Here is a 54,275-nt window from a genome sequence, read left to right on the forward strand (position 1 = left end):
TTATTCATTTATTACCATTTCATCCCCCACTCCCGCCATTTAAAAAATTTTATTGAAGTATAGCTTATTTGCAATGTGGTGTTAAATCCTGAAGGCTTTAAAAATTAATAGTCATAAATGTCTAGACATAAACTATGATATATTTTTAACTTTAAAGAAAAAAAATAAGACTAGGCTATCCATCCTACACTATAATCACAGTATTCACTCATCCAACATCCTCTTATTGAGCCTTCTTTTACTGTTTTCAAGGCATTTTCTTTGGAGCTAGAAAATCCAAAGTAGAAAAAAAATAAAAAAGAAAATCCCTGCCCTCTTTATTCTGGTGACTAGCCAGTGAAAAGCACGGAAGGAGAAAGACTAACATAAAGGAAAAAATCATAATAAAAGGAGACCTAAGTAAGTCCAGTACTCTTGCCTGGAAAATCCCATGGACGGAGGAGCCTGGTGGGCTGCAGTCCATGGAGTCCCTAAGAGTCAGACACAACTAAGCGACTTCACTTTCACTTTTCATTTTCTTGCATTGGAGAAGGAAATGGCAACCCACTCCAGTGTTCCTGCCTGGAGAATCCCAGGGACGGGGGAACCTGGTGGGCTGCCGTCTATGGGGCTGCGTAGAGTCGGACACGACTGAAGCGACTTAGCAGCAGCAGCAGCAGAAGACAGACCCAGAAAGAAGGCTGAGGGCTGAAAAATTGATGCTTTTGAACTGTGGTGCTGGAGAAGACACCACATGATGCATCATTGATTCAAGGGTCATGAGTCTCAGCAAACTGCAGGAGATAGGGACAGGGAAGCCTGGCATGCTGCAGAGAGTCAGATGGGACTTAGCAACTGGACAATAACGATGAACAAGGTCAGTTTTTCATTCTAATCCCAAAGAAAGAAAAGTCCAGCTTTCATTCCAGTCCCAAAGAAGGGCAAGGCCAAAGAATATTCAAACTACTGCACAACTGCAGTCATTTTACATGCAAGATAATGCTCAAAATCCTTCAAGCTAGGCCTTAACAGTACATGAACCAAGAACTTCCAGAGGCACAAGCTGAATTTAGAAAAGGCAGGGGAACCAGAGATCAAACTAGCAACATCCGTTGGATCATAGGAAAAGCAAGGGAATTCCAGAAAACCATCAACTTCTTTTTCATAGACTACGCTAAAGCCTTTGACTGTGTGGATCACAAGCTGTGGAAAATTCTTAAAGAGATGGGAATACCAGACCACCCCACCTGCCTCCTGAGAAACCTGTATTCAGGTCAAGAAGCAACAGTTAGAACCAGACATGGAACAACAGACTGGTTGTAAATTGGGAGAGGAGTATGTCAAGACTGTATATTGTCACCGTGCCTATTTAATTTCTGTGCAGAGTGGTGGTGTTAGTCACTCAGTCATGTCTGACTCTTAGTGATCCCATGGACTGTAACTCGCTAGGCTTCTCTGTCCAGAAGGATTCTCCAGGCAAGAATATTGGAGTGGGTTGCCATTCCCTTTTCTGGGAGATCTTCCCAATCCAGGAATCGAACCTGGGTCTCCCACATTGAAGGCAAATTCTTTACCATCTGTACGTGTACGCAGAGTACATCATTCGAAATGCCAGGCTGAATGAAGCTCAATCTGGAATCCAGATTGCCAGGAGAGATATCAACAACCTCAGATATGCAGATGACACCACCCTAACGTCAGGAAGCAAAGAGGAATTCAAGGTGATGAAGGTGATAAAATTAAAAAGCTGGCTTAAAACTCAACATTCAAAAAACTAAGATCATGGCATCCAGTCCCACCACTTCATGGCAAATAGATGGGGGTAAAAAATGGAAAGAGTAACAGAGTTTGTGTTTTTGGGCTCCAAAATCACACAGATGGTGACTGCAGTCACGAAATTAAAAGACGCCTGCTCCTTGGAAGAAAAGCTATGACCAACCTAGACAACGTATTAAAAAGCAGAGACATCACATTGCCGTCAAAGGTCTGTCTAGTCAGAGCTATGGTTTTTCCAGTGGTCATGTACGGCTGTGAGAGTTGGACTATAAAGGCTGAGCGCTGACGAATTGATGCTTTTGAACTGTGGTGTTGGAGAAGACTCTTGAGGGTCCCTTGGACTGCAAGAAGGAGATCAACCCTGAAGATTCATTGGAAGGACTGACAGTAAATCTGAAGCTCCAGTACTTTAGCCACCTGACGCATGCAACTAACTCACTGGAAAAGACCCTGATGCTGGGAAAGATTGAAGACAAAAGGAGAAGAGGCCAGTAGAGGATGAGAGGGTTGGATAACATCACGGAGTCAATGGACATGAACTCGGGCAAACTCCAGGAGATAGTGAGGATCAGGGAGGCCTGGCATGCTGCTGTCCATGGGGTTGCAAAGAGTTGGCCAGAACTTAGTGACTGAACAACAACAAATAGGTGCTTTATAGTATTATATTAATTTCAGGTGTACAACACAGTGATTCAATATTTTTATAGATTATATTCCAGTTTCTTGGACTCCAAAATCACTGTGGGCGGTGACTGCAGCTATGAAATGAAAAGATGCTTGCTCCTTGGAAGAAAAGTTATGACAAACCTAAACAGCATGTTGAAAAGAGAGACATTACTTTGCCTACAAAGGTCCATGTAGTCAAAGCTATGGTTTTTCCAGTGGTCATGTACGGATATGGGAGCAGGACAATAAAAAAGGCTGAGTGCCGAAGAATTGATGCCTTCGAACTGTGGTGCTGGAGAAGACTCTTGAGAGTCCCTTGGACAGCAAGGAGATCCAACCAATGAATGCTAAAGGAAATCAGTCCTGAATATTCATTAGAAGGACGGATGCTAAAGCTGAAACTCCAATACTCTGGCCACCTGATGCAAAGAACTGACTCATTAGAAAAGACCCTGTTGCTGGGAAAGATTGAGGAGAGGAGGACCAGGAGATGACACAGGATGAGGTGGCTGGATGGCGTCACTGACTCAACGGACATGAGTCTGAACAGGCTCCAGGAGTTGGTGATGGACAGGGAAGCCTGTGGTTCTGCAATCCATGGGGTCGTAAAGAGTCAGACACGACTGAGTGACTGAACAACAAAAAGGAAAGTGGAAGTCGTTCAGTTGTGTCTGACTTTTTTGTGACCCATGGACTATACAGTCCATGGAATTCTCTAGGCCAGAATACTGGAGTGGGTAGCCTTTCCCTTCTCCATGGGATCTTCCCAACCAGGCATTGAACCCAGGTCTCCCGCATTGGAGGCAGATTCTTTATCAGCTGAGCCACGAAGGAAGCCCAAGAATACCGGAGAGGGTAGCCCAAGCCTTCTCCAGGGGATCTTCCCGACCCAGGAATAGAACTGGGGTCTCCTGCATTGCAGGTGGATTCTTCACCAGCTGAGCTATCGGGGAAGCCCAACAATAAAGATTATTACAAAACGGTGGCTATATTGCCCCTGCGCCATACAATTTATCCTTATTTATTTTATACGTATGAATTTGTACTCGCATCTATACCTATCTTGCCCCTCCCTCCTTCCCTCTCCCACTGGTAACCACTAGTTTTTCCTCTGTGTCTGTGAGTCTGCTTCCTTTTTGTTATATACACTAGTTTATTTTTTCAGATTCCACATATAAGTGATAACAGAGTATTTGTCCTCCTCCATTGGATTTACTTCACTAGCATTGTATACTCTAGTTCTATCTATGTTGTTGCAAATTGCAGAATTTCATTCTTTTTTATGTTTCATTGATATTCCATTGTGTGTGTATATACCTATATCTATATAGATACAAAAATATAAATCTTTATCCATCATCTGTTGATAGACACTTAAGTTGCTTCTATATATTAGCTACTGTAATTAATGCTGTTATGAACACTGGGGTGCATGCTATCTTTTTGAATTAATGTTTTCATTTTCTTTGGATATACACTGAGGAATGGAATTGCTCTATCATATAGTAGTTCTATTTTTAATGTTTTGAGGACCCTCTATCTTCCACAGTGGATGCACCAATTTACATTCTCATTAAAGGTGTCCAAGGGTTCCCTTTTCTCCACATTCTCCCCAACATTTGTTATTTGTAGTCTTTTTGATGATAACCATTCTGACAGCTGTGAAAATCACTGTGATTTTGATCTGCATTTCTCTGATGATTAGCAACATTGAGCTGATCTGTGTCATCTTCCTCGGAAAAAATATCTATTCAGGTCTTCTGCTCATTTTTAAATTAGGTTTGTTTTTTGATATGAGTTATATGAGCTGCTTATGTATATTTTGGATACTAACCTCTTATCAGTCACATTATTTGTAAATACTTTCTCCTATTCATTAGGTTGTCTTTTTGTTTTAATAGCTGATGGTTTCCTTTGCTGTGCAGAAGTCTGTAAGCTTAGTTAGGTCCCATTTATTTATTCTTGCTTTTGTTTCTTTTGCCTTAGGAGTCAGATCTTAAAAACATCACTATGCTTTATGCCACAGGGTGTTCTGCCTATGTTTTTTTCTAGGAGCTCTTTGGTTTCAGGTCTGAAGTGATAGTTTTGAACGGATCAGCCTTCAGTTCAGTTAGTCACTCAGTCGTTCTTTGCAACCCAATGGATCAGCTTAGGTTCTGATATGTTTTCTTTTTTTTTTTTTTTAAAGGGGAAATATAAAAGCACACAGATTGTTTTCATACTCTAGCAAAGTTAAGGGGCTCCCCTGGTGGCTCAGATGGTAAAGAATCCATCTGCAATGCAGGAGATCGGGGTTTGATCCCTGGGTTGGGAAGATCCCCTGGAGAAGGAAATGGCTACCCACTCCAGTATTCTTGATCCCATGAACAAAGGAAAACATCTATCCCCAGTAGGACAAACAACTCCACCACAACTCAGAGAAAATGTCTCTTCAGACTTCCGTCTCTCTATTTTGTGCCTGTGTGAAGTTTTTTACATTAGGCTATGGGCCAACACTGCCTCAGTCACCGGAGCCTACTTCTTTATCCTCGCTCGTCCACGGAGCTAACGAGACTGACATAAATAGGGTGCAAAGCAGCTACCAAAACTACTAAACAGCAATGTAACCCTGGTAAAATCACTTGGGAGGTGAAAGAGAGGTTGGCCTGGTTTCTGTCAGTCAATTTTAGGAAGCAATAATACCTCTTTGTGACCTTGAGCATAGTCTAGTCCATGCCTATATTGTTCAGTCACTCAGTCGTGTCCAGCTCTTTTGCAACCCCATGAACTGTAGTCTGCCAGGCTCCTTTGTCCATGGGATTTTCCAGGCAAGAATACTGGACTGGGCTGCCAGTTCCTACTCCAACCCAGGATCGAACTCACGTCTCCTGCACTGAAGGTGGGTTCTTTACCACTGAACCACCAGGGAAGCCCTGTACCTATATTACTGCCTCACTTTTTCTCTGCCTGGCATTCAGAGCTACTTCACCGACTAGACTGCATGCCTCTAGATCAGGGTTTTTCTTGTTTGTTTCTTTTAAAATAGTCAAAATACGGGAATTCCCTGGTGGTTCAGACTCTGTACTTCCACTTTAGAGGCCCTGGGTTCCATCTCTGGTTGGGGAACTAAACAAGCCACTCAGCCAAATAAAAAGAAAAAAAAACAGCGAAATAATACAACATGTAACTACTGTGTGTATTACTTTACCCATTAACTTCAAACAGTCATTAAAAGCTTATAGAAAGCATAAAATTTCTTCATAACAGTCCATCTTATGACTGCATTATAACTCATACAATCATTCCTCTGCTGCTGGACATTTAAGTTGGTTCAGTTTTTCTACTGTAAATAATTCTGGGTTCTACGAAGAGATGGTATATTGAATATCTATAAATTTCACTCTCTCTCAAAATTCCATGGAAACTGCAAAAAAGCAATTTTTAAAAGGCAACAGTTTTCAAGAATGGAGAGGACAGAAGGGACAACAGCGGCATATTTTTGACAGTTACAAATGAGAAATAACTGAACTAGACCAGGAACCCCCAACTCTTAAGCCAGTTCTAGATAAAGCTGAAAACTAACCCAATTGATACTGCAGAATACCCAGCTGAGACTGCAAAATACTCAATACTCAAAACACTCCAGATTTAACAGTATCAGAGCCTCTAGAGCTAGGTGAAATGGAGATAAACCAAGCTGATGGAAAGCTGTTTCAGAAGAAATGGCCAGACTTCTCTCTCACATGCTGCTGGATAACCAGCCCACGTTGGCACTATTCAGAGTGGTGATAATGGAAGAAGGTACATCTGAGGCTCTCTGGAGAAGTCTTGAAACTCAGGTAAAAGTTCAAACAGTTACTGAAAAGAGGATGTACATATGCATTCCAAAGGCAGAATGCTGACACCTCCTCCCTCTCATCCTTCATTTGGTTTCCAGAACACTGGTAACTAAGCCTTTACTTCTAGGATACTGAAAGGTTCCTCTGAGAAATGTAAACACCCTAGAAGAAAGTCCCAAAGATGTCGACATGGGCATCCCCTACAAAGGTATAGGGAGATCACTCTGCAGGGAAGCAGAGAGACCATACAGCCTCACCTTGGCACTCAGAGCTTCCAGCCAGCCCCCTATTTGTTAACATGAGGAGACAATTGTAACAGCAGCTCAGCCAACCAACCAAAGGAAGACAATATGGCGGAGACAGGCTATGCAAAAAGAAGAAAACTTAAAAAGAAAATAAAAAATAATCATTAAAATCTTCAGAGATATAAAAGAAGATTTTGCATCAGAAAAACAAGTATCAGAAGCCATGCTGGACTTCCCTAGTGGCCCAGTGGATACCAATCCACCTGCCAGTGCAGGGGACACAGGTTCAGTCCCTGGCCTGGCAAGATCTCACACGCCTTGGAGCAACTACAGTCCATGGGCCGCAACCACTGAGCCTGAGTGCCCTAGAGCCCGTGCTCCACGAGAGAAGCTGCTGCAATGAGAAACTGGAGCGCCACAAGGCAGAGCAGCCCCGGCTCACCACAACTAGAGACAGCCCGTGCAAAGCAACAAAGACCCAGCACAGCCAGAGGAAAAAAACATAGAAAAAAGAAGCTATACAAAGCAGAAACTTAGAACAAAAGAAAAAAGAGGTCCTAAAGATATGATTGAAGAAATAAAAAACTGAATACACAGGTTCAGCAAAAAAGATGAATATATATGTTTTATATACATATATGTATATAAAACAGATACATTTTTTTTCCTAATCAGAGGACCACTGTAGGAGCTCTAATATCCAATATGGAAAGTTTTTGAAAAATTAAAAACCAAGGGGAGGAAATCACCAAAGAAAAAATTCAAGACAATTTCCCAACACAGAAGGGCTTTCTAAAGGTCGAAATGGCTTTCATTAAGTGCCCCATACAATGAATGGCTGTAAGATACACTAAGGCACAAAATTAGGAAATTACAGAAAAATGAAAATAAAGATAATTCATTTTTTCTAAGAAAGAAAAGATCAGTCACACATATCACATAAATAGCGTAAAGAATCAGAAATTCTTCTCAATAGCTTCCAGAGGTTTTAAGTCAAAAAGTGATGCCTTTGAAATCATGAAGAAAATTTTAACTCCAACCAGTAGAATTTGATACCCATTTAAACTATTTCACCTATGCAGCAGTCTGAAAGAACAATGGGTTTAGGTAGAGGAAAAACAGAAGTAGATAGACCTCCAGGAAAAAACAAAACAAAACAACATTTAAACTAATAAGATTACTTGATATGATTGGCCTTGTGGAAAACAAGAGGCTATAATGGCAACCCACTCCAGTATTCTCGTCTGGAAAATCCCATGGACAGAGAAGCCTGGCAGGCTATAGTCCACAAGGTCGCAAAAGTTGGACACGATGTAGTAACTAATCCACCACCACCACTGCAGTCCAGTGGTTAGGATTCTGTGCTTCCACGGCAGGGGACACGGGTTCAATCCCAGGTGGCAGAACTAAGATCCTGCATGCCTTGAAACAGAAAAGAAAAAGAAGGAAAAGAAAAAAAAAAAAAAAACACTAACCAGAAGAACAATAAAATTAAAGGAAACAATGATATTCAATGACAATGCTGTGCTGCGAATAATGTCTGCCTAAGAATAATATAAACTGAATACTGATTTAACCAAATGGTTTTTAAACTATATTAGGAAAAATAGAGAAGAAATGGTGGTGCAAGAGATCTAAATCTTTATTTACCATTATCAAACATAGACAACGTCAAAAATAGCATTGAAGCATGTATATTACATGTGAAACAGATCGCCAGTCCAGGTTCGATGCATGAGACAGGGTGCTCAGGGCTGGTGCACTGGGATGACCCTGAGGGATGGGATGGGGAGGGAGGTGGGAGGGAGGTTCAGGATGGGGGACACACCGTGTACACCCATGGCTGATTCATGTCAATGTATGGCAAAACTCACTACTATACTGTAAAGTAATTAGCCTCCAATTAAAATAAATTAAAAAAAAATTGTTACCTGGCCATACTATAATACAAAATAAAAAGTTTAATTAAAAAAAAAAAAGAAATCGTTTTCCCAACTGCACAGTTACAATGTATTACATTAAGTAATAATAACATCAGAACACATTTTGGCCACTGGGTACTAGTTGGAAAATAAAAAAAGAATGGATGCATTAAAGCAGAGGCCCGCAACCTTTTTGATACCAGGGACTGGTTTCATGGAAGAAAATTTTTACACAGACCAGGGTTGGGGAGATTGCGGGGTTGTGTGGGGATGGTTCAGGCAGTAATGAGAGCAATAGGGAGCGGGCAAATGAAGCTTTGCTTGCTCACCAATCACCTCCTTCCGTAGGTCCAGGGAAGGGGAGACCCCTGCATTACAGAATAATATCCTGCACACTAATTTAGAAACAAAGAGGTTCATAAATGTCACAAGAATAAAATTTTAGTTGTTTTTAGAGTGGAAAGTGTCTCCCTTTGAAGGGGACCTGGAGAACGGGAAGAAGCAGAAGAACTCAGTTTAGAAACCTAAAAGGACTGGATTTCCTGGTGGTACAGAGGCTAAGAATCCGCCAATGGGAAGCCCTCGCACCGCAGTGAAGAGTAGCCCGTCTGGCAGCAACTAGAGAAAGCCCCAGTGCAGCAATGAAGACCCACCACAACCAAAAACAAATAAATGAAAATTTTAAATAATAAAAATAAATTTAAAAATAAAAAAACCTAAAAGAACTATTTGAAATATATGTGTTATTTTGATACAAATTTTTAAAACATGCTGCAAAATATATGTACTTTGTGTCTCTCATGTTCCCTTTCAAACAAAGGCTCCAGAACTCAGGTGACTATTGTTAATTACCAGGTGAGTACTTAAACTTAGAAGCCAAGTGAGAAATCATATTTTTATGTATCAGGCCCCTGGAGACACTGTAAATTACCCTGTCCCATTGCTAAGGGTCAGGAAGGGACTAAATACAGATGGACAAGATCTGTTCTAGGAGAGAAGCAGCAGGAACTGCTTCTGCAAGACAGGTAAGCACGAGTGTGAAGGTCACTAGAAATCTAAATAGCTACATTGGGAACTAGGCAGAACCAGAATATACCATATCCTGAAAATGAAATTCAGTGAATCAGCAGCATATACAGGAGTCGGTTGCCTGCAGACACATTCTAGTTTTCAGCAACAGAACAGGTTCTCAAAGACACTGGTTGGGGACCTTTAGAAATACCCACATTCAATCCAGATGTAGCATTCCTTAGGTAATAAAGAAGAAACCAATCTGTTCAATTTAACTTTCTGAAGTAGAAAGGATTAACAGAAGAGCCCCCTAAAACAGTATAGAAGTCCCAAATTTTGACTGTGCTGGAGAGAAAAATGGCTACTTATGAGGATATTTCAACAGCCTCAAAAATCCAGATTTCAAACTGACCTAAGAGAACAACAGAGCAGTCAAAAATAAACATTAATCCTCTTTTTCTACCAGAGGTAAAAATCAGAAAAGAAGCAAGATTAACGTTCACTTCACTGCTACTTGATGCCACATACATCAAGCCACTTAGCTCAGCTGGTAAAGAATCCACCTGCAATGCAGGAGACCCTTGTTTGATTCCTGGGTGGGCAAGATCCCCTGGGGGAAAAAATGGCAACGCATTCCTGTATTCTCAGCTGGAAAATCCTATGGACAAAAGAGCCTGACAGGGTCACAAAGAGTCAAACAGGCTGAGCGACTAAGCGCGATATTCTGAAAATAAAGGCAAAATCAATGTTCAAGCCATAAAGCATAAAATATACCTGCTGCTGCTGCTGCTAAGTCGCTTCAGTCGTGTCCGACTCTGTGCGACCCCATAGACGGCAGCCCACGAGCCCCCCGGCCCTGGGATTCTCCAGGCAAGAACACTGGAGTGGGGTGCCATTTTGCATGAAAGTGAAAAGTGAAAGCGAAGTCGCTCAGTCGTGTCCAACTCTCAGCGACCCCACGGACTGTGGCCCACCAGGCTCCTTCGTCCACAGGATTTTCCAGACAAGAGTGCTGGAGTGGAGTGCCACTGCCTTCCCCGAAAATATACCTAGATCTACACTATCCACCTGTACACCTCAACACTGCTTTTTAAGACTTTCCTTTCTCTTGAGAAATCTGTATGCAGGTCAGGAAGCAACAGTTAGAACTGGACATGGAACAACAGACTGGTTCCAAATAGGAAAAGGAGTACGTCAAGGCTGTATATTGTCACCCTGCTTATTTAACTTATATGCAGAGTACATCATGGGAAACGCTGGACTGGAAGAAACACAAGCTGGAATCAAGATTGCCAGGAGAAATATCAATCACCTCAGATATGCAGATGACACCACCCTTATAGCAGAAAGTGAAGAGGAGCTAAAAAGCCTCTTGATGAAAGGGAAAGAGGAGAGCGAAAAAGTTGGCTTAAAGCTCAACATTCAGAAAACGAAGATCATAGCATCCGGTTCCATCACTTCATGGGAAATAGATAGGGAAACAGTGGAAACAGTGTCAGACTTTAATTTTTTGGGCTCCAAAATCACCGCAGATGGTGATTGCAGCTATGAAATTAAAAGACGCTTACTTTTTGGAGGAAAAGTTATGACCAACCTAGGTAGTATATTCAAAAGCAGAGACATTACTTTGCCGACTAAGGTCCGTCTACTCGAGGCTATAGTTTTTCCTGTGGTCATGTATGGATGTGAGAGTTGGGCTGTGAAGAAGGCTGAGCGCCGAAGAATTGATGCTTTTGAACTGTGGTGTTGGAGAAGACTCTTGAGAGTCCCTTGGACTGCAAGAAGATGACCGCTGGGATTTCTTTGGAAGGAATGATGCTAAAGCTGAAACTCCAGTACTTTGACCCCCTCATGAGAAGCGCTGACTCATTGGAAAAGACTCTGATGCTGGGAGGGATTGGGGACAGGAGAAGAGAACGACCCAGAATGAGACGTCTGAATAGCATCACGGAGTCGATGGACACGTGAGTCTGAGAGAACTCCGGGAAATGATGGATAAGGGGGCTTGACGTGCTGCGATTCACGGGGTCGCAAACAATCCCGACACGAACTAAACTAACATCATTTAGTATAAATCAAGCCACACCAAACTACTATATACTTAACCTAGAGAAAAAATGGTACCTGCTTTTTAACAAAAACGAAACAGGGGAGAGCGCGAACGCAGTCCCCCACTACCACAAATTATGCAGTCGAGTTTCCCACATTTGGGGAAATCGCAGGGGTCAGCACATCCGGAGTGCAATGGATAAGCCTCGCCCTGGGAAAACCACCTTCGTGATCATGGTATCTCCCCTGCCAGGTAAGTATGAGTTGCTCGCTCTGCCTGCCGACTCAGCCTCACCTTCCAAACACTTCACACTTACGGTCACTCTCTTCACCGCAACTCTACACCCTCACTTACGAAATAACGGCTTCTCCCAACTATAAAGGCCTGACGAGCACGTTGCCAGTACCGCAATATTTGCAAAATAATACAAATGCTTCATAGTACATGCTGAACAGGGCCAGCCGACGCCGAGCTCATTTACATACTCCGCGCACCGTAGTGACGTCACTCCGTAGCGCCGACTGAATCCGGGCCTCGTGATAGGCTGACTGACGGCCACGGAGGCGCTCGGGGCCTAATCCCCGGGGCCCGGAATGTGACCCACCTTTGTGACAGAAGAGATTGTAGGGAGGCGATAAGCTTTGCGACTGGGTGGGGCGGGAATAGTCCGAATTGTCCAGGTGCGCCTAATGTAATCAAAGGCTCTTATGGAGAGGAGTTACGTTATCAACTGACCGAGGACACTAAATGGTGGCTTTGGAAATGGAGAGGGGAAGTGGCTCAGTCGTGTCCGACTCTTTGCGACCCCGTGGACTGTAGCTTACAAGGCTCCTCTGCCCATGGAATTTTCCAGGCAAGAGTACTGATTCGAGTGGGTTGCCATTTCCTTCTCCAGGGGATCTTCCCGACCCAAGGATCGAAGCCGGGTCTCCCGCATTACAGGCAGACATTTTACCGTCTGAGCCACCAGGGAAGCCACCTGAAAATGGAGAAACGGACCACAAAGCAAGGACAGGTTGCTTTCAAGAGGTTCCCCTTCTATACCTACTCGTGAAGAAAGAAAAGGTCATAAAAGGATCCTCTGGCTCAGAGGTTAAAGCGTCCGCCTGCAATGAGGGAGACCTGGGTTCGATCTCTGGGTCAGGAAGAAAATGGCAACCCACTCCAGTCCACAGGGTCGCAAAGATTCGGACACGACTGAGCGACTTCACCTCACCTAGAAGAAAGAGACCACTTTCTTATAGACAACTTACTATTTCCACAGTAGTTAAGAAATTTCTTTGAAGTCTACAACAGCGATGAAAAGAGACCAATATTTTTTCCCCAAAAAAAGGAAAAAAAAAAAAAAAAACAAAGATGCCCAGGCTTAACCCCTGCTGGAAAACCGAAATACCAAAAATCCTGTAAGCAACCATAACAGAAAAAGATAATCTGTATGTCTTCACATCCTCTTATGGAGCCGAACTAATTCCCATAGTTTAAAACTGGGATCGACACTGCCAACTCACAACAGCCACCACTAGTAACAAACAAAAGAAAATCTCAATTACTGCCTTCTCGTAAGACAAGCCATATCAGGGGAGAGCGCAAACGAAGTCCCCCACTACGACAAATTGTGCAGTTGAGTTTCCCACATTTGGGGAAATCGCAGGGTCAGCACATCCTGAGTGCTGTGTTTCCCAGCCTGGCCCTGGGAAAACCACCTTCGTGATCATGGTATTTCCCCTGCCAGGTAAGTGTGAGTTGTTATCGGCCTCTGCCATGTCACCCCCATATTCTAATCACTCTAAAGAGAGGGTCACTTTTTTCGTGTATTTTACAGACCTCTCCCCCCACTTCTGGAATTAAGCCTTCAAACTATAATTACAAAGAAGGAATACTTTGTAGATCTCAATGTTGCAAATCATAGGAAATAAATGCCTAGTGTAAACATTATGGCAGTCACTGCGCTCATCTACACGTTCCACACCCCTTTTGCTGATCTCATTTAGCGTGTCCTTTTCCTGGAGAAGGAAATGGCAACCCAGTCCAGTATTCTTGCCTAGAGAATCCTATGGATAGAGAATCCTTTGGACGGAGAGGCTTGGTGGGCTACAGTCCACGGGTCACAAAGAGTCAGACACGACTGAGAGACTTCACTTTCACTTTCCTGGTATAGTTACTGGAATGAAACTTAAAGGCAAAGACTCTACAGATATAAACGTAAGAAATTCATTCCTTCCTTCAAGGGCTTGGACCTAATGGCCTCGCTGTGATTCTGGTGTAGTTCAGCAAGCCAGTATCTACGCAACAGAAATAGCAAGTCTGAAAAGATGAAATTTGGTAAAAGTACGTTTGAAAATTCAGTCGATGTAGTTAGAGCTGCAAATAACTTGAGTGTTCAAAGCTTCGAGCACAAGTACAAAATAAGTTCTTTTTCAAATGTGGAGCAAATGATCACCCTTACAAGAACAGCTGCACAAATACTAATTCTAATTTTGAACTGAGTTAGTGGAAAGCTCTTGCAGCAACCCCTCGTACAGCAGGTATTTGGATAAGTTGTAGGGGTCCATTAGCTGGAATGTGATGATCCTCACCGTTGGAAATCACTTGTGATTAAGAGTTTCTCCTCTCCTCATCGAGACTAAGTTGTGTTTTGACTTATCCTTAAACTCTCTTGTGCTCAACACTATAAGCACAGGGTCATTCTTTTGCTTTTTCATGGGCGTCTGAAAGCCACAAGACTACTAGAGTTTCAACCCATCCTACAAGAAATTCCTGACCTCTCCAAGACTATCTCAGATCCTTTGAAAACAGCAAATCCCATTTTAGGCAACGGTTAGTACTTCATGTATTACATGTTCACATAATTATCATCAGACTTCTCAGTCCTCTCCTTTCTGCCTCAGTGTATGTTAGAACTGGAGTTCCCATGTTTAACTATTCTTCAGTTGCCCAAGATCACACTAGAACCAACCTATTTCTCACAGTTTTATCTTACAGAAGGACTCTTCTAATATTGTCTCCTCCACCAACATAAATCAGCCAGCTTTTATATCTTTTTTTTTTTTTTTCTGGCCACATTGGGCTGCTTGCAGGATCTTAGTTCCTCCACTACAGATTGAACATGGGCCCATAGCAGTGAAAGCATGGAGTCCTAACCACTGGACCACCAGGGAATTCCCAAGCTTTGTATCTTTAAAACAGGAAGAAGTAATGCTATTTGTAAAAATCATATTAAAAATTAACAAGCAATAACTGAGAACAGAGGTAAATGAGATGGAGAGAGAGGAAAAAAATACTGGGGTGGAAGAGGGAGATCATAAAGTCTGAAGCCTGACCTTTGACACCCTACCAGTTTGTTATAAACTCTCTCCCCCCCAAAAAAGAACTATTATATGTAATACATATGTAAAACATATACTCACATATACATACATGCGTGCATGTGTAATCTGGAAACATTCTGTGTGTCTGTGAAATGAAAGTCAGATATCTTGGGGCCTCCTGGTAGTCCGGTGTTTAAGGACCCTCCTGCCAATTCAGGAGACGCAGGTCTGAGCCCGGGTCTGGGATGAGCCCACACGCCGAGGGGCAGCTAAGCCAGTGTGCCACAGCTACTGAAGCCCACACGCCCCACAACCTGTGCTCCACAACAAGAGGCGACGCCACAACGAGCAGCCCCCGCTCACCAGAGAAAGCAGAGAAACCAGAGAAAGCGCACACACAGCAACAGAAACCCAGCGCAGCCAAAAGATTGATAATTTTTTTTTTCTAAAGTTAGAGATCTTGAAATCTGGCTGGGAACCACACTTGTAAGGGGAAAATGGTATCTGTGAACTAGACTACTATTATCACCAAACAACTCTCAAATTCAAAATGCCATTTTCAGAAGATCGGTGACTGCCACTGCCTTTTTATGTGTGAGATATAGCTGATTTACAGTATTGTGTCACGTGTGGGTGTACAGCAAGGTGATTCAGTTATATTTTTTTTCAGACTTTTTTCCACTATAGGTTGTTACAAGATATTGAATTTAGTTCTCTGTGTTATATACTAAGTCCTTAATGCTTCTCTGTTTTATGCATAGTAGTTTATATCTGTTAACCCATACTACTAATTTATCCCTTCCCACCTCCATTTCCCCTTTGGTAACCATAAGTTTGTTTTCTGGCCGACTCTGCTTCTGTTTTTCTATATAGATTCATTTTTATTAGTTTTTAGATTTCATATATGTGATATCATATAGTATTTGCCTTTTACTTCACACAGTATGATATTCTCTAGGTCTGTCCACATTACTATAAAAGGTAATATTTCATTCTTTTTTATGACAGTGATATTCCATGGTGTGTGTATATACACACACCACATCTTAAACCAATCATTGGACACTTGGATTGTTTCCAGGTGTTTACTACTGTAAACAGTACTAACAGTGTTTTCTTTTTATCTTTTCTTTTTTGACCATGAGGCTTGTTGGATCTTACCTCCTTAGATCAAACCTGAACCCTCAACAGTGAAAGCGCCAAGTTCTAACCACTGGACCATCAGGGAGTTTCCTAGTGGTGCTTTCTTAAATAACACAGGGCCCTTCACAAGGTTAGTTTCACTGTTTCATGGGAACTTCATTGTTTTCGGCCCAGTTATCCAAACATATGTCCAAGGCAATCTGCCTTAGGGCAAAAGCATGACTGTCCTTCATGCTCTTATAGCTCAAGCAGGTTAAAACTTTAATGCTATATCCTCATAGAAGCCCATCCTTTGAGGAAAGCCACACATTCCTTAGAAAAATACAAGGAAATACTTACATAAGTTTATATTAAATACAAACATGTTAGCCAGAAAAAGTAAAGACCCTTTAGTTCATTTTACAAATGTTTCAAAACTTTGTTGCCAAAACCAAAGTAGATGTAATTATCTCACAGATTAATCTCATTTATGAACAAAACTAAATGCCCCCACTGGCAGCAACTAGAGAAAGCCCACACAGTGCAGCCAAAAATAAGTAAATAAAAGAACAGTACGCAATAACCAAATAGGTTTTATACCAGGTATACAGGACCTACATATATAAAAGTATGTTAGGGACTTCCTTTGCAGTCCAGTGTTTAAGAACCCACCCTTCCATTGCAGGGGGCAAGGGTTTGAGAAACTCAGATCCCACAAACTGCTTGGCTCAGCCAAAAAGAAAAAAAAGCATATGATAAAGACAGCATTTTATATAGGTGGGGGAAAAGATCGATTGCCTTATAAAGACTATTTAGAAAACTGTCTTACCACTGGAGAGAAGGGAAAAAAATGCTTTCTTCCTCCTACATTTAAAAAAAATCAGATAGATTAAAATATTCAAATTAAATCATAAACCATATATAAAAAATACAGATGATTATGTTTATAATAATTTTGACAAAAATAAAGACTTCTTTTTGGCCGTGCCAAAGGGCTTGGGGGATCTCAGTTCCCAGTGGCCCCTGCAGTGGGGTCCTAACCACTGAGCCACTAGGGAATTAACAAGAAAAGACTTTCTAAGCATGTTACCAATGTAAGAATTAAATATAAAGTTTGCATATACATAACATCAATAAAGTAGAAAACCTCATAAAGTCTAAATACATGTGACAAAGTGGGAAGATATCTGCAATCTAGTGATTAGGTGAATAGCCTGTATAATAGAATATGCACATGAGAGAGTTGGCAGCTTAAGAATTTGGGGTTTTAATGCCAGACAAGACTGAGCAGAATGCTGGGCCTACCATAATAAATGTTAGTTATCATTTCTGATAATAAAACAAATACATATCTTAAATTAAAAGTAGCCTAGTAAAAAAGTGAGAAAGGAACATGCACCATGTTTGTAGCAGTATTACAACAGCCGAAAGGTAGCAGCAGCTCAAGTGTCCATCTACAGATGAATGTAAATACATACAATGGAATGTTCAACCTTAAGAAGGAAAGAAATTCTGATAGGTGCTACAACATTAGTGTATTATACCTTGAAAACATTATGTTAAGTGAAATAAATCAGGCACAAAAAGATAAACTCTATAAGATGCCATTTGTATAAGGAAATGAAAAATGGTGAGTTGTTCAAAGGGTACAGAGTGTCAGGTGTGCAAGATAAAAAAGTTGTGGACATAAGTTGCAGAACACTGTGAATATAATTAATACCACTGAGACTTACACTTAAAGATGGTAAATTTCTTTTGACCATGTCACACAGCTTTCGGGATCTTGAACCCAGGCAACTGCAATGAAAGCACCAAGTCCTAGCCACTGAAATCCCAGGGAATTCCCAAAGACGGTAAATTTTACCATGTGTATTTCACCACCATTAAAAATAAAAAGTGGGCAAAGGATATAATGGGATAGTTACAATAATAAAATACACTTGGCCAATAAAGTTATATGAAAAGATTTTTAACCTCTCTTAGTCATAATAAATGATAATAACCATTTAAAGTCAATTATATCGCAGTCAAGAAAAACAACCACCAATCATTTAAAGACTGCTAAAGGCTAGCGCTGAGCTTCCCATGTGGCACTAGTGGTAAAGAACCCAGCTACCAATGCAGGAGACACAAGAGTTGAGGGTTCAATCCCTGGGTTGGGAAGATTCCCCTGGAGTAGGAAATGGCAACCCACTCCATTGTTCTTGCCTTGAGAACTCCATGGACAGAGGAGCCTGTCTGGCTAGTCTTTGGAGCCTCAAAAACTGGGACACGATTGAGCACATATACACACTACATACAAGGCCAGTGCCAGGGTGGGGGCTGGGAAACAGTTCCCATAAACTGTCAGTAGACTCTAAGTGGCACAAACACTTGGCGAGAATTTTCAAAATGGGGAATTCCCTGGCCATCAGGACTCAGGGCTTCCACTAACGTGGCTTGGGGTTCAAAAAAAAAAGAAGATTCAAAATGAAAATGTGTGTGCTTTTTGACCTAGGAATTCTACTACCAGAAATGTATTGAGAGAAAAGAAGGGCACAAGCAAGCTCAAGAGCCCAGATGGGCATGCTTGAACAAGTGAGCTCCAAAGCACACACTACCTCATCACAGTAAAAAAACAGGACATAATTTCAGTTATTAATAACTGTCTAATTATAGGCCACTGATTAGAAAGATGGGCCTCAAGACAGAATAGTATCCAACCATGCAACTTAATTTTTGGGGGGAGCCACTGCCATGTGGCACGTGGGATCTTAGCTTCTGCTGCTGCTGCTGCTGCTGCTGCTAAGTCACTTCAGCCGTGTCCGACTCTGTGGGACCCCACAGACGGCAGCCCACCAGGCTCCCCCATTTCTGGGATTCTCCAGGCAAAACACTGGAGTGGGTTGCCATTTCCTTCTCCAATGCATGAAGGTGAAAAGAGAAAGTGAAGTCGCTCAGTCGTGTCCGACTCCTAGGGACCCCATGGATTGTAGCCTACCAGGCTCCCCTGTCCATGGAATTCTCCAGGCAAGAGTACTGGAGTGGGGGTGCCATTGCCCTCTCCTCTTAGCTTCTGACCAGGGATCAAATCCATGCCCCCTGCAGTGGAAGCACAGTCTTAACCACTGGACCTCCATGGAAGTTCCAAACTTAATTTTAAAATAGTTTTTAATCATATAGAGAAAAATTTTGACAAAATATTAAGTGAAAAACAAAAGATACATAAGATATATACATTTCTTCACAATTTCATCATAACTCAAATATATGTATATGAAGTTGTAGGGACATTAAAATAAACTGAAATGTTAACATTATTATCTTTGAATGAAATTGAGCCCCCTTAAAACCAAGTTCCTCTGCTGAGTTTATGATTAACCTCTCAATCCAGAACTTTGTTCCCTTTCCTTTCCTGTACCTGTTCCCACTCAGGACAGGAATATCAAGAAAAGGGGGAAATTGTAACTGAGCAGGACCCTATGGGGCCTTCCCAGGACACAGCCCACCTGTCTTTCGTCTGTAGAAAAACTTTAGCCTCCTAGGCCTTCTTTAAGTTCCAAAGAGCAAATTTAATCAGAGAAGTGAGAAAACACAGAAAGAAAGGAAAACAGGCCAAACAAAATAGTAATAGTTTAGCCATTAAACAAAGTTTAGTTAGTTCCTCCATAAGAGCTATAGATAATATTCCAAGCCATATCCTTGGGTTGTTTTGCAGATATTGAAACCCCCACTAGGTGGAAGACGTTAACAGCACTCTGACCACAAGTACGGAGACTCCACACAGGTTGGAACCAGAAGGTTGATGATGTTGACTCCCGATTACCTCAGCACCAACCAATGAGAATAAAATCCATGAGCTGATCAAGTACCACACCACTCTCTCCCTCACCCTGTCATTAACCCATAGGGAAGTCTGGGTCTTCTGAGAATTAGCTGCCCATAGTCCTTGCTTGACCTTGCAATAAATGCTGTACTTTCCTTCAGCACAACCCACTGTCAGTAGACTAGCTTTACTGTGCATGGTGAGTTGACCCAGGTTTGACTCAGTAACAAGAACTGAAGAAAAGATCTAGGAACATGGAAATACCCTAAATGTCCACTGACAGATGAATGGAAGAAGAAGATTTGGTGTACACACACGCACACTCACACAATGGAATATTACAAAGCCGTAACAAAGAATGAAATAATGCCATTTGCACAACATGGATGGACCTATGGTTATCATACAAGTGAAGTAAGTCAGATACAGATGAATATCATACAATATCACTTATATGTGGAATGTAAAAAACTGGATACAAACGAACTTATTTATGAAACAGAAATGGGGTCACAGACATAGAAAACAAGCTGCTGCCGCTGCTGCTAAGTAGCTTCAATCGTGTCTGACTCTGTGCGACCCCATAGGCGGCAGCCCACCAGGCTCCCCCATCCCTGGGATTCTCCAGGCAAGAACACTGGAGTGGGTTGCCGTTTCCTTCTCCAATGCATGAAAGTGAAAAGTGAAAATGAAGTCGCTCAGTCATGTCCAACTCCTAGCGACCCCAAGGACTGCAGAGTTCCAGGCTCCTCCGTCCATGGGATTTGCCAGGCAAGAGTACTGGAGTGGGGTGCCATTGCCTTCTCCGAGAAAACAAGCTAATGGTTACCAAAGCAGAAAAGTGGTGGGGAGGGATAAATTAGGAAATTGGGATTAACAGATACACACTACTAAATATAAAATAGTTAAACAACAGGGAACTATATTCAGTTATCTTGTAATAGTGTATAATGGAAAAGAATCTGAAAAAATATGTATAATTGAATTACTTCGCTATATTCTATAAATCAATGATACTTTAATTAAAATATTTAAATAATAAAATAAAAAGGTCTATGAATAAGTTTTTTTTATAGTCTGTATTTTTTTGTATTTTGTTTTCTACTTCCGATACATAGATATTTTCCACCTATTTTAGAGTACAAAACAAAAAAAATGGGAGAGAGGAGGTCAGTCATCTAATCATCCATTCTTTTAACAAATATATACTGAACACCTCCTATAAGCCACATACGGTGCTAGGGGTTCCAGGAAAACAAGTAAAATCCACATGGTCCCCATTTGACTGAATCTCATTCTAGTTGGGGGGACATATGCTAAATAAACACAAAGACATCTGGTGCTATGAGATCTTTAGCAGGGGGATCTGATCTAGTTTTGAGGGGGTTTGTTCGAAGTAGAGGTTAAAAGCCAGGTGAGGGGTCAATGTATGCTAAGATTTGAAGGATAAATAGTAGTTAACTGGGTATAGCAGAGAGGTATGCGCAAAGGTTCTGTTGTGGCACCCACAAGAAATTAACGCCAGAATGGCTGGAGTCTAAAGAGTAAAAGGGAGATAGGAAAAAGATACAGCTGAAGATGTAAATCCCATGGACAGAGGAGCCTGGTAGGCTGCAGTCCACGGGGTTGCACAGTCGGACACGACTGAAGCGATTTAGCAGCAAAGACGTAAACAGGAGCCAGAACGTGCAAGACTTTTTGTCTTATTAAGAAATTTGGTTTTTATCCTAAGAGCAAAATAGGGAGTTACATAAAATGAAATGTACTCAAGAAAGGACCCTGTCTCAGCAGGTCCACCCTCCCTGCAGCATGGAAGGACAGACTAGAGAGGAGGGAAAGACAAGATGCAGGGAGACCACATAAAAGGCTCTTGCAATACCTCTAAGAGAAATGGTGACAGCTTGGCTTAAAAAAAGGAGACATGAACATAATCAAGATATTTTAGAGAGAAAATTGATAGAGTTTGTGGTTATATTGAACGTGGAGAGTTAGAGGAGGTGTAGAAGATTTCTAGGTTTCTGGTTTGTGTAGATGGAAGGATGGATATTCAGTTCACAGAGGCAAGGAATGCAGGAAGAGGACAAAGATTTTTTGGTGTGCTGAAGAAAATGAGTTAGGTTTAAGATAGGCTGAGTTGGAGATTTAGCACAGTGCTGTATGCAGTTAGTATTTCCATCAGGAGGTCAGAGAACGGCTTAGAGCTAGAAAAATAAATTTACAAATTACTGGCATATAGTCACTGAACTGTGAACATGAATAAGATAGCAGAGAGAGAAGGAGAGAACCAGAGAGGGGAGAACAGCGTAGTGGGTGAAAGGTCAGTTATGGGGCCTTAAAAGAATGGGAACACTTCCTGCCCTAGTTACAAAGGATAAAAATGTAAGGGAGACAGAAAAGCCCGATGCCTAGGAAGGAAATCAGTGTGGGATCACAGAAGTCAAGTGAGAATACTGTCTCAAGAGTTTGTGGATAACAAATATTTTGAGTTCCCATTGTGTGCAAAGCTTTACCACAACCATCTCTAAAGCTGAACTTTGATTCAGAGTTTTTTCTTAGTCCAACCAGCACTCATTTATCTTTCCTATTCTCATTCATTTGAACACACAAAGTCACCAGTTTTAAAAGTTCTATGTTTTTAGGCTAAAAGAAAGTAAACTGCTCGGCTATAACAAATATTATTATTCCTCTCCCACATCTTTAGAAAACAGCCCCATTCTGCATGAAAATGTGTCTGTATTTGATTACTTAGATCAATTATAAATATTGACAGCATTTTGGTAGCTCATTTCTATCCTTAGTTGTACCTAGATAACAAGTCAGAAATGCAACACAACCCAGTAATAATCATTGACTAAGGCTCCATGGTGCTTCCCTGGTGGCTCAGTGGTAAAGAACCTGCCTGCCAACATTGATCCAGCACAGACGCTGGTTCAATCCTGGGTTGGGACTATCCCCTGGAGAAGGAAATGGCAACCCACTCCAGTATTCTTCTCTGGGAAATCCCATGAACAGAGGAGCCTGATGGACTACAGCCCATGAGGTTGCAAGAGTGGGACACGACTTAGGGAATAAAACACAGGCTCCAGGAAGGCATAGATTCTTTTATTTGCCATGTTATTCTGTACAAAACTAGTGGTTAAATATTTAATGTTGCTTAAGTATTCAAATCTTCAACGTGTAAATTTTAAATGGGACACCTTGGTAAACTGTTCACAAGATTACTATAAGGATCAAGTAAAATAAAATAAAATACGTAAAAGCACTTTTCTTTGGCACTTTACAATTGTAGGAATTTTTTTTTTTTTTGAGGCTCACACCATTAGTACTCTACTGAGCTAAGTGTTCAATAAGGCTTTATTCAACTGTATACACGTTAGAATATTTTTAAATGGAGAAAAATCAAGATTATGCACCTTTTCTGGGTTAGCTTGTATATGATAATTTAATCTTTCCTACAACCCCGTGAAATATTATTAATTTCCATTTGCAGGTGAGGAAACTAACTTGCTTAAAGTCTCAGTTGGTTAATTTCCCAAGATGTGATACAAACCGAAATTTGTATGACTCCAAAGCTCAAGTTTGATTTTTAATAAAAATACTGCTTTTTTTTACCCCCCTCTGACATGGGAACCAACCCATACCCCCGCCACCTTCTACTCCCTAACCCCAGTAGAATCCCGGATTCCCAACGACTGGACCTCCAGGGAAATCCCGCCATAACAGTATTCTCAAGGTCAAGTAACCCCGTGTCGCAATGGAAAATAATAACACACTCCCAGGAAAATTTAGTATACCAGTTTGAAAGCCTGACTATCGAGCAAACTGCATTTAAGAAATCTTAAGAATGAGGATGAAAACAATAACAACAATAGCAACTCAATGTTCCGAATAAGGTAATAATAATAAATAACAGAATGGCTAGAGTGGACTGGTTTCTTAACTCCATTCTGCTAACGAAAATTCTAAACACAATCCGATTCCACTGAATTTGACCAAACTACCTGAAGTGCTATCCCTGAATATGTTAACACCATCTCTTCTTCACCCAAGACTCTGGTTACTTGATAAGCATAGGCCCGAATTCTCCCAGCGGACATTTATGTAATGCCCCCTGCATGTCCACATGTGGATCATACTAGAAGGTAAGCAATGTAGAGTGGCAAATATACTGCATCTTGATTAGTCCTACCAGACTTTCCCTGCCCTACCAAATGGGGAACAAATATTTCTCGAATTTTCCCCCCACCCCCACTCCAACAGCTACCTCACTATCTGAAGGTAGCTCCGGTAAGAAAAAAAGGTACTAGGTATTAACTGTAGCTTGAAGAAAACTATGCTCTATGAGTCCGTCTCAGTCCTATTTTCCTCGTGGCGTGGCTGTGAGCATTGGAAATGCGCAGGATTTGCTAAAGTGGTCAGCACATTGCCTTCCTTAGATCTTCCGTACTTAAAGGGCTCTGATTCGCAACATTTAGCGAATTCCTTTAAGTTAGGAAGAAAAGTCAAGGATAAGAATTTTCCCCTAAAAGTAAGGAATGAGTTACTCCCTTAAATAAATTATACTCTCCTAGGCAAGGGAAGGGGAGAAAGCAATGGCACCCCACTCCAGTACTCTTGCCTGGAAAATCTCATGGACGGAGGAGCCTGGCGGGCTGCAGTCCATGGGGTCCCTAAGAGTCGGACACGACTGAAGCGACTTAGGAGCAGCAGCAGGCGGCAAGGGAAGACTTCCTAAGCTTCCAAACCGCCCCTCAATTTCCTCAAACTTCTCTTTTAGTAAGCGGTCCCTTAGAAACCCTGTACCCGAACTGGAGCTCTTGCGTAACCCGACGCCTCCCTCTCGACGGCCAGGGGAGCCCATGTCCAGCCCACTCGGGGGACAAGACTTGCTTACTTTTCCAGTCACTTCTGGGCAGGCTGTGAAGAACTAACGGTCTCAGAAAGCACCACGCTCCAGACTTGACTCGCGGGAAGCCGTAGGTGGGCGCCAGGATCGCGCGGCGAGCGCGCCCCGCGGCTGTGGGGGGCTGGCCCACAATCCCTCGCGAGGGCGAGGGCGAGGGCGAGGGCGGGAAAGGTGAGGGGGCCTAGCAAGGGGGCCTAGCAAGGGGGGACAGCCGCAAGAAGAGCCAAAACACTGGCACCCTGGACTGGGGCTAATCTTTATTTGACTGTTCGAAACTGTGTGTGCGTGTGTGTGTGTGTGTGTGTGTATGTAATACCCATTGGAGAGATCATTCCTACTAACAACGCTGAGGTCTCCACCCAGAGGGTCACGGCAGAGGTGAAATGTGGTAAGACCCACTGAGCCTGGGCTTTTTGCATCCTGTGGGCTCCATCCATCTTTTTTTTTGTTTTTACTGTCAGGATACACGCTTGATGTGCAAACTTTAATTGAAAGTTGAAAGAATCACGGAAGAAGCGGGACAAGTGAGTCAAAGTGTATCCGAGTTCCTCAAGGTCCCAGAGCCCGAGGCCGCGTGCAGCCAGGCCGCGGACGCCTCCCCTTCCGTCTCCCGTCTGACGTCACAGGGCGCGGCCGACGCGGGTGTCCCGGCTGGGCGAGCTCTGGGAGCGCGCGAATGCGCGCGGAGGTGGTTTGACTTTGAAATGCAGCGGGATTTAGTGAGTTTGCCGCTGTCCCCGGCCGTGCGAGTGAAGCTGGTGTCTGCAGGATTCCAGACTGCTGAGGAACTCCTAGAGGTGAAACCCTCCGAGCTCAGCAAAGGTAACGACTCCTGACGACAAGCTGAGGCACGCAGGCCGCCGTCGGTGCCTCCTCCATCTCTGTTCGGTCTTCAGGCTTAAGCACTATCTTGGTCAGAGTCTTCTGCCGTCTCCCGCCGCGTTTACAGCACGAAACAGCGCCTCGATTTCGCTTAAGAGTGACTTGAATGGTTAGAACTGTGGTCTTGGAAATATTCACCAATTGCTTTCTCTCCCAGCGCCTGCTGAAAGTTCCGAGGAATCTCTCATTTACACTCGAAAGAACCCATTTAACGTGGTTTATTATATCCAATATGTATGGAAAGGAACTGATGCTAGGGGACGCTTAGTAACTTTTCATTATGAGCGGGCTAGGAAGTTGTGCAGCCAGGATTGGAATTCAAACGGCTGTTTTCACTGTTCCAAAATCCAGGGGGCAGGGATTCAATTTAAGGAATGCACGATTCGTGACAGGATGAGATAAATTAAGAGAAAGGGAGTAGAATCACCAGAACCTCGAGAAAGCAGTAGAAAAAGACATCACTTTTCTTCATGTAATTCACTGAGAAAAAACCCAAACCTCATATTACGGAACCCTGTAGATTATAAATTGGTGGGAACCACTGCCCCGCGAGGTAAACAGAAGTGAAGCTGCTGTCACTCTGCTCTCGCTGTGCGCCTTACACTACAGTATGCGCAGAACTGTTCCTGAGATGGAACAGTCATTACCCTTAACAGTGGAAAATAAGGTTTCAACTCTCCACTTGAAAACAAATGTTATAGATCCAGTGTTACTGTTTGTCTTAAATATTACACCGAAGACTGTATCCCTCAACCTTTGATGGGCTGATTTTCTCTCAACAGGTTGGTTTTTATCTGAGCAAATCTAAACGATAGTAATAGCTGACAATTACTGAGCATTTTGGATGGCCTCCGCATTCTACCAAGGTTTTATGTGTATTTCATTCCCGTTTTTTAGAAGAAAAGTGTGAGGCATAAAAAAGTAACTTGCCTATGCATAATGACTACATTGTGATGCAGTCAGGATTGACAGACCTAAGAAATCCAGAGTTAAGGCTCTTAGATTGTATAGAACATTCACTTCTTTAGCACCATTATTATCTTTGTTTTCCTTCTTTTGGTCACAGGGCTTGTGGGATCTTAGTTTCCCCACCAGGGATTCAGTCCGGCCCTTGGCAGTGAGAGCGCAGAGTCCTAACCGCTCCAGAATGGCCACCATTTTTGTCTTTTGTTAGCATCAGATTGATAGTTCATAGCCTTACCCAGTTAAGCACTGCTATATCACACTCATGAGTGATACCATCCTCACAATTATTTCTTCTATAAGCAGCTTGTTTTGTACTTTGCATTTTCAGGTCATGTTGTCAGGAATGAAGTTGTGTAGTTGAGGAAGCATAAGTGTATTATTGTTTGAACTATTTGTGCATCAGATAACTTTCCCCTATTAAACAGTTTGCAGTGATCCATGAATTTTTCATGAAAAATTTTCACTATGAATAATACACACACATGCACTTCTTAAATATGCTTCTAGTTTTAGGCAAAAAGGCCATTTTCATTATTTCCTAAAAAATAATTTGTATACCTTATGAGAACAAGTTTATTATGGCTTCATAAAACCCAAAGAAATAGCAAAAGACCAAAGAGATAGTTAAAAGGACCAAAAGGGGAAAAAGGACATTTTTATTTCTACCTTTGAGATACTCTTGTAGGTACTCAGAAATGCTTTAGGGGTTTAGGTTTCTGAATTCTGTTTCTGAGGTAATAGATAAATCTTTTAAGTATGTGAAGACTAAGAAAACAAAGATAAATGCCTTTATTAACTTGAAAAATTAAATAATCAAATGTTACATTTTTATGTTTCTCTACTCTTGGCATCACTCTTGTTATTTAAAAATTAAAATTAATAAAGACAATGGTGTATTAGACTGTTTTAAATCTCTAAAATCAAGTGTTTTTGTTTCTGTTTCTTTCAGAAGTTGGGATATCTAAAGAAGAAGCCTTAGAAACTCTGCAAATTATAAGAAGAGAATGTCTTACAAATAAAACAAGTTATTCTGTTACAGCTGAGTCAGGCAGGAAGTGTACAGCACTGGAACTTCTTGAACAGGAGCATACCCAGAACTTCATAATTACCTTCTGTTCAGCACTGGATAATATTCTTGGGGGTGGAATACCCTTAACCAAAACAACAGAAATTTGTGGCGCACCAGGTGTTGGAAAAACACAACTATGGTAAAATGTTCTCCCCTTAAGGGTGGGCTTACTAACATTTTATGAAAATAGCAGAGTATTGTGTGGCAGGTATACAGTTAGGAGACCAGAAAAGGCATGTATGTGCTCATTTTTTTTTAATGGTAAGTTCTGTTTTAAAGAAATTATTTTATTTTTGGTTGTGCTGCTTTTGAACTGTGGTGTTGGAGAAGACTCTTGAGAGTCCCTTGGACTGCAAGGAGATCAACCCTGGGATTTCTTTGGAGGGAATGATGCTGAAGCTGAAACTCCAGTACTTTGGCCACCTCATGCGAAGAGTTGACTCATTGGAAAAGACTCTGATGCTGGGAGGGATTGGGGGCAGGAGGAGAAGGGGATGACAGAGGATGAGATGGCTGGATGGCATTACCGACTCAATGGACGTGAGTCTGAGTGAACTCCAGGAGTTGGTGATGGACAGGGAGGCCTGGCGTGCTGCGATTCATGGAGTCACAAAGAGTCGGACACAACTGAGTGACTGAACTGAGTCTTCACTGCTGCTCCGACTTTTCTCTAGCTGTGGCAAGCAGGGGCTACTGTCTAGTTGCAGTGCATGGGCTTCTCATTGCAGTGGCTTCTCTTATTGAGGGGCACAGGTTCTGGGTGTGTGGGCTTCACTAGTTGTGGCTCGAGAGCTCAGTAGTTGTGCTTCCCGGGCTGTGGAGCACAGACTGAATAGTGTGGTGCATGGGCTTAGTTGCTCAGCGGCATGTGGGATCTTCCCCGACCAGGGATCGAACCTGTGTCTCCTGCATTGGCAACCGGATTCTTTAACACTGAGCCACCAGGGAAGCCCAGCATATATGTGCTCTTAATTTTATGTATGTGTGCATCAAACAAACCAGTATTTGGATTACTTCACCCCGTCTTGATAAATTGATACAATTATTTTGATATTAAAAAGGGTTTCTTTTTGGAACAGGATAGTGTGGTCAGTGGGTAAACAGGCAGTCTTCTACTTTATTATAGAATTAACTCCTGAGAATATATTTGAAAGCCAAATGTTTGAAAGTAGACTTCTTATAATAAGAAAAAAGTCTGTACCCAGAAGCCTAAGAAAACCCACTAAAGAATCCTTAATTGTGGTTTTATAGGTACACCCTCCCCCTAATCCTTGCGTCAACTAATTGACATATGTTTGGAACTATGGAGAGTCAGCCATCTCTGTTGCCTTGCAGAGTATATTTATGCCTATAAAATATTTACTGGTATTTAAAGGTTAGTGATCTGGAGTTTGAACAACACTGCTTTGATGATTATGATAATGATTTGGTCATTTCAGTTCTTTCTCTTGACAGTATGCAGCTGGCAGTAGATGTGCAGATACCAGAATGTTTTGGAGGAGTGGAAGGTGAAGCAGTTTTTATTGATACAGAGGGGAGTTTTATGGTTGATAGAGTGGTAGACCTTGCTACTGCCTGCATTCAGCACCTGCAGCTTATAGCAGGAACACAAATGGGAGAAGGTAAGTTAGCCAAGTGCTCTTTTTTCAGTATAATGAAAGTAATTTGCATTTGTATCCATCTCAAGCCTTAATAGGGCTTCCCGTGTGGCTCAGCTGGTAAAGAATCCGCCTGCAATTCGGGAGACCTAGGTTGGGAAGATCCCCTGGAGAAGGAAAAGGCTACCTACTGCAGTATTCTGGCCTGGAAAATTCCATGGACTGTATAGTCCGTGGGGTTGCAAAGAGTCGGGCAGGATTGAGGGGCTTTTACTTTTAAGCCTTAATAAGAGACCACTTAGAATATGAATGGAGAAGGAAATGGCAACCCACTCCAGTACTCTTGCCTGGAAAATTCCATGGACTGAGGAACCTGGTAGGTTGCAGTCCATAGGGTCACAAAGAGTCTTAAAATTGAGCGACTTCACTTTCACTTTCACTTTAGAACATGAAGCTTAATAACTTGACTGTGTACTAGTAAAAAACTTATACTTCTCTTACAAATTGAAAATGCTGCACCTGGAGTTGCCTCTTCTTCACCTTATATGGCCCTCACTTTTTACTGCAGGAGCTCTGGGAGAAAACCTGTGTGTATGTTAATGTATGACTTCAAATCATCATGCTCTGGCCTGCCAGGTGTAAGCTAGTGTTGTTGGACACCTTAACATAAGTAAAGGTTGTCTGAATGTATTCAGTGTATGTTGACTTTTGTACTGGTTTTTCCGAAAACCAAGGGTAACGTTGAAAAATCATGTCTGGAAATGTTTGGAACATTAAGCCAATTGACCTTATAGGGCTCTGCATAGTATGTAATTGACTTTCGACTGTATTAATTGTACTGTTAAAGTGTTGGGAAGATTTTTTGTCCTTATTATGTGGAAATACAGTGTTTTGCTTAAAAGTTTTTTTAAAGGTAGTTTGTATTCGAGTTCTTGTATTCAGTTCAGTTCAGTTGCTCAGTCGTGTCCAACTCTGCAGCCCCATGGACTGCAGCACATCAGGCTTCCCTGTCCATCACCACTCCCGGAGCTCGCTCAGACTCACGTACAAGGAGTCGGTGATGCCATCCAGCCATCTCAGCCTCTGTCGTCCCTTTCTTCTCCTGCCTTCAATCTTTCCCAGCATCAGGGTCTTCTCCAATGAGTCAGTTCTTCGCATCAGGTGGCCAAACTATTGGGAGTTTCAGCTTCAACATCAGTCCTTCCGATGAATATTCAGGACTGATTTCCTTTACGATTGACTGGTTTGATCTCCTTGCAGTCCAAGGAGTTACTCATAAAATTACATGGTTTCTGGTTTGACTGTTTTCTTTTGGTTTATTGTATTTTATTTTTTGAATGTGTGGTCCTTATTATTTTCTCTAGAAATGTTAAAAAACATAATGTTTTTCATAAAATGTTTGTATTCCCTTTAAATGAATATAATCAGCTGGATATTTTTATTTGCATTGGAGTACTAGGTGTCCTTTTTAACCAGTGACCAATATGTCTACTGAAAGTCCGTCAAGCTATCCATGTCACAGGTGTAATTTGTAATAGTGTCTTAGGATCTTATTGTAAATATTGTGGATATAGCACTGGAATATAGTTCTTAACGACTGGTATGTGATTAAGTTTTTAACTTTTTGGTTAAAAATTAATTTCTTAAATATATATTTGTAATAGGCAGTGTTTTCTGAAATTTATTTATTTATTGTTTTTTTATTTCAGTGTTAAAACTTAAGTATATTTTAAAATGCAGTGATTTTTAGCTAGTTTCTCTCTGAAATATGTACAGAACCAATATGGTTATTTTAAAAAATCCAATCTAAGGAAATTTTATATCATTGTTTCTACTTAAATATAAAATTGTGATATGGCTTTTAAGGGAAAATTATGCTTCCTTTGAACATTTTTCCTTTTAACTCTTAATTTGGAGTCTTATGCAAAAAACAAGAAAGAAATTCCATTATGATACTTCTATTCAATGGAAGGCAGTAACAAATACGGAAACATAGATGTTAAAGCTCTAGTCTTTATATGTACAAACAATTTCTGGATAGCATAATATATAAGGAAACAGTGGAAAAGGTGAAAATAAGAGGTCAGGAATTTTGAAATTATAGTTTGTGAGATGACAGGTAAAACTAATTATTTTAAGATTGTTTTGTTACTTATTTCAGAGCACCCAAAGGCTTTGCAGGATTTCACTCTTGAAAATATTCTTTCCCATATTTATTATTTTCGTTGTCGTGACTACACAGAACTACTGGCGCAAGTTTATCTGCTTTCAGACTTCCTTTCAGAACACTCAAAGGTATGGCTCCATCTTCATCAGGCTGTTTTTTATCCCTAATTTGTTGATTACTTTTATCACGAAAGGTGTTAGAGTTTATCAAATGCTTTTTCTGAGTCAGTTGAGACTATCATGTGGGTTCCCCCCGCCTGCCATTGCTCTGTCAATCTGGCATGTTTCATTGATTGATTTTCATATTAAACTACCTTTGTACTCCTAAGGCTAAATCTCGCTTGATGATGGTATGTAATCCTTTCAGTATACTAAAGGACTGCATTTGCTAGTATTTTATGGAGAATTTTGTGTCTGTCACCGGTCTCTGGTTTTCTTTGCTAGGGATGTCTTTTTGTGGCTTTGGTATCAGTGTAATACTGGATTCATAAAATGAGTTAGAAAGTTTCCTTCTCTACTTTTCAGAGTAGTTTGAAAAGGATTGGTATAAATTCTTTAAACATTTTATAGAATTCACTGATGAAGCTATCTGTTCTTGCTCTTTTGTTTATTGAAAGGCTTTTGATCACTGATTCAGTCTCTTTTGGGCTACCCAGGTGACTCAGATGGTAAAGAATCTGCCTGCAATGGAGAAGACCCAGGTTTGAGCCTTGGGTTGGGAAGATCCCCCAGAGAAGGGAATGACTACCCACTCCAGTCTTCTTGCCTGGAGAATTCCATGGACAGAGGAGCCTGGTGGGCTAGACTCCATAGGGTTGTAAAGAGCTGGACACCACTGAGTGACTGTCACTTCCCAGTCTGTTTACTTATTGTAAATCTATTCAGATTTTTCTGTTTCTTTAGCAGGTTTTAGTAGTTTGTTTCTTTCAGTGAATTTGTCCATTTCATCTAGGTTATCTAATTTTTTGGCATACAGTTGTTCACTATATTCTCTTCAATTGTTATTTTTATAAGGTTGGTAGTAATGTCCCTATTTTCATTCCTGATTGGAGTGGTTTGCATCGTCTCTGTTTTTCTTAGTCATTTTAGTTAAAGGCTTGTCAATTTTGTTGATCTTTTCAAAGAATCAGCTTTTGATTTCAGTGATTTTTCCAATTGTTTCTCTTTTGTCTGTTTTTATTATTTCCACTTTAATGTGTATTACTTTCTTCTACTTTCTTTAGGGTTAGTTTGCTGTTCTTTTTCTAGTTCTTTAGAGTACAAGTTTAGGATATTGGTTTAGGATGGGAATTTACATTCACATCAACAATGTAGGAGGATTCCTTTTTCTCTACATCTTCCCCAACATTTATTTTTCCTAGACTTTGATAAGGAGAAGGCAATGGCACCCCACTCCAGCACTGTTGCCTGGAAAATCCCATGGACGGGGGAGCCTGGTGGGCCACAGTCCATGGGGTTGCTAAGAGTCGGACACGACTGAGCGACTTCACTTTCACTTTTCACTTTCATGCATTGGAGAAGGAAATGGCAACCCACTCCAGTGTTCTTGCCTGGAGAATCCCAGGGACGGGGGAGCCTGGTGGGCTGCCGTCCATGGGGTCGCACAGAGTCGGACACGACTGAAGCGACTTAGCAGCAGCAGCAGACTTTGATAATGACCAGTGTGAGCTGATTACCACATTGAAGTTTTGATATACATTTCTCTAGTAATGGGCATATTTTCATGTGCTTTTTGGCCATCTTTATGTCCTCTTTGGAGAAATTTCTACTTATATCTTCTGCCCATTTTTTGATTTTTTTTTTTTTATATTGAGCTGCATGAGCTGTTAGTATATTTTGAAGATAAATATATTTTGGTCACATCGTTTGCAAATATTTCCTCCCATTCTGTGTGTTGTCTTTTCATTTTGTTTATGGTTTCTTTTGGTATGCAGAAACTTTTAAGTTTAGTTAGGTCCCATTTGTTTATTTTTATTTTCATTGCTCTACGAGCTATAATGATCCAAAAAGACATTGCTGCGATTTATGGCAAAGAGTGTTCTGCCTGTACTTTCCTCTAAGGGTTTTATAGCATCTGGTCTTACATTTAGATCTTTAATCCACTTTGAGTTTATTTTTGTGTGTGGTGTTAATGTTCTAATTTCATGCTTTTACATGTGGCTGTCCCACTTTCCCCAGCACCACTTATTGACGAGACTATCTTCTTCAATGAATACTCTTGCCTCCTCTATGGTAGATTAATTGGTTGTAGGCGCATGGGTTTATTTCTGAGCTTTCTGTCCTGTTCCGTTGATCTATAAGTCTGTCTTTGTGTTAGCACCACACGTTTTTGATTACCGTATCATTATAGTAGAGTCAGAAGTTATGGAGCCTGATTCCTCCAGCTCTGTTTTCCTTAAGATTGCTATGGTTATTTGAGGCCTTTTTTGTTTCCTTACACATTAAAATTTTTTCTCTTCTAGATCTGTGAAAAATGCCCTTGGTAATTTGATAGGAATTGCATTGAATCTGTAGATGACCTTGGATAGCGTAGTCATTTTGACAATATTGATTCTTCCAGTGTAAGAACATGATATATCTTTCCATCTGTGTCATTTTCAGTTTCCTTCATTAGCATTTTATGGTTTTTGGAGTATACATCTTTTGCCTCCTTAGGTAGGTTTATTTTTATTTTTTTTTGGTAGGTTTATTACTATGTATTTTATTCTTTTGATGAGACAGCAAATGGGATTATTTCCTTAGTTTCTCTTTCTGATCTTTGGTTGTTACTGTATGGAAATGCAGCAGATTTCTGTGTATTAATCTCTTATCTTGCAGCTTAACCACATTCATTGATAAGCTCTAGTTACCATTTATTTCTGGTTATAAATTATTTTCTGGGGAATTCCCTGGCAGTTCAGTGGTCAGGGCTCTGCCCTTCTGCTGCTAAGAAAGCTAACATTCAATCCCTGGTTTGGAAGCTAAGATTCCACAAGGTACAGGGTGAGGCCAAAAAGAAAAGAAATTCACGTTGGTAACTTTTTCATTTCAGCTGTTGAATGACAACTTGAGTTGGGTTTTTTTTTTTTGTTTTTTGACAGTGCTTGTTTTATCCTACCCTCTCAAACTCTGTCATTCATTGACTTTCCATTATTCAGTATAATCTCCGTATTGATAGATCAAGGAAACTCACCAGAGTGTATTCAGGAACTTGCTCTCTAAACTTGGAGGAGAAAAGTCATCAGTGTGACAGTTACTACTTAGCAGAAGGTCCAGATGTTTGTAATTCAGCCAGTTTCAATAAAATCTGTACTGTGGAGAGGGAAATAGACTTATTTCTATTCTTCCATTATAGATTAGGATATGTACCTGCTCTGATTTGAGCAGAGAGGTCTTTGGATGCCTTTGGTATTTGGGACTCCTTACAAATACCCCAGAACACAAACATGTAATTATATAGTATTTTCCTGTGCAGCATTTTCCTTCTTTTGATTTAATGATCACTCCTAGTTATTGAATTCATTTTCCAGAAGTAGTAGCATATTTCCTCAATTTTTTAGTGTAGTTCACAATGTAATAGATATAGGCACAATAATTTAGAAAAAGTTTTAGTGACATATAGTTGATTTATAATGTGTTAATTTCTGCTGTCCTGCAGTGATTCACTTGTACATATTCTCATATTCTTTTCCATTATGATTTATCAAAGCATATTGGATATAGTTCCCTGTGCTATACAATAAGACCTTATTGTTTATCCATCTTACGTATAATGTTGATAGTTTGCATCTGACAGTCTCAGACTTCCAGACCACCCCTCCCTCATCCTGCTCCCCCTTGGCAACCACTAGTCTGTTCCCTACAGACACATTTTTAAGATCAATCTGATTATGACATTTTTTTCCATCACTTTATTAGAAGTCTAGATAGCAAAACAAATCAAATCTTGATCTGTAGCTTATTTGCTTGCTGGTTTCCATGTAGAAAATACTCCTATCATAGCTGATTTCAAGTATGTCACTGGACATGGAGTAGAGAAGAAACCGTGCGCATCATTATGTAGTGTTTCCACTATAAAGGTAAAACAGATGTAAGTAACCTTAAGAGCATAGATAATAGTAAAATGTAGGAGGGGTGGGTTTTCAGTATTTGTCATCCATATTTTAATGTAATTCATTTACTCATAAATTTGTATAGTTTGTTACAGAAGACTATATTTGATGACGGATATGTAAAACTTGTAAAAATTTAGCTCTTGGCTCAAGAGCTATAGCATTTGGCCTCAGCACACCACTATTCCTTTCTGTCATTTCCTATTGCTCCTCCTCACTACTTTTTTTCTGACCCTTTAAACATACCAAACCTGTTTGTATCTTAGAGCCTTTGACCTTCCTGTTCGTAATATATGTGAGTTGTCTTTCTCTCCTAGAGGTCCGTATCCTGGAGTCAGTTTTTTTGTATTATTAATAATAATATTATTAAAAATAATAATTAAAATATATTAATATATTAAAATAATAATTTTTTTAAACAACTTAGTCTTTTATTTGCCCGAGGCCAGCTGTTGCAGGCACTGAGGCCCCAAGACTTCCAGAAGGGATGAGGGTGGGGGGGCGCCATCCTGCCTTCTAGGTGCTGCCTGCCCCATTCTGCTTTCTGCAGGAGATGGGAGAGTAGATACAGTGTACTCTTGCACCATCAAGTATCTCCTCAATTTAGTGTGTCAGTCACTCAGTCGTGTCCGACTCTGCGACCCCATGGACTGTAGCCCATCAGGCTCCTCTGTCCAGGGGATTCTCCAGGCAAGAGTACTGGAGTGGGTTGCCATTTCCTTCTCCACCAGAAGTCAGTTCTATTGCCTGCCTTTTTATTGATGTCTCCTCACATCTAGTCTTAAGTTTGCCTCAACCCAGCACCTATTTATTTGTCATTTCACCTGGTTTGAGTTTCTTTATAGCCCCTGTCATTATCATAAATTATCTTATACAGAACTTCTGAGTTGGTGAACCTGTGGAAGTGCTAGGAGAATGGCTCTGGGAGAGAACTTGGAAGCTCTGTGTCCCTTCCCCATACCTTCTCTATGCATCTGTTCCATCTGACTATTCCTGAATTATGTCCTTTACATTTTTTCGAATTGACACGTAGTTGATTTACAATGTTGTGTTAGTTTCTGGAGTATAGCAAAGTAATTCAGTTATGCATATATATACATACCCTCTCTCATATTCTTTACCATTATGGTTTATTCAGTTCAGTTCAGTCGCTCAGTCATGTCCAACTCTCTGCGACCACATCAACCACAGCATGCCAGGCCTCCCTGTCCATTACCAGCTCCTGGAGTTTACCCGAACTGATGTCCATTGAGTCGGTGATGCCATCCAACCGTCTCATCCTCTGTCGTCCCGTCCTCCTCCTGCCCTCAATCTTTCCCAGTATCAAGGTCTTTTCAAATGAGTCAGCTCTTCACATCAGGTGGCCAAAGTATTGGAGTTTCAGCTTCAACATCAGTCCTTCCAGTGAACACCCAGGACTGATCTCCTTTAGGATGGACTGGTTGGATCTCCTTGCAGTCCAAGGGACTCTAAAGAGTCTTCTCCAACACCACAGTTCAAAAGAATCAGTTCTTCGGCACTCAGCTTTCTTCACAGTCCAACTCTCACATCCATACATGACTACTGGAAAAACCACAGCCTTGACTAGACAGACCTTTGTTGGCAAAGTAATGTCTCTGCTTTTGAATATGCTATCTAGGTTGGTCATAACTTTCCTTCCAAGGAGTAAGTGTCTTTCAATTTCATGGCTGCAGTCACCATCTGCAGTGATTTTGGAGCCCAAAATATAAAGTCAGCCACTGTTTCCACTGTTTCCCTATCTATTTCCCATGAAGTGATGGAACCGGATGCCATGATCTTCGTTTTCTGAATGTTGAGCTTGAAGCCAACTTTTTCACTCTCCTGTTTCACTTTCGTCAAGAGGCTTTTTAATTCCTCTTCACTTTCTGCCATAAGGGTGGTGTCATCTGCATATCTGAGGTGATTGATATTTCTCCCGGCAATCTTGATTCTAGCTTGTGCTTCTTCCACCCCAGCGTTTCTCATGATGTACTCTGCAATGTAAGTTAAATAAGCAGGGTGACAATATACAGCTTTGACGTACTCCTTTTCCTATTTGGAACCAGTCTGTTGTTCCATGTCCAGTTCTAACTCTTGCCTTCTGACCTGCATACAGGTTTCTCAAGAGGCAGGTCAGGCGGTCTGGTATTCCCATCTCTTTCAGAATTTTCCACAGTTTATTGTTTATGTTTTATTACAGGATAGTACATTTAATTCCCTGTGCTATACAGTAGGACCTTGTTGTTCAAATATTTTTATATATAGTAGTTTGTATCTGCTAATCCCATACTCTTAATTTATCTCTCCACTACTTTCCTCCTGAGTAACCATGTTTTTTCTTATGTCGTGAGTCTGTTTCTATTTTGTAAATAAGTTGATTTGTGTCATGTTTTAAATTATACATATAAGTGATATCATATGATATTTGTCTTTTTCTGACTTACTTCACTTAGTATGATAATCTCTAGTTCCATCTGTATTGTTGCACATGGCATTATTTCATTTTTTATGGCTGAGTAATATTCCATTGAATGTATATGTTTACACATTATACACGGATATATACTCCACAGTTTCTTTATCCACTCATCTGTTGATGGACATTTATGCTGTTTTCCTGTCCTGGCTATTTGAATAGTGCTGCTATGAACACTGGGATGCATGTGTCTTTTGAATTACAGTTTTCTCCAGATACATGCCCAGGAGTGGGATTGCTGGATCATATGGTGCTGAGTTATATCCTTTGTAATCTATTGAGTTTAAAAAAAGAAATTATTCATATTTTTGTTTGCATACAAATTACTTACTTACTGCACTGGAACATAAGCTCCAAAAGATCAAGGATCTTGTCTCTTGTTCCCCAGTCCATGGAACAGTGACTAGCATATAGTAGGTGTCAAATATTTGTTGAATGAAGTAATGAATGAAATATATAAAAACAGCTTACTAAGACAGTGCTTCACAAAAGCTTCTCCTTTTGCCTAGTCCTTATAAAAAATACATAATTTTGTCATATTTTGTTTACAATTGGATTGGTTTCCAGATTCTGTTTGTTCTTGGATCTTAGGTTATATATTATTCTAACGTCACCATAGGAGCCATTATTTAGATCCTATTAGAAATGAAACTGTCATGAAAATGTTTATCATCTGTAAGTAAACTTTGTTGATTAGAATTCAAAACAAACTTGCCTCTTGCTGAATTCTATAATGGTTAGTTGCCCTATAGTGTATTTTAAATTAAAGAAAAATATACCAAAAATTAAGCATTTGAAAAATCTTTAATAATTTGATATTTGAGAGGGTTTTTTTTTAACATAAAAGGAATCCTGAAGATAAAATTGACATTTAATTGAAAAATTGATTTTACTAAGATTTTAAAAGTATTTTTTATTGGTCCACCTCTGTGAAAACTGGGTATAGTGGCAAATTATGAGAAAATTGTAATTGCTTTTTTTAATTGAATTGTTCTTTTAAGATGATAAATTATCAAACTAGAGTTTATTCTAACTTTTGGTGACTAATGCAGAAAGCACTGAATAGCTTTCTACCTGACCAAAATAAAGTCTTTGGAAAGTAGGAAATAGAACGCTGAATTTTAAAATTGTTTCTTTTTCTCTGTAATGCACTCTGCTTTGTGATTGCTATTTATAATTTTACTTTAAATACCAAACCTAATATCATTATCTCTTTTGTAATTAGGTTCGATTAGTGATAGTGGATGGTATCGCTTTTCCATTTCGTCATGACCTAGATGACTTGTCCCTTCGTACTCGATTATTAAATGGCCTAGCCCAACAGATGGTCAGCCTTGCAAACAACCACAGATTAGCTGTAAGTATTATTAGTAAAGGAAGTTTTGTTATAAGGTCGTAATTATATAAAATGTTCAAATGTAAGGGGTTCCCTGGTGGTTCAGTGGTTAGGATTCTACTTTTCTGGTGCAGGGAGCACAGGTTTGATCCCTGGTCAGGGAACTAGGATCCTGCATGTTGTACAATATGACCAAAAAAACCCCAAAAATTAAATGTTAAAATCTAGAAATAGCAAAATATAAAATTTGTCTGACTGACAGCAAATACTATGGGCGTACAGTTCTTTTTTTTAATATTTATACATATTTTTGGCTGTCTTTGTTGCTGCACATGGGCTTTTTCTAGTTGCCGCAAGCAGGGGTACTTTTCATTGTAGTGTGAGGGCTTGTCATTGTGGTGGCTTCTCTTGTTGCAGAGCGCAGGCTCTGAGTGCGTGGGCTTCAGTACTTGTGGCTTGCAGGCCCTAGAATGCTGGCTCAGCAGTTTTGGCTAACTTACCATACAGCATGTGGAATCTTCCCAAACCAGGGGTTGAATGCGTGTCCTCTGCATTGGCAGGTGGATTGTTAATCACTGGACAACCAGGGAAGCCCCAGTGTACAATTGTGAATGTAGTTTTGTTTCAGTTTGGTTTCTGTAAAACAAGTTAAATCTAGTCGGAATGTTGTGTATCAGTTTTCCTGGGAAGTAAAAAGCATAATTAAGATGCTGAATTATAAAAATGGACTTTGTTTGATAAAGAAATGCCACCTTTGATAATTACATTGTTTGCTTTGTAATATACTTGATGTTTCTCAGGTAAGCTCTTCCAACATTGCCATTTTTCTTTTATTCTTGAGTCTTTGATTAATACATAATGTAGAATCACACACTCAGTTGGGTAGAAAAATTGTGTAAACGGCCTAGATATTTAGAGGAGGAGCTAACTCTTCCAGATATGTAATGTCAGGAGAGAGGTAAAGATGAGCTCAGAAGTAAAGAGATAAAAAAGGAGTGAGGTAAAAACTTATTTTTTAACTGCCTTTTTGCACTTCCCTCTCTGCAGCTTCATCCCACCACTGATACACACACACACACACACACACTTCAAAATGTACATTTTTTTTGAATTTTTAATTTTTTTTTCTTTGCATATGCTCAGAACATGGTGTCCTGTCTTGAATTATTTCTTGTCATTAATTTCTAATTTCTTGCATGTTCAGTCGTGTCCAGCTCTTTGTGACCCCATTGTAGCCCATCAGGCAGGCTCCTCTTTTCAAGGGATTTTTTTTTAGGCAAGAATACTGAAGAAGGTTGCCATTTTCACCTCCAGGGGATCTTCCCAACCCACGGATCAAACCATTCTCCTACACTGGCAGGCGGGTTCTTCACCCCTTGAGCTGCCTGGGAAGCCCAATTTGTAATTTAGCATTGTGTTAGTGAAGAGTCCCCAGTAGGGGGCACTCAAGGATAATGGGTTGTATAGTTGCTTGGGTTTTTGCTTTTGTTTTTTAAGAGAGAGCTTCATCTTTTCTGATCAAAAAAGTAATCTAGGGAGTTCCCTAGTGGCTTAGTGGTTAGGATTCTAGGCTTTCATTGCCTTAGCGCAGGTTCATTCCTTGGTCAGGTTGCTGAGGTGCCGCCAGCTGTGAAGTGCAGCTCCTCCCTGCCACCACTGCAAAAAAAAGAGTAGTCTAGACAACATGAAATGTCACCCGTTGGTTAGAGTCAACAACTTAATATATGCTTCTTTGTCCATGTGTCCAATTACTTCTGAAAATATTAAGCATATGTATTAGCAAATTGCTCCCAGAAAGTGTATTCCAAAGTATGTTCTGTACATCAGTGAATGGGAATTCTTTTTTGTTGTTGTTTATAGTTCAGTGGGGAAAAGATAAAATTAATTTTGCTGATTTGGATAGTATAAAGAATTCCCATATAACATTTCCCAAGATTTGCTTTTTCATTCTTATTCTCTCTCCCCACTCTCTTTCTGTACACACACACAGACACACACACACACACACAGAGTTTATGTGTATATGTTTCTAAACTGTTAAAAATATATGCACACATCATGCCCACTTGTCTAATAATACTTCAGCATATATTTCCTAAGAATGAGAGTAGTCTCATATGGTATCCAGAGTATAGTTATCAAATTCAGGACATTTAATATTATGCAACTTTAATATTTAATCCATATTTTAGTTCTGTCACTTATCTCAGTGATGTCCTTCATAACAGTTTTTTCCCCAGTTCAGTTTGCCAGCTCGAATCACATATTGCTTTTAACTTGTCATATCTCTTTAGTTGCCTTTCTTTACTTTTGTGCTATTGCTGTGTTTCAAGAATACAAGCCAGTACTTTTAGAGAATATCTCTGCAGTTTGGGTTTCTGTGATGTTTCCTCCTGATTAGATTCCAGTTATACCTTTTTTGTGTGTGTGGCTAAAATAGAAGATAGACTTTTTTTTCTTGAGGTATAGTTTACCTTTTAGAGATACACTCATTTTTTAGCAGAAAAAATTTTAACAGCCCTATTAGATATAGTTAATATACCATAAAATTCGCCCTTTTAAAGTGTAGCTCAGTGCATTTGGGTGTATCCAGAACTGTGCAACCATCACAGCTATCTAATTTTAGAACATTTCCACTACCCCAAAAAGAACTTTCATACCCGTTCACCATCATTTCCCATTGCACCCTCTCTATAGCCACTAACAACCACTAGTCTGCTGTATCTATGGATTTGTCTTCTTTGGATATTTTATATAAATTCATACAATATGTGATCTTTTATGTCTGGCTTCTTTCACTTAGCATAATATTTTCAAGGTTCAACCATGTTGTGGCATGTATCAGTATGCTTTTTATGACTGAATAATTTTGGATTTGATTTGTATACCACATTTTGTTTATCTGTTCATTCATTTAAGGACATTTGGACAGCAGAAGTATTCTTAAAGCACTGAAGTTCATAATTTCAAAGTGATTATTACTTCACTACTTTAAGATGCATTTTTTTTTTTTCTTGGCACCATCCGTCACAGTTTGCGGGAAAGCCTAGAATCCTGACCACTAGTCCACCAGGGAGGTCCCAGGACTCATTCTTTAAGAGCTTGGAATAATTACACAATAACTTTCATTTGTATCATGGTAAACCCAACATTTTTGCAGAAGGAGTATTAATTATTTTATAAATATTTGCTAGTGATGCAAATTCTGATTCGGGGATGTTGAACAACTGGTAAGCCAACATGTCTGTTTACATTTGCCTCGAGGGGTGTCGTGGGTAATGTGTAAGATGTGTAATAGTCTGTGAAGCAATGTTGTCCGATAGAACTTTCTGTAAAGATGAAAATGCTCAGTCTGATTTAATAGTTGCATGGTTGTTGAGCACTTCAAATGTGACTAATGCTGTGGAAGAACTGAATTTCTAGTTTTAATTAATTTAGTTTTTAAAAGCTATATGGCTAATGGTTGCAGAATTGAATAGTGCACCTTTAATCAAAAGGTATTGGTGCCGAGGTCCAGCCTCAGCAGAGTCCAGGGATATCCTCAGGAGGGACGACGTCGGCGAATGAAGAAAGATAGAGAAAGAGATAAGGAAAGAACGACATGAGGTGACCAACCTTCAGTGAGCGAGGCCCATTTTACTTTATTTTCCTCGGGGCTTTTATACCCCGAGTTGTACATACAGCAAGGTGAAAAATGCAGAGTCAACTCAACATTCCATCAGTAATAACTTTTATCGGTATCAGGTTCCTTCTTATAAGAGTCTTATTTTTTGTACATCATCTTCTGTCCTGGAGGCCTGTTGATATTCCATGACCTCTTTTTGATAAATGTTGGTCAGCCAGAACAATAATTTTCCCTTAAATTTTTAGCCTGTGTCACCCTTAAAGTACAGAGTTACATTTTTATGGAGCAAAGATTCAGCAGGTTACAGCAAAGAAAGAACTTATTAACTCAAAGTCTAATGTTGCTAATGCTAAAGCTACTGCTTGTTATTTCTACATCTCAACTATATGCACTCCCAGGAACACAATGAAAAAGGGATGTGAGAACTTGGCAGCAAGCATAGGCTCAACAATGTTGCAAGAGTCTAGGTAAACCTGCCAAGTAAGCTAGAATGCTACCAGGGGGTCTGAAACACTCCTTTCATGCCCAGGAGATTTATTAACTAAAGCCCTAAGTTAACTCTTAGCAGAGAAAGGTGGTGGGGGACAGCCCCCTGCTAATGTCAGAAGAGCTAGTGAAAGACATAGAATAGTAAGACAGACAGATTCTGGTTTGGGGGTAGATGCTCAAGCAGGTCCAGTGGGTCCATCAAGTCCTGAGGCCTTGCTTAATCAGGACTCTTCTGCATGACCTTGTCATGGGTGGGATGGCCCAGGGAGTCCCTCGAGTCCTGCATGACCTTGTCATGGGTGGGATCTCCCATGCTGGCTCCTGGCATATTGGTGTAAGTAAATATCCCACTTGCTAAAGATTAAACACTTGGTAGTATGTAAAGAGTATTATGCAACGTGTTGTAGATGCCAGTTAGACATATATTTCAGTTAATTACCAATTTAAGTTCCTACTTAGCTTGTTCTAAAATACCTGGAGTAAGGTAACACATGGGAAGACCACTATGCCATTCAGAGGAGAGAGACTAGAGGAAGGTGCTGTCATCCAGTTTGTACCCGACTGAAATCAGACCACAGATTTCTCCTTTGTAGATAAAAATTTTAGGATGTTGATCACTATGGTGGGAACAGCCAAATAGCCTTTTCTTTCTCAGTTTTCTTAAAGAATTGGTGACTTTTTTTGATCTCTTCTCATGGCTTTTTTAGAAGTTCTTACCAGTTTCAGCTTGCAGTAGTTATCTGTCTTATTTCTGGAGAGAAGATCTATATTGGAACAATATTTAAAATAACCATTTCTGGAGAAGTTTGGATGAGAAGGTGCCAGATAATCTGACTTTTAACTGTGTTCAGTTAGCCTTAAACACTTTTTGTCTCTGGTTTCAAATTGCTATCTTGTGGAACTTCCCTGGTGGTCCATTGGTTAAGAATTGAGATTCCACTTCAGGGGGCACAGATTTGATTCCTGGTTGAGGAACTAAGATCCTATAGGCTATGTGGTGCAGCCAAAAAATAAACCAAAAAAATAAAATTGATATCTTTTTAAATATATTATCTTTTCTGTAGGCCACTATATGTAAAAGAATTAGCAATATCGTTAGCCTTGAGGCCATCTATGAATAAGACAATACCTGTGTCTCTATTATCTGAGCAGTCTAGTATAGTTATAATTTGGGGTCATTTGATCTGTTACTGGATTTTATTCTTTCCTAGTTCTTTTAATTATACTGTGCTCTCTATATGATTTTAGATCTCTTCTCATTCTTTGCCTTGGTCTCCTTTTTTTTTTTCCTGTAAAATCATAAATGGTAATACTGTCTCTCCCCTAAGAGTATAAACACTGAGTTAATTTTATTAAGGATTTTATTTTTTAATTTGGCCACACCATGCGGCATGTGGGATCTGAGTTCCCCAACCAAGGATCAAACCTGTGGCCAAGATGCATTGAAAGCATAGTCTTAACTACTGGCCTGCCAGAGACTTATTAAGGATTTTATATTCCTTTGAATAAATATATTCTAGAGAGGCAATAGTGATAAAGAATACAGATTCCCTTGTTTCCACTGCTCCTAGTTATTAAGTTTTTACACATGGTGTCTTTAGACCTTGTAATTTTGGGGGGAGACTCACCTAATTTTCTCATATTTTGCTTTTGTAGGTAATTTTAACCAATCAGATGACAACAAAGTTTGATAGAAATCAGGCCTTGCTGGTTCCTGCACTGGGTAGGCAATTAATCCAACATTTGTAGTTAAATACATTTTTTTCTACCTCTTTGGTATGATGCTTATTGAGTATTGTAAGTTCCATGAAAGCAGAGAAGACTCTCTCTTATTTGCTGATAAATCTTAGCGTGGAACACAGTGCCCTGAGATACTGACTCATTGCCTTTCAATTGTTTAACATTTATTGAGCATCTACTCTCTAGCAACTCTTGTGTCAGGTCCATAGTATATTCATAAGATGATTCTTGTTCTCAGAAATCACACACTCTTAAGCAGGAGAAGGGGTGAATCCATTTAAATACAAATCACACTGTAATGAATAACTCAGGTTATGACTCTGTCTCTAACCTTACTCATGGTTTTATTAGGACACAAGGCTTCAAGATTTATTTCTACTAAAATCTTCAAGAATATTCTGTCAGGTTTTGCTTTTCTTCTGGTGATCAAAATATGTCAGTAAGCCTGTTGATAAGGAAGATTGACAAATAGATTGAGTTTTCTGAAAGCAGGTCGAGGGTGGCGATAATGCTCTGCAGTGTTTCCACGGATAGGTAAAAATCTATTAATTTCAGGATGTTAGCCATGTACCTGGCTTTTTTGAAACTAAATATACTTTCATTATGTTAAACTGAGTAAAGGAAACTTGTTTTTGGTCAGAGGCGTTCTGAGAGACTTACAATCTACTCAGTTATCCTGTTCTTTTTCCCTCAGGGGAAAGTTGGGGACATGCTGCTACAATACGGATTATCTTTCATTGGGACCAAAAGCAAAGGTCAGTATAGAAACAGGTTAGTGATTCTAAATATTGGGTAAATTACACTGAACATTTATCAATTCCTTAGAGCCAAATGCTCTTTACAGTGCCCCATGAACTAAAGCTTCTGTTGCCTTCATCACCCAAAGCAGGCATAAAAACATGTTGTTATACCGCACAGTTAGCTACATAGGAAGTTCTTTGGAGTATTTAAATGATGGGGTGCACCTGAAATGAGTAGGTGGCCAAAGAATGCCACCTTCTAAAGCTCTTTGAAATCAAGTACCATTTATTAACCATGCAGAGGGAGGTGAGTACTCTGTGTTCCTGGAACGGATTGAAAGAAGAGTAAAATCAGGACAAAAGGAAAACTTTTGAGGTTAGCCTTAGGACTTTAATTTATGTGGAAAATAGGATGGTTTTTCTTAGTTTCTTAATATATTTCTTATATGAAATCATGTCTATTCTCGTTTTCTTTTATATTTCCCTATCCTACTTTTGTTATCCAGTTACTTACTTGCCTTTCACAAGTATTATTCTTGAAAATAAAACTATGGCAGCATGAAACCTTTGTGTTTGTTTTTAAAGCTACTAAGCAAGTGAACAAACCACTTTTCATTTTCTTCAAAATAGGCAATTGAAAGCCGTGAAGCCTAGAAATGTCAGATTTATGCCAGCCTCTCTGCTTTGAAATTAATTGGTATAACCAAGAAAACTTGGTTTGGGAATGCTCCAGTAAAATGGGGAAATTGAGACAGCATGTGGATAAAGAAAAAAAGGATTGCTTTAACACATACTGGGTTTGGTCAGATATACTATTTCTTTATCTGCATTTCTTCATTCTTGTACAAAGTGAAAAAAATCAAGCCTGACCAAGTTAGGTCTTACTGACCCTGAGCTCATAGCAGAACTGATTACATCTCTGTACATCTTTTGTAACTAGTTCATGCAGTTCGTTGCTTTGAAAGATGGCATTTCCAAAGACTTCAGGTAACTTTTTTCCCTCCATAATGCATAGTGCTTTGCCATTGACTCCCATCCCCCAACTCTATAAATAGGTCATTGTATACTGAATTCACAAAAGCAGTTCTTTTCTCAGCGACAAACCCTATTGTAAAGATTTGGCAACAGTTCTCCAGATGAGTCTTTTGAACGTATTGTTTATATTTTTCCAGATTGAGGTTTTCTGTAAAGTACATCTCACTATTTAAATGTTTTTAGAAATTCCCCCTGAGCAAGTGTACTATAGTGGTCTTCTACTGTTCTAGTATTAAAATACTCAATAACAATACATCTAAGAAGAGAGAAAAATAGGAGTAAAGAAAGATGCTTCTTCCATCTTTTTCTTTGTTTCTTTCATCTGTTTATGCACTCATCAGAAGGAGAAGTTTTCCTTTGTCAAATCCTAGAAGTTAGCATGGGCTTCCCTGGTGGCTCAGAGGTTAAAACGTCTGCCTGGAATGTGGGAGACCCGGCCGGGTTCAATCCCTGGGTCGGGAAGATCCCCTGGAGAAGGAAATGGCAACCCACTCCAGTACTCTTGCCTGGAGAATCCCATGGAAGGGGGAGCCTGGGAGGCTACAGTCCATGGGGTCACAAAGAGTCGGACACAACTGAGCATGGTAGGAAAATCATGCTTACTTTCTTCAGAGTTAACCATTTTATGGCTTCAGCCTCTTACTAATCCTTCCCAAGGAATTAGTGGTGTAGAACGCTGACATTGAATAGATAGATTTAACGGAAATCTACTGCTCTAGGAATGTTTTTCTTATATCTCATACTATTTTAATGAGTGGCTTGCTTGTGCTAGGTGTTTAACTGTGTACCTTATATACAACATTGCATATAATCCATTCAATATCTCTTTTTAACCAAATTTAACTATAGTTGATATACAATATTATATGTTACAGATGTACAGTATAGTGATTCAAAAATTTTAAAGGTTATGCTCCGTTTAAAGTTATTATAAAATACTGGCTATATTCGTTGTATTGTACAGTATATCCTTGTAGCTTATTTTGTACATAATAGTTTGTACTCTTAATCCCCTACTCCTATACTGCTGTTCTCCCCCTCCCCACTGGTAACCACTCAGTTTTTCTCTATGTCTGCGAGTCCTTCAGTAACTCTTCGAAGGCTCTATAGCTATCATCATTAACAGTGAGAAGATCAAGGCCCAGGAAGATTAAAAAGTAGCAGCTACCATTTTTTGAATATTAACTGTTCTTTATTGTACTAAGTACTCTGTGTGTGTGTATACATAAAATTTCATTTTATTTTACAAAATAACTATGACATAGGTACAGTATCCACATTTTATAGCTGGCTTTATAAGAGGCCATTCCTTTTCTCCTATAATTGCTGTTTCTTGAAAGTAATTATATTACTGCACTGATTGCTAGTGAATCTGAAGGTACATCTTATCCTCCTTTTTAGGTAAAAACCTTTTTTTCCAAACCTTTTTTTCCTGGGCTGTGGATATATGATAAGTAGTATGCATACTTTGTTATAATCAGAAGTAGTTGACTTCATTTAATAAAATCAACATTGTTTTATTCATTGTTTGAAGTTAGATATCTTTAAGTTATTAAAGTGGCATGAAATCTTGTATACTTTTTAAAATATAGTGTCTTAAAAGGATGGAAATATAAATTCATGCTGGGGGAAAATAGTTTATAAAAATGAACACCTCTAGTCTGAGCAGAAAAATGAAAACCTTGACTAGCCAGATTTATATTGAGATTGAACTTCAGTGTCCCATCTCATGCCTCAGTCCCTGTTCTTCACCGGAATTTTTACCGTTTGGCTAGTAACAGAATAACATTTCAACAGTTATTAAAAGAAATACTTTTGTCTCTGTCCTGTATATTGTGTGGGTTTTCCTCCAATTTGCATATTCATGATAATATGAGGCCAAGATTGTTCAGAATTATACTGTGCTTTGCCAAGAAGATCTGGTGGTAGAGTGGAGTAATACATCAACACCCCCACACACTGTTTCATATGTGTCTCAGCTTTAGAGCACAAACTGTGCTTCTGTCTTGTTTCTTCCTGACCTAAACTATGCAGTTCAGCCATATGTTAAGCTTCATCTCAGCTGGGGCCATGAGCCAAGTGATTCTTCAGTTCAGTGTGTTGTTTAAAAAGATATCTTGAGATGCAGACATGAAATAAATTTTGTTTTTACCTAGAAATTCGAGGAAGATTTTTCCACCTGAATACGTAATGTCCCTTTGACTTTAGTATTCTTAATAAAACTTGTAAATGCTTCTTAAAAGCTTATTTCCTTTTTAATAATTTTCTCAGGAAAGTCGGATATACTGGGTACCTTTTTGGGCATATGGTGATATGAGGTGATTTAGATACTCATTTTTCAGAAGATTAGCTAATTTTTGTTTTATTGGATCAAAATGTGATTTTTTAATTTTAAGGAGGTGCCTCTATTTTTCCTGTTTTGTTTTGCATTAAAGATAGACAGTCAACCCTAAAGCATCATAAAAGTTGATGATTTCACTCCCTAACACAACTAACATAATTCCTTAACGTAACATTCTTATGTTACATATTACTTTGCAGTTATTTTATTTATGCATACAGTTGAAATTACAAAGATGACATTTTTAATTCTTCTGTTTTCATCCTGAAAAAACAAACCTAAAAACTAGTGAGTGGATGATGGTCTCTAATTGCTTCTTTTTTGAATTATGCCTGAGGAGCAGGGCAGTTTCAAAACTGAGAGAATAACAGACGATAAACAAAAATGGCCTTCGTATATTATCTTTGAAAACAAATCAACATTATATTATATGTAAACAAATAATCTTTTAAGAGAGTCTGATTTTTCTTTTAACTTAGAATCTTCATTGTATACAGTTATATCAGTTTTTAAAAATTGTGTTAAAGTATTCATAACATAAAATTTACCATTTTAACCGTGTAACTGTACAGTTCAGTGGCATGAAGTACATTCATATTATTGTACGACTATCACCACCATCCATCTCCAGAACTTTTTCATCTTTCCATACTGAAACTCCATGCCTATTAAATAGTAACTACCTGTTCTCCCCCCACACCAGCCTCTGGCAACCACCATGCTACCTTCTGTCTCTGTGAATTTGACTAGTCTAGGCACTCATTAATATAATTGGGAGCATACAATATTGTTCTTGTTGTGATTGGCTTTATTTGACTTGGTGTAATGTCTTCAAGGTTCATTTCAGCAGATGGTAGAATTTCTTTCCTTTTTAAGACTAATATTCCATAGTATGTTTATACCACATTTTGTTTATCTAGTCATCTGTCAGACACTTGAGCTGTAGCTACTACCTTGAGCTTTTGTGAATAAGTTATATCAGTTCTAAAGTAATTTTTTAAAGGCGCTTTAAAAGTTTTTGCTCGTAAAGTTGACCCATGAACAGGAATTTGAATTGGATGGGTCCACTTATAGATGTATTTTTTTCGATAAATATAATTTCTGTATTTTCATTTTGGTGGTGGTGGTTTAGTCACTAAGTTGTGTCTGCCTCTTGTGACCCCATGGACTGTAGCCTGCCAGGCTCCTCAGTCCATGGGATTCTCCAGGCAGCAATACTGCAGTGGGTTGCCGTGGATCTTCCTGACCCCGGGATTGAACCTGGGTCTCCTGCTTTGCAGGCCAATTCTTTAGCAACTGAGCTATGACGGAAGCCAGCGAGATCACAATATGTGGAATTAAAAGAACTGGAGTTGAGTCCTAAGTCTCTCTCACCTTCCTGCTGTTGGATAGCTCAATCAGTTCATTTTTGTAGCAGAGTATTTGGATTTTGGGGGTTTCCCAGGTGGCACTAGTGGTAAAGAATGTGCCTGCCAAAGCAGGAAACATAAGAGACTCCGGTTTGATCCTTGGGTTGGGAAGATCCTCTAGAGGTGGGCATGGCAACCTACTCTAGTATTCTTCCCTGGAGAATCCCATGGACAGAGGAGCCTGGCAGGCTATGGCCCACAGGGTCGCAAAGAGCTGGACGCCACTGAAGCGACTTGGCATGCGTGCACATTCAGGTTTTTGATTGCAGAGGGATTGGTGTGCCTAACCCTGCATTGTTCATGGGCCAGCTGTATTTGTTGCTGTTATGGTATTTGAGCATAGTTAATAAGAATTTAGAATTTTATTTCTCAACCACTTTGAGCTTTCAGTTTTAGAGTACACAATAAAATTGTACCTAATCAGACCTTGTCCTGTTATGACAATGATTTTTCTGAACATACTCATTTTGAAAGAATGTGTTTTCCTAGATTGATTGTATTAGTATAATGAGTATGTGTTCCTCAGTTGCATACCAAGAAATTCTTAATGCTTCTCATACATGAAAAATACACAATTACTGTAGAAAGTTTGAAAGATACAGATAATCAAACAAAAAAATAACCTTTACCTTGTAATAGCAACTTAACTTTGTGGTTGTAGTCTTCTAGTAATTTTTCTCTGTAAAATATGTATGCAAGCTTACTCATGAATGTGGGATCATACAGTATAACTTATACTTTGTATATTATTAATATTTTCCCATCTCATTAAATATTTTCTTCCACCTTATTTTACATGTAACAGTATCTTGTGCATAAAATAATTTATTTGAATTAGTCATTGTCTTTAGGTTGTTTTAAAATTTCAGTTATGCAAACAATTCTATTGTTATTACATGTAATAGTTATATATATTATATACATAGTTATTGTTTTAAGGAAATGTTTTTTATATTTCTTTGTGTGTTCTTAGACAACAAAATAATAGAATTATAGTGAAAAACTATAAATTTAAATTATGAACTCAGTCATCTGAACTAATTAATTAAGACATGTGTTTGTATTTATTTTTCTCTAAGCAGGTTGGCGACATTGTACAAATCACCAAGCCAGAAGGAATCTACAGTACCATTTCAGATCACAGTCAGTATTACTTGATTAGAGTGGGATTTTGGTGTTAGTGGGCAGTAATTATTTGAAGAAAGCATTTACAAATTGCTTCTATTAACTTCTGTAGGCAGTGAACATATTTGAGGACAGATTTTGATGTTTAGAACATTATCCCCAAAATAGTAGTATATATAAAGAATAGTCACAATTGAACTGAAATTTATTCTTAAGAACAGAGGAAATACTTATTTGTAGGATAGTGTGTTCCATGTCCTGGGTAATGTCAGGGTATTAAAGATTTTTTTCAGCCGTGCCTTGTGGCGTGTGGGATACTTCCTTTCACTTCTTCCAGTAAAGCTACCATAAAGTTTGTTAGGATTGCCCTTTAGAGATTATTTTTATAATGCACTATTATTTCTGCATATGTGTATGTATAAGTAAATACATAAGAGACTCTAGATAAAAATAGTATAGTCCTGGCTTGGACACCTGTCTTTGAGGTTTATCCTCTTCACTCACTGTGGTTGATAACTTCTATCCCAAGAATAAAGTAGGTCTCTTATTACTTTAAAGTATTTGGAAGACCAGTTGTTATTTCAGATGTTCTTAAAGCATACTTGTATACTTTTTCATCTTGCAGCCTCAGGGATTTAGAGATGCTGTTGTTGCTACTGCATATTCATTGCAAACAGAAGGTTCATTGAATTCCCGGAAGCGATCGCGGGACTCAGAGGAAGAACAGGAATCCAAAGAGTAGTCTCAAAGTATACATATGTATTAAGGCTATGAGAGATGCAATGTTTACAAGTAGTAGACTCTTACTTTAGAGTATAAACACGCTAAGGTGTGAATGAGTTAGGTCTATATATTAAGTGAATGGTGAATGAACAAATCAGGTCTATACTAAGTGAAACTACTTAACAAATATGATTCTCTGAAAGAGTTCTTCTAAATTAAGTAGTGTTCTATAGTTATATGTGACCCTGTTTTCATTGTTAATAACATTGAGTAGAGATGTTACAGGTATTGTGTTTTGCACATGTGGAAAGGTGATCTCTTGTGGCTAATCTGAATTTATTATTCAGACTGTTTTTTCCCCTCATTTGTTTGCCAGTTGCCTAGACATTTCTAGGAAGAAAAGATTTTTTTTTTTCACATCACCGTTGTGCTCTCCTCTTTAAATGTAGCTTTGATAACTCTTAAAAATGACCTATTTCTATTATAAAGAAAAGCCAGCACCATGAGTCAGCATATTATTACATTCAGTTGATGGGTAGGATACAAATTTTAGATGACCACTCTGATTTTAGTGACCTCAATCCTAAAATTGAAGTCACTGGTTCATTTTTTAATGTTATTTTATAATGTTAAAGGAAAGACTTAGGTTATCCCATCTAGAACATTGACTGGAACATACATTTTCCAGAATATTCAGGTTGATAAGCTCACAGTCATTTCTTTCTGTATTTTTGAAACATGATGTGATCCAGTTCTAGGTGTATTGACATTTTCCTCTGAATAATCTTAACACTGCTTGAATAAATTAAAAATCTGAATTCTTGAGTCGTTTCAAAGTCTAAAAATGTTTTGGTACCTGGTTCATCTTAGCACTTCTTAATTCATTTACAAGATTTACTTTGACTCCTAGAGAAGAAAATTATTTAAGTGATTGAATATTATATAATGTGACAACCATATTTTCCAGATTTTAGTGACAGTTGGTATTTCCTGTCCCAGACTGAACACTAAATTCATAAAATTTTGAACAAGTAATTATTCTGTAATTGATTATACACAATCTTAACTATAGTTTGCAAAGACTTTTTAAGAAGCAAAAGAAGGCACTGCTAGCCATTATACCAGGACATAAATCAGGACTATCCCAGGAAAATCAGGTTTATGGGCATCCTAATTATCTAAGACAAATTTCAATTGATTACTTTAGGATAACCGAGTGTAGCTATCTTATTTTTGAGTACTTTAAGGCATATATTTTTGTTATAATTAATGCAGTCATTGTAAAAATTTACTTGTCATTTTATATTCTGTCTAGTCAAATCATAACATTAGGAGAGTAAGGGGGTTGTTAAGTGATAAATATCAGTGTTACCAGGCATCAGATACTGTAAGAGCTCATTTTATAAAGCATTATTAACACTGTACTTTAAAAGAACTGTAGGACTCTGAATATAGACAAAGCCAAGTGTATTTCTTTTGTTTGCAACTTTTAAAATAAAATTTACATATCATAGCTTTTCAAAATTGTTGCTATTGCTGAAAAGATATTTATTTTTCTAGTTATAAACTCAGTCTGCCTGGGCTATAATAACAAAATGCCACTGAATTACACAACAGAATTTTCTCATGGTTTTTCAGTGTCCTAGCATGGTCTGGTTCTGGTGAGGGCTGTCTCCCTTGCTTGCAGACAGTTGCCTGCTTACAGTGTGCTCACAAAGATTTTCCTAGGTGGATATGTGTGGAGAAAGATCATTCTCTCTTCCTTGTCTTATATGGCCACCATTCTTAATGAGAAATCCACTCTTAGAACCTCATTTAACATTAATTACCTCCTAAAGTCCTGTCCTCAAATAGAT

At 39.4% G+C, this 54,275-nt stretch overlaps 1 protein-coding gene and 2 non-coding genes across 3 annotated transcripts; 1 reads left to right on the top strand and 2 right to left on the bottom strand.

The window, feature by feature from the left end:
* Positions 1–11,563: 11,563 nt before the first annotated feature.
* On the bottom strand, positions 11,564–11,727 carry LOC138415520 (U1 spliceosomal RNA). The gene has a single exon (XR_011247278.1). It is a non-coding gene; the product is annotated as a U1 spliceosomal RNA (small nuclear RNA).
* Positions 11,728–13,042: 1,315 nt separating this feature from the next.
* LOC138415566 (U1 spliceosomal RNA) lies at positions 13,043–13,207 on the bottom strand. Its single transcript, XR_011247317.1, has one exon. It is a non-coding gene; the product is annotated as a U1 spliceosomal RNA (small nuclear RNA).
* Positions 13,208–25,222: 12,015 nt separating this feature from the next.
* Positions 25,223–53,943, top strand: RAD51C (RAD51 paralog C). Its single transcript, XM_069602634.1, has 9 exons — positions 25,223–25,430; positions 27,406–27,664; positions 28,981–29,147; positions 31,285–31,418; positions 39,082–39,213; positions 44,963–45,029; positions 45,741–45,801; positions 51,654–51,714; positions 52,322–53,943. The coding sequence occupies exons 1-9, from the start codon at positions 25,313–25,315 to the stop codon at positions 52,436–52,438; spliced, it is 1,116 nt and encodes a 371-aa protein (XP_069458735.1). The 5' UTR covers positions 25,223–25,312; the 3' UTR covers positions 52,439–53,943.
* Positions 53,944–54,275: the final 332 nt, after the last annotated feature.

The sequence above is a fragment of the Ovis canadensis genome, chromosome 11 (assembly GCF_042477335.2).
Source record: "Ovis canadensis isolate MfBH-ARS-UI-01 breed Bighorn chromosome 11, ARS-UI_OviCan_v2, whole genome shotgun sequence".
Lineage (NCBI taxonomy): Eukaryota > Metazoa > Chordata > Mammalia > Artiodactyla > Bovidae > Ovis > Ovis canadensis.

Bases quoted from the DNA above. Each gene is read 5' to 3' on its own strand.
- RAD51C (XM_069602634.1), top strand. From the start codon at position 25,313: ATGCAGCGGGATTTAGTGAGTTTGCCGCTGTCCCCGGCCGTGCGAGTG. The intron at 31,419-39,081 runs GTATGGCTCCAT...TTTTGTAATTAG, and splicing joins TCCTTTCAGAACACTCAAAG to GTTCGATTAGTGATAGTGGA. The intron at 51,715-52,321 runs GTCAGTATTACT...TTCATCTTGCAG, and splicing joins CAGTACCATTTCAGATCACA to CCTCAGGGATTTAGAGATGC.